The sequence below is a fragment of the Dryobates pubescens genome, chromosome 17 (assembly GCF_014839835.1).
Source record: "Dryobates pubescens isolate bDryPub1 chromosome 17, bDryPub1.pri, whole genome shotgun sequence".
Lineage (NCBI taxonomy): Eukaryota > Metazoa > Chordata > Aves > Piciformes > Picidae > Dryobates > Dryobates pubescens.
Genome location: NC_071628.1, coordinates 2,031,692 through 2,103,134, shown reverse-complemented (window position 1 = coordinate 2,103,134; position 71,443 = coordinate 2,031,692). Strand labels below are relative to the sequence as shown.

The window sequence follows — 71,443 nt, the reverse complement described above, 5'->3', positions numbered from 1 at the left end:
GAAAAATCCAATAGAATAGAACAGAATAGAATGAACCAGGGTGGAAAAGACCTTTGAGATCATCGAGTCCACCCTATCATCCAACACTATCTAATCAGTTAAACCATGGCACAAAGCACCCCAGTTCTATAGAGAAAGCAGAGGCCAGGTGAAGTTTCTGCTTTCCTAAGAAATGCACTGATTAATTCCAGCACACCTTTACTGATTTCTTTTTGCCATTTACTGTGAAGACAGAGCAATGTTGAGGGAAGGACATATCCCACTGAAAGATGTTTGGGGCTGGTGGAGATGGACTGACTGTGCAAACAGATCTTTAGGGATTTATGATGATCAGTTTGTCATGCATTAGCAAGGCCTGAGCACAGGCTACTTTCTTCCAGCTCTAACTTTAGAGGGCAGGGGACAACTCTGGCACTTTGCTAGCTTTGTCTAAAGTTAATATAGTTGAGCAGCTGATGATTATCAGGGTAATTGCCTTTTTTGCTCCTTCAGGAATTTTTCACTCAGGAAAAAAGTCTCTGTGTAGTACTTTGCTTAGGGTATTCTACAAGCTGTTGCAGTACATGTGGAAAAAAAGTGTGGTCTGACTTAGTCTTTTGAGCCCTACCTCTTACTGCAGGTATGGAGTTCAGATACAGAAGAAATGCATGAGGTTGGTTTGGATAATATATTCTTTTGCTTTCTGTAGAAAGAGTAGTAAATTTTGATGGCATATATCAGTAGAGCAGTCCTATTCCATCTCCTTACGTGTACAGGTGCTGTTAGATAAAGAGGACAGATAAGGCTCTTCACTTGACCAATTGTGGAAGAGGTGAGGAGTGTTGCTCCCATGCTTTGCTCAATGACAAGGGTCAGATTGTCCAGACTGAAGAGAAACTCTTCTAGTACTTCAGTCTCTTACAAGGTAAAGCCCCTAAATGGTTGCCTCAGGTATGATCATGAATAAATGGGACTTTTAATTCTTCCATGAGCTTCAAGACAGCCTACACCTCTGTGTCTTGTTTATCTTATTATGGCCATAATGAGCAGTATCATCTCTAGCAGCATCTCTCTGTATTTGTCAAATGACATCCATATTCTATGGAAACAGGGACTTGTGATGAAGGGAGGGGTTTTTTAAGGGTAAGTGATTAAAGACAACATTCACAAACAGTTTAGTATGAGAAGCAAATTTAATCTACATCTCTCTACCCAGTGTCAAAGACTCATTCTAGACAAAGGGTGTTCAATGAAAAGCTCTGTAAAAAGAGGCCTTGTGACTTCCTATAAATATTAGACTTTCTGCCTGCCTTCTGAAGTGTATTAACATCTTCAAGAGGGATTATTGATGCTGGCAAGTAAGTTCAAGCAGCCCTCAGAAGTCCCTGACACTGTGCGCAGCGCTAGATTTTCGCATGTGGTTCACCCACACACACTGAAGTGTTTTGAGGTTGGGGTGACTGCAGGTCTCTGAGAAAGCAACATTGATAAAGCAAAGCAATCGGAGTTATTTCCTATGCATGAAATTGATTAAATGCTTCACTAAATGGCTTATAAATTTGGCTCTCATATTTCTGTCACCCACTGCAAAGATTACAGAAACTCCGTCTATAACCATGTTGTATACAATACCAAATTACAAAAGGTTGTAAAAACTAATGTTTTGTTTAAAGTTTTGAGCAGGACCATATGCCTTTGGTGACCTTGAGTAAGCTATTTTAATTCAAAACATTTTAAAGAGTAGAAGAGAAAGGGGAGGGGAAAGGGAAGGGGATCCATCTACATAACGGATCTGAACTAACACAATTCAATACTTAGTATGCTGCAGAGCATTTTTCACTTGCCAGAAAAAAATGTATCTCCTTCTACCAGAGCATTCTGATTTTATAGCTCCTAAGTGTATGTGACATGAAACCTGGAAGCTCAGGTTTCCCCAGACTGAATTTGCTTTTCTTATTTTATGAACTCTGTTATCAAATCTACCTGGGAACTTCCATGGACTCCTCCACTGTAGAACCCACATGCATCAGCCACCAGCATTTGGGCTTGACCTCATCAGAGCCTGCTAAGTGAAGCTTTGTTTTCTACCTTAGCGTAGAGCTTCATTGCCTCCCAAAACAGGAGGAGAAACTGAGGCACCAAGAGAGTGAGGATCTCAAGATGTCAAAAGCAGGTGTGAGCACAATTTAAGCCCAGATCTGCTTGCTTCCCCTTCACATGAGACAGGCAAAGGACTTCCTCTGGTTTGGACACTGGGTTATATAACTGTATACATAGATAATGCAGTCAGCTGCTGGTACAATATTCATTTTCTGACTACACTTAGTCTCATGCAGTGTCCTGCACACCTTTAGTTACAGCTGCTGGTTGCACTTGGCCATGCTCTCAGTTCACAGCAGAATAAACTTCTGAATCTTCTGTTATTTTAAAATCTTGTGTTGGCTTATTCCTTGGCTGTCCTGGTGTAAACACCTGACCTGGAAACCTGAGCTCACCCAAAGCTATCTAATTGTAGGAAGGACATCAATCATAAAATCAGAGATATGTAGTTAGCCACACTAAAATAGGTGGGTTGCTTTATAAATCCAGTAAACACTGTTCTTCAGTCAGTCATAAATACAGTTTCACAGGAATTTTTTTTTCATGTAGTTCCATTTTACAGATATGAAAGGTAAGGTTTAGCAAGAAAAAAAAGGCTTTTCCTGGTGTCAGAAGCTAAGTTCTGTGGTAAAGCTTGAGGCTGAGGTCTGGCTTTCCTACTACCAAGTGCTTTAAGGACTCAGCCATACTCTCCTTAGCTACACAAATAAAGTTCTTAAGCGATTAAACCTAAGTACTGAAGTGAAGCTCATAGCAAGCAGGAGTGAATTGGCATGAAATGCAAACGTAAGCACGAGAAAATAATCCCTGTGTTTTAACCATAAATGCCTGTTTTCTACAGGAAAAGCTATGTTCTCCTATAACATTTACAAGCCATCTTGTCCCCAGCAAGGATTAACATTTGGCATCGAAGTACTGATCTGGCAAAGAGCTGCCAGTAATGTAATCTTTTTTACAACCAACGACATGCTTAAAGTCTTGACAGACTTGACCTCTGCCCATTGCTAATCCCTAACTTTCTTGCCCATTCAGATGTACATCTTTAAAGAGATGGCACCAAATGTATAGCAAACAGCTAAACTTTAACTGAAGGTGAAACAAGAGCTGCCCAGAGAAAAGCACTAGGCGGTGGGAAATCTGAGTGTTCCTTACCCAGGCCTTGTGCTGGGATTTTGACCCCACCACGGGGGAAGAGGTGCCTGCTCAGCTATACATGTGCAGAGACTTAGTTTCTGCCCAGCTGGGAGAGCACACCTTTTGGCAAGAGAGGATGTAATGTATTTGCTCAGATTACAGGAGCGTAGAAGAGCCCTAACTATAATCAGGCTCTTTATGCTCAGATTGTCTGAACAATCCTTGATCCCAAAGGATAAAGCTAAATAAAGTAGATGAAGCTCACACAGAGAAAAATGAGGTATAAAGAGACTTTATATTTTACTGAAACAGTTTCTCAACTCCCAGTTCAGGCATTCAGTTGAAAAACCAAAGTGATAGATTTACATTATGTCCAGAGAAAATAACAGTCAATCCAGAAAGATTCCAGCTGTCTTTTCTTTCATTTGTGTGACAACCAGTCCTGGGATGCATGCCAGCTCCTCAGATATTGCTGCTCCGTAGTCTAGTTATTCTAACTTCTGGCAACTCGTTGTTTGACCTTTTGGTGGCTTGTCATTTCGATATTGCTTTCTCTATGTGGATAACCTAGTGGGAATCTCTTCTTTACAATGCAACATGGTAATTGGCCAGAACACTAAAATATTGTGCAGTTAAGTCCAGTCTTGAGCTACGGCTGAGGAGCATGAATTGTGGGTGGGAAGCACAAGAATATAGCTTAGTCTCTTGCTCATGAATTAGTGGTCCCCAGGCACTGGGAGAAAAGTCTAATCTTTTCTATGCCATGTGTTATACACCGGTTTTGGATCACTCTCTAAAGCCATGTGATAGCAATCTCCTCCTCCCAGATGAGCACAGGCCTGGTTCCAGAGGACATACAAAGAGATCAGCTGAGCAGCACCAGCCCTCATGGCTTTCACTGGCTTGTGGATGATGAGTTACAACACTTTTGTGTGAGAAACCAGCCAGGTGCAAAAACTTATCTGTATTCCTCCGTCCCATTACCAGTGACTACAAAACAGCATAAAAGTCAGCAGTGCTCTGTATCCCATAGAGATCCTGCAGTGAGTGGTCAGTGCTCTTGGATGAGGGTTGCTTTTCATTACTTTCCAAAGCACCCCAAAAGCACCTCAGAAGAGCCTGATGTCCCTAGACAGTCTAATCTTCTGATGCTATACTTGGTGACTGAGCATGTTAGCAATCCAAACAAAAGAGGCAGCCACACAGCTTTAATTTGAGGCAATATTCCTTGGTCCACCTTGAGCAGTCAGAACAGAGCTATAGATTTATTTTTTTCCAGTAGTCTGGGAATGGGATCTTAGAAAATGGTGCGCTCAGTGTGACGTGGATTTAAATACAGTTCAAAATAATCCATTATGCATCAAGTGTTTAATCGACATAATTAATATTTTTAAGGGGAGCCGTTTACACTGTAAGTCCTACACACATTATTTACAATTTCAACACTAACAGTTAATGCTCTGTGACAAACTATATTGTTTCCAGCTTGTTATCCATTCATAACAAGGTCAATCTATTACCATTATTTTTGTGAGTGTAGCTGTTACCTTGAGGCAAAAAGTTAATTGTAAATTACAGAGGAGGGATTACCGAGTTGTTGGTTTGGGATTTTTTTTTTAACTGTGTTCACTGTAATGTATGGTAATAGTGCTGCTTTGTGAAACATTTGCATTTAAAAGCATTTTGTAATTCATATCAGATGTACTGGATGAATTTGCTTCCAAACTTTTCAAGAACTTATTCAGGGGGAAGAGAAGAGCCATTTGAAAGGATCCAGCTGAACATTTCGTAACCATTGCAGTTAAAACCGTCTGCAGTTTCATCTATTTATCCTCTTCATCTGAGACTGGACTCTGCCATTACTGTCCAGTGCACCTTGGAGAAGTGCTTAGTGCTCTGGGAAACAGGAACTGATTTGATTGTAAGTTAGAGGAACACTTTGGCCCTTACAACACAAAAGTGATCTGTAAGAAATGTGTTTTAAAACTTTATTCAGCCTCTGATGCACAGTAAGCAGACAGTGCCAGCCTGATGTCTGAACTCTTCTACCTGCCTTCTTTTGTACAATTTCTATTGCATTGCCTGATGCTCTGGCAGACAAAGCTAACTTTGTTTTTGTCCTGCCTTATTTGCTCCCACCTGAGCAGAAGTCAAGAAGTGGCATTGCTCCTTCCCCAGTCACAGTAAAAGCTGCCACTCATAGCCTACACAGAAAAGGATGGAGAACCCCCATAAAATGTCTTTTCCCCCATCATTTTAATGATGCATCCCAGGGCAAAACCCATCAGCTTTCCATTAGATGATGGGCTTGTCCATCTTAATGGACATTGGAGAGATGATACTCTTTAACTTGAATCTAGACAATGCTTTTGCTATGTCCACAGATACAGCAGGTATGCCTGCCACAGTGATCTCCACCTCAATTGTCTTTTATATTTGAACCTTGAATTAGGTGACTTATTTAACCACATTTTATTCTGGTTTCAGTTAGAACACTGGCATTGAATTTTGACAATCACCTCTGGAATAACTTAAGACAAACTCATAAACACTGAATCATAGAACCATAGAATTGTTAGGGTTGGAAGGGACCTCAAGGATCATCTAGTTCCAACCCCCCTGCCATGGGCAGGGAACCCTCACACTAGATCAGGTTGCCTAGAGCCACATCCAGCATGGCCTTAAAAATCTCCAGGGATGAGGATTCCAGCACCTCCCTGGGCAACCTGTTCCAGTGTCTCACCACCCTCATGGTGAAAAACTTCTTCCTAGCATCCAATCTGAATCTACCCAGTTCTAGTTTTGCTCCATTCCCCCCAGTCCTATAATATTTTTAGCTGGCTAAAGGAAGTAAGAGCATAATTGCTGATCAGATGCAGAAATGCCTTTATAGTAGCACAGGAATAGGAGAAATATGTTCAGAGTTTTATCTTCCTTTTTATGCTGCAGAATAGGTAGGTGAGAGCTGTTGAGGTATTTGCTTAACCATCCTATAAAATATATGTTCTAACTTCTTGGTGATTAAATCTGTGTAGTGTGCTAGGGGTGTTTGGTTGAATAGAAATTGATTTCCTCTGAAATTTTATGGAGAACAATTTAAATTTGTTAGTATCTGTTGTTCTAACACCAGACTGCTCACTTGAAGCAAAATCTATTCCTTTCTTCTTCGAGTCCCCTAATGGAAAAGAAATTTGTCAGGCTTATGTCTTCTCTTTGAAAAGCTTAATACGTTAAATCAGAGCAGTGTTTCTCTTGCCACACGCTCTCAGAAACTTCAGGACGTGGACAGGTATTAGCATATCAGCATATCTAGCTTGCAAAGGGTTAAGGTCCATTATTTCTGCGGTCTCCATTGCTGGTAGTATGTTCAAAGTGCACAAAGCTCAAGACATGTGCATTCTTCGTCCAATAACTTGTCCAGTAATTGGTATATTGATTGCTAATGTCATCATGTTTTAGTATATATAAACCCTCTCACTCTATCATACAGCCGCCAACAATCCAAGAAGTCATTGTTTATTCATTGTAACTCCCAAACTGGCCGTGTCAGATTCTGCTTGAGGCCTTGCTGATAAAAATCAGCAGATGATTGGGCACACACATTCTTGACATGGCTGACCCATGACATCTTAGGGCCAGCGGGGAGCCTGTCATTATGTGTACAATACTCTCCTTTCTTTCCCCTTATCTATTCCCAGATGACTTTGAGATTTTTATTAACTCATTAATGACTGAAGATGTCATTAAAGAAAGTGGGGAGGAGGGGGAAGGAGGACATTTTGTTTGTTTATTTAAAAGTGGGGAGCAGCAAACCATTGGGTCTGCACAGAGAATGGTGAGGGAAGCTTGAAGACGAAGCTGAAGTCCACCCGGAGGAAAAGGTGTTTAGTTTATAGGATGGCTAAAGCTAACCTTTGAAGGGAGGGAAAAAAAAATTAGGCTATATTTGAAACGCAGATGAGGAAGGAGGAAACAAAAGGAAACTGCAAAACAAGACTGGTTTGGTTTGCACAGTACAACCAGTAGTCCCTACGAGCAAAGGATATCTTCCTGGTGCTACCTGTCTGTTCAGATACCAAAGTATTCACTCAGAATGATTTTTGTTTTCAGGGTTAGCATTTTGTTATGTCTTTAAAAGTGTATTGTCTTACACAGGGAGGTGCTATCTGGTTTGCTGGGGGTTTTTTTCCTAGTTTTTCTTGTAAATATGTCAGCTGAACAGATACTGAACAGCATTAGATAGCGATCACACCTGCAGTCCTTTTCCAGTTGTTTGGGTTTTGGAGGTTTGTTTTTAGAGCTTGGGTTGTGCATTGTGTCTGTAAATGAAGCAAACTACTGAATATAACTTTGTAGATTTTTACTATATGGTCCAAATTTGATTGCATTAAAATATGTATCTGGAGCACAATATATATTCTGTGAGCTCACTCACAGCCTGATTCTGATCCTACATCAGTCAGTCAGTAAACTTTGGCTGAATTTAGGCTAAGCAACTCATCTCACCTTACAAGCTTTTCTTCCATTTTAAAATCTTGTATACACCTCTTAATTTATCTTTGAAACAATCCCACAGTTGATATTTTTATTGGAGACCGGATTAATGTAACAATGAAAGTTGTCCTTTTTTTTCCTCCTGCAATGTGAGTGCTTCCTATCATTAGAGGCCTGTTGGTTTAGAACAGGGGACTTCATATTTCAAGGACTGAAATTATTTTATTTTAATGATTGCCATTTGTGGAATGACTGAGGAATAGTGAACACCTTCCTGTCTTAGGCAGCTGCCCTCCATATGGTTGTTATCTCAACCTAGAAATGTCTGACATGATTGTAGAGGTACTGGACATTGAAGTGACATAGAGCTAGATGTCATCTGCATTGGCTGGCCTTTTAAAATCTTGGTTTCAATGTCTATCTTTTTGATGAGGTGAGTGGAAGAAAGGTGAGTCTGTTTCCCTGAGGGACCTGCAAGTGTTGGTATAAAATAATAGAATAAGCTCTCTGGATGGGAACTGTGAATTACTAAAACCAACTCAAACAGGAATCTGCTTATTCCATCACAAACTGCAGACAATGGCTTGGTAATCAGACATATCAATCTGACCTTGTAGATTGACTGTAGCAGGTCTTGGAACTTCTAATAAGGTGTAAAGAGAACAATTTCCTTATGCCATATTGTTTCTGACAGCTCTTCATTCTCTGCACTCAATAGATGATGCAGATCACCAGTGTCATAAGGTAAACATCTTTTTCTTAGGAATAATACTATTTGCAGTGTCCTGAGTCCCTGCAAAGACAGTGGACATTTCCTGCAATATTAGAAGTCATTTCTAAGTTTACTTCTTTAGCAGAGATTTCTTTCCCTCGTTTGTTTCCTGATAATTAGCAGAACATTTCTTGCATCGGAGTAGGAGCTTAAGTTGCCCATCGAAGGTTAGGGATTTGTGCAAGGAGCTGTTCTGAGGGGTTGAAAAATAAAATAGAATCAAATGGCAAGAGCACATCAGTGTGTGCTGGCCCAAACACCTTCATGAGAGGAAGCTTTCCTTTCTCCCTGCTTTCTGAGAACCAGACTCTCTCCCATCGTGTACTGAAGTAGGACCTGGTGATGAATCTTTGGATAATGGACTGTTGCTTTGACAAACTGCTCCTCCAGTGAAACACGTGCCTGTCTTGGTGACAATAATAGCAAAGTGTGGATTCTGTGGAAGAAATAGAGGGTTTGAGGGCTACAGCACCAGGCTGTGAGTCTATAAATTGCCGGACTGGGATGTTAGATGCCTTTTAATATTTTCAAACATCCAGTAGAGTAATGAAAGAACTGCAGGACTATCCTGATGCAAGACCTCGGGAGAGTTGTTTTCAGAGATCATGGGAGCTCACAGCTTGTTTAAGAACATGAAGTCCAATCCAAGTAATAGCTGGAAATAAGTTGCTTGATTTTTCTATCCCTAAAGACAAATTCTTGTAATAGCAAAAGTGTAAAAATCCAACAAAGAGAGGCTTGATACTTTCAGATACTCCAGCCACTTCATGGTGGAAAAAAGGCATACTGACAGTGAAACTATTTGGGGTAAATAATGAGGACAGACTTCTCAGAAATAAACTGGCATGGATTTGGCCATGAGATGTCAGATTCATAACTTGAGAAATGAAAGCATCTATATACTAGAGAGCAGGCCCTAGCCCAGCAGTGGCAATTCAGCCTTCTGAGCCACAGGGATTTCTTTATAAGCAGTGGTATATTAAATGTGGAATCGGGTAGGCCAAAGGGACAGCAGTAAAACAGAGACAACGTGCAGTGACCAAAAATGAGCTAAAGCCAGACATTAATTACTTTGAAGTAATTTTGTTTTCCTTTGGAGTTGACTAATATCTCTTGCTCCTGGAAGGTAAATGCTTTTCCTATCACTTAGGTTTTACATTTGGTTTGCTGGGCTTTTTGGGTTTTTTTAGTTTAACTGATGCTGAGAGGAAAGCAGGTTTTGTCTACTTATTCAATTTAGTGCCTTTATCAATGTAAAGATGAGGGGTGGCTTTTTATACTGTGCACATAGCTGGAGTGGGCTGAGGAAGAGCACTTTTAGACAGGCCTAGGTCAACAAAACAGATTCATCCATCACATCTGCCAGAATGGAAAGATAGTTGTCTCGATGCTAGGTCAATCTGAGACCTTTCTACTGAGTCAGCTGACAAGATTGCAGATACTTGTGACAATGAGGACACTTATCCATGAGTAAGTGGACTCAAGACCACCTACACTCTTGGTGGTGGGTCTTCTGCTTGGGAAACTCTAAATTCTTGAACACCAGCATATTGCTGTCTGCAGTCCTCTTCTCTTATCAGTTGAGATTTGCTACCCAAAACTAAGATGGAGTAAGGTAAAACAACAAAAGGAAGGGGATGTGAGGTGGTAATGGTGGAAGGTGTGAGAGCCAGTGGAAAGTACAGTAAAGAACCCCATGACAAGTCATGATAAATGGGTCGTTATAAAATTCATGTTTAGGCTGCACCAGTCTGGGGATAATGCCATTCGTCATGGCAACACTGGGGCACTAATGAGCCCTCATTGCATATTCATGGCTTTGGTGCCTCTTCTCTTGCTGCCTCCCTCCTACCCTGAACCAATGCCTGGTAAATATCTCCACCTCAAGCTGAAACTCGACTTAGGCTGCTTTTTTTTTGCTTTTTTTTTTATTTGTTATGTTGCAGCAATTACACTGTAAAAGTGCTGCACAAGATTGATTGCTCTGATCTGTAGTTCAATTGTAAATTAGAATACACATCCCCCTGGGGACACACGGCCCCTATTTGTGATTAAGAAAAAAGCCCCATAATAGACTAATAGCTAAAGTTCTCTCTCTTTTACTTTCAGGCAATTAGCTTGATGAAATGGCCTCTTTTTGTGTACCCTGGAAGTGTAAACCGATATCATAATGAAGTATATGATGTTTATTCTATTATTTTCACCTTGCCATGTATGCAAGAATGCATAAATAATAGCTGCTTTGTCTTGTACATTTACTGATTCAGAAGTAAACTATGCCTTAAAGGTGCAGTGTATGATCCTGCAGCCTTGTGTTAAGTTGGGCATTGTGACCAGTCCCTATCAAAACTGATGTTCTGTGCAAGGAAGTTGGAGGCCATTTTTAGTCAGGTGATTAAATACTGTTTGCAAGAGACTTGCATTTATAAAGAATCTCAGTTGGAAAATCCTCCCAATAACCTTGAGAGAAAAATAAGGTGCCTCCATTTTATAGAAAGGAAAACTGATGGGGAGGGAGATGCTGAACATGTTCAACAAGCCCAAGTAAGTGCTTAAGAACTTCTAGCTCCTTGAACTATTTTTGCAAGCAATCAGAAGCTCCCTTTCCTCTCTTTTAAAGTGTTATTAATGCTGTCCTGGGTGGTTCATGGAGTGGCTCTGTCCTTAGCCTTGCCACAAAACCTAAAGCACTGTGGTGTCATGGTTGCCTTCATTCCCATGTGACAGACACGGTTGAAGCTCTTTCACCTGAATCCAAGGTGGATATGGTCATGCCCATATTCAATATCATGTGTTGGATGTTGGCTTCCCCAAGGCTTGGTCTGAGCTGTCAGTCTGAGCAAATGAGTCATGTTAAGCAACAGCTTTATAACACTGTGATGGTGTTCGTGCAGTTGAGCTCACGATAAACATCTGGGCAGAAAACTGCCATAGGATGATAGCTCTGGGCATACCTGCTTTGTGACAAAAGGTGCCTCTGCATTAGCATTTCACTTTGGCCCAGGAGTGCACTTTTGAAGTGAATCCTCCCAGTGACCCTGCTTACCCTGTCCCACAATGAGAGGCAGCCTCAGAGCACGCAAGCCAAATTCTTTTGTGTGAAGTCAAACCAGATGATGTGGTTTGGGAGCTCCAGCAGCTAACGGGAATTCAGTCCACAGGAGCATGCTAGAGCTAGTCTGAGTAAACCTCTGACATGCAGTGACCTGGGGCCAGTCCCTGCTCTTTAGTGCACAGTGTACACATAGCTTTGTTTGCTTATTTGCTAAGCAAAGCAGGGTTCCTCTCCAAGGAGTTATGAGAAGCTCAGATAGTATGGCAGGGAGGACACATGAAATGGCCTGAAAAACCTGTGTGAGAAAATGCACTGGTTTATGTACAACCTCATCAGTTTATCTGCAGCAAAAGTATTTCCATTTAGCTGCAATTCTGAGAGAGAGAGGTTCTGGAAGGGAATATAACAGAGTTTGGCAACACTCTGCTAAGGAGCAAACCTTTAAAGGGTAACACTCTGTACACGGCTACAATACCATATTCTGTTTAAACTTGTTCATCATTGTCTTCTTGCATGACAGCCCTGGCATTTAAAATATGTTAGGGGTGACACAATACTTTCACCTGGTGCAGACATATATCATGGAAGGATGTTCTCATAAACAAAGTGCTGCAGGCTATGATCTTATCATTCTCCTCTTCCTTCTTCTCAGTTCAATGACAAACACGTATTTCTCTTCTTTGCTCCAGTTTCTGGACTGGAGAAGCCTGGTGTTGGAGCAACAGGTGATGTTGCAAATCAGGAATGACAAGCAGTAGTGGTGGCCCGGTGAGGGGGGAAAGCAAGGGAGGGGGCACCAAACGTGCAATGAATTTCACCGTGCTTTGGCTGGCACCGATTCTACACGGAGCTGCAATTTTAGAGCATGAGCAAAAGTTTACCCACGTGCATGCCTGCACATGCACAGGGCTTTGAGAAAGACATAAAGCAAATTAGAGTGTTCACATGTAATTAGCTGACTATTAGTGTGGTTCAGCCAAGGCAATAGGCAGACAGTAAACTTAAAGATAGCTCGTGGATAAAAGGGCTGAAATTGTTCTGGAGAGAGTTGGAGATAGTAGTTCAGAAGAGAAATTCCTGACAAATTGAGCAGGCATCTGAGGATGTTCTTGCACTGCATTAGTATGGTACCATGTAGCTATAGAGGCCTTCCTTCTCCTCCCTACAAAGTTGAATCCTTCCTGGCATTCAGGACTCTTTCTCCTTGGGTAGCCCACATTTAAAGGCTTGCAGAATTAATCACCATTTTGTGTTGAAGCACATTAGTTTGGAGTAAAACTGTGAAATTCTCTGCTCATGCTTCCTGTAGGACTGTACAGTCTCCTACAGAGAGTGTAGCCCTTGTAGAGGCTGGAAAATCTCCAGTTATTTATCTAAGAGTGTAGATGACCAGGTCTAAGTAAAAACATTATCACTTACCATAAGTAAATATCACACTTGGAAAGAAACCCAAAATGTGTCTGAGTTGCAGTCTTTGCACTCATACCCACTTCTGTGAAAATGTGGGTGTTTTTACTAAATCTTTGTGCTAAATGAAAATGTCATTATATTTTTCTCTCATTTTATAGCTGTCAGGGAAGTGCTTTTTTTCCTGTCCCTCGGGATTTTTCAAGATTTCTTTCTTCTTCTTCTTCTCTTCCTTTTTTTCTTTTTATTTTTCTGTTTCCCCCAAATAATTTTCTGGCTAACCAATAAGCTGCTAAAAAGGAAAAAAAAAAACCCCAACAACTCAGACTGAGCCATTTGCTTCAATAGTTTCAAACTATTTCTTATTTTGACTTCACTCATAAATTAAAAATGAGCACCAAAATATTTCCAAGAAAATGCTCCTTTAGAAAAATACTTATTGGGGCACTTGGAAAGGTTCTGAAATGTCTTTAATAGCCTTTGGTTTTTTATTATTTTCTTTTTTTTCAGTTGAGAAGCCTCATGAAAAAAAAACCACAAGATTCCCTCCAAACCATTTTGCCTGCTTGGCTTTTTCTGACAGAAAGTTTTCATGGGAAACCCTGGCTATAATCCACTTGTGCATCAATTCAGTATCTCAGTGCTCTTCTTTGAAATAGCTTCTGAGGAGGAATAACTGAGAGCTTCATGCTCTGAGTTGATCCAGCAATGAAAAGTTCAAATATTGCTGACATCCTCCATGCTTCTGAGTATCTGCTCGTGCTAAAGCTTCCATTTCTCAGGGTCTGTTGTTCCTTCCATTAGTCTAACAGGAACTGAGCTACAGTGTTGCTGGGGAAGTAAAAATCTGTCATAGGCTTTGCACAACTTGTACACTATTTCTTTGCCAGTGTGCAAACCCTGCAGCATGTCTCTCAGGACTCCATCCTGCAAGAAAAATGAACACTTGATATATCGGAGGAACTTTTCCTCTTTTCTGTCATGCCAGACATAGACCTCACCTGTAGTGCTGGAGTGTTCACTGAGGAGCAAGCTATGTTTTTGTAGGCAAGGAATCACTTCTCAGTGTAGCATTAGCAGCATTTGGGAAACAATTATTCTTTTAATGGCCAAGGAAAATTGCCACTTCTAGTGTCAGTCCTCATTTGTTTAAGGTTTGTGTAGGTATTTGTCATGAACAAAACTTGGAGTAAATTCTCTGCAGAAGAAATGTTGGATCACGAGTGCAAGATTGTGTTGTTTCGGTTCATCTTGAAAGAGAGAACCTTCTGCTGTAGATCTCAAGTGATGCTCAAGGGGAAGAATAGCACGTACAAGGAGGAGAGCCAGCATGCCAGTGGTTAAGAGCCTACCACTAGAGATAAAGCCTGGGGAACCATGTCAAGGTAAGGGCCCTCACAAGGCACTCAGCAAATGCTTGCTTTGCAGCTCTTGCTGCCTTGCTTACCTTCTTCCCATCCTGTTTGTTTTCCTCATCCCACTCTGCAGAACAAGAGGAAAAACTGAGGGCTTTTTCAGAGGTTTCTGAAGACAGCAACAGGCTTTCAAACAACTGGTTTTTCATAAAATCATAGAATGCTTTAGGTTGGATGGAACCCTTAAAGGCCATCTAGTCCAACCCCCTTGCTGTGAGTGGGGACATCTTCAACTGAAATCAGGTTACTCAGAGTCCTATGCAACCTTTACCTGTAATGTTTGCAGGGATGGAAGAGAGTAGATTTAGACTGGATATTAGGAAGGAATTCTTTACAGTGAGACTGTGGTGGGGATACACAGCACAGGTGAGACACAATAAGAAGGTGGTGAGACACAGCAACAAGTTGCCCAGGGAAATTATGGATGCCCCCTCCCCAGACATGTTCAAGGCAAGGTTGGACCAGACCTTGAGCAACATGGTCTAGTGGAAAGTGTCCCCCTATGGCAGTAGAGTTAGAACTAGATGATCTTGAAGGTCTCTTCCAACCCAAAACAGTCTATGATTCTATGGTGCAACCATTCCTTTCTGGGCAACCTATCCTGCTTAGAAGTATCTGTTCTGGCTTAGACCAAAGATCTAGCCAGCTTCTCACCATGTCTGTGGCAGAAACCCTTAGCAGATACACAGAAAAATATTAGAAGTCAGACACAAACTAATTCTTTTCCTGAGGTATTTCCCGTGATCCAGTCACTCAGTGCACTGCAGAGACTGACAACAGAAGCTGCATAAACCAAAAAGAGGAGCTAACTTCCATCAGTTTCTAGTCCTTTTTTAATCTGATAACATTTTTGGTATTCTGTGGCAGAAAGTCACACAATTTAATCGTGCTGCTTGACAAACATAACATTTTGTTCACTTAACAAAATCTTTTTCTCCTTCTTCTAACATAGTGAATAAATATTCCCCACTTCAGAACATTCTCCATAACATTTTTCCTCATATGAACCTCAGCCATCTCCTTTCAGAGACTTCTAAATGTATCTAGTTTTACCTCACATGGAAGCAGGTACAACTACCCACAGGACCATCATTGTCAACCCCAGTTGTTGTTACTGAAACTGAAAACTCTTTGCCCCCCCACCCCCCAAAAACATTTGTTATGATTATTTATTTATTTAAAATAACCCAGAGAGTGCAAATATCCAAAGAGCAGGCAGATCTGTGAAACCTGCCTGCAGCAAAATCATGCAATTAGAATCACACTCGTAAGTGTTGGGAGTCTTAAAACATTAATAGATCATTTTAATGGAAGGAGTTATTAAAATTGTATTTGATTTGCATTATTATAACACTGAATGCACGGTGGCAAACTCAGTTCATGAGAGAAGTACAGCACAAAACAGACTCCTATTATCTGAACTGGAACCTTTAAATAGACTGTGCTTCAGTTCTGCCTGAATAGTCTTCAGTTTTATTTCTCTTCTAAACTGATAAGAACTCCTGTTTTCCTATTAGACATAGAACATGAGGAGGTGGAGGATAGACAAATAGCTGGAGATTGAAACAAAGCTTCGGGAAAGTAGTTTGAGGAGCAACAAATACTTCCCAAAATATAAGCAATTCTGATCATGTACGAGATGTGTTGTTCTGATCACAACCACTATCAGAAGTCCCTTGAATTGCAGGGTTTCTGTAGATGATTTAGGCAGAAGTTGCTCCCAACGTGGAAGCAATTATAAAGAGAATCATGACTCATTAGTAAGCATTCCTTGTTTTATTTCTGTTACAAGTAAGCTGTAATTTCTGAATCTCTATCTGACATCTTTTTTATTGGGCACTTACCCTCCCTGATGTGTTTATAAAATTCCCCATTTCATCAGTGGGAAATCTGACGTACAAACATCCTCCTTAATCCAGCAGAAAACAGTTTGCTGGAGTCAGTGGAATCTTTTCCATCATTTCCAGCAGACTTAGGAATAAACCTGCAAGGGTTAACAAAAATTTATATAATCATAATCACAAAGTGGAGAGAGGAATAGAGTGAATTTGCTCTGCAAAGGAGATATTTTTAGGTTTTTATTCTTTAGAATCCCTGTAAAGGTACGTCCCTCATGCACAGTTGTCGAAAATAGCGCTTAGGCATTTAGACTTCAGTTGATTTAAACCAGTACAGAAGTGCACTCTACATTTTTCAGGGCAGCAAAAATGTGCAAAAATGGTGTCTTCGTGTTCAAAAAATTCTGCATCATTGCAGAGAGCTATGCTAATAAATTAACCAGAGGAAAGCATTCCTATTAAAAATAGAACCGGTGTCCCACGGAAGAAATATTCTCTATCTCCCAAACTTAAAATAGGGCTTAAAATTCAATGATCAGATCCTTAGCAGGTGTAAATCATCACAGAAATGATGCTGTAACACTTTATGTGGTATTACCAAATTGTCTTGCTGGTAATTAAGAACATCCTCTGTGGAATAAGGACCGATGATAGGAGAAAGTATAAGTTGGTATTGTCTCAGCATGCATAAGTGGCAGACAGAAATATTCAAGTGCATAATCTTACACCTTGCCTACATGATACCCAGTGGGCTAAAGTAATAGCGTACAGAATTATCTTGGAAAAGGCAATTCTCAACAGAAACTAAAAATTCTATCAGTTGTCTGTGCATTTCTCATCATTATAAATGACAAAACTGAAAATAGAACTAACAGGCACGCACTTGGAAAATGTTTCTTTTGAAATGTTGCATTTTTACCTTCTTTTAGAATCCAGGGCATGTTACACTCACGGTTTTTAATCCAAGTTTTGCTGTATCTCATCCCAAGAAAAATCAGTATCTCTTCCCCCATTTCTTTCCATGGCTTTATTGTGCTCGTGTTCTACAAGCCCAGAGAAACAAATGTAATTCCTATTACTCAGGAAGGTAATGAAGTCATTCTGATGAAACATGACAAGCTATTGCTCTAAATTTGTGGGATAAACTTCATGGGAAAAGGACACCTCATAACTCAATAACCACTTCCATGAAGAGCCATACAAGCCATGCTTTCTGCCACAGCACAGCTCCTATAACATACCAACAGAATGAGTCTTTCCCAGAACCAAATTTTTCCTTTACAAAGCAAGTGCTTCTCTTCCTCGGTACCAAAAGTGCATCTGCAAATGATTTTCAACAGGTTTCTTAAAGAAATATCCATTTTGAGCTGCAGAGTCTCAGGATCTAGGAGAGACAGCAGCAATCTCAGATGTTCATGGAACATGCTCTGGACTGTGTGTTTGGCTTATGGCTCTCCCCTGTGTGCTATAGGTGTTTAAAATCACTTAATTCAAGTCTCTATAGGGATGATAGGTCTAAATTCCATGTAACTAAGGACACAACCAACAACCAAGTCCTTGTTTTCTCATTTTGGAAATGAATATCAATTTTGGTTTCATTATCCTAAAAAAAAACATTGTATAGTCAACTGAAGGGAAAAAAAGTGTAGTGCATAGTGATGAATGGTGCTTGGATGCATGCTCTGTAAATCCAGAATAACAACCATAATCTTGAAGCCATAACCAGATGACATCAAAAGTCTAAATATTTACTGTACCTGAGGACAAAAAAAAAAAATTAGTCTGTATTGATTACTCTTGGGAATTCCTGTTGCAGATATTGAAGGATATTCTAGATGAGCAGAAATCAAGAAAAAATTAGGCATATGTGTATATATGAGACTAGTCTTTGATCTCATGTAAAAAGTAGAAAGCAAAATACAGTGCATTAGAGGGTCTCTAAGCAAGAACCATTATCCAGGTCTCAAGAGCAAACACACAACAGGAAGACTTTCTGAGGTATGAAAAAAATTCACTAACAGCAGGCAGTAGAAATATTTGAACTCATCTCTTGAAACCCTCGAAACCAAATCTGAATGCTTCTGCATCAGGCAGGCTCCAGCAGCATCTTTATAGAGTCATAGAATACCAGGTTGGAAGGATCATCTAGTCCAACCTTTCAGGGGAAGAATATAGTTTAAATGATCTTCCCTCCAGGAGCTTGGATCAGGCAGACTCCTGATCTCAGCCTCTGCACAGCATAAGCAGGGACACAGTGACCTATCTGAAGCTGCTTAATGTATTTGGCTCTTTTTCAAGCTGTTGGTATTGTGACTTCTTTCATATCACACAACATGGAGAAGTGTAACCTTGGTCCTTATTAATACAGAGCATACAGGCGTATATGCCATGTATAAAGACTAGCAAAATGCTGCCTGTTAACAAAGGGCAAATATTTTGTCTTCTGTAATCTGCCTACTAAATGAGAAGCACAGATTCTTCTGCATGGCCCCCAGTGAACTCATCCCATCTTGTGCATACTGGAGCTCTGCAAATCCTCCAGAGTTCTGAGTTTAGCAAAGCAGATGTGCAAACGGAGATCCTGGTGACCTCACCTCTAAGAATCAGGCCTTTGACATGTGTTACTCTCCTGCTGACAGCAAAAGAAATGTGGATCGGTTGGCATTTCACACCTGCAACTAATGTAGAAGTTGTAAGGATATAAGTGAGCATTAGGAATAGAAGTGATGCTTTGGACATGAACCAGCTATATTTAACAGGAAAGGTGCAAATCCACATTACGACTCAGGATATGTATTAGCTGCAGCCCTTCTTTAACCTGGGAAAAAGAATTATATCCAAGGGATCTCACCTCAAAGAGTTCCTTTTTTTCTGGCAGAAGTGATGATTAGGCTAAAATTTGCCATTAGTTTTGTCTGTAGTTGGGGAATATATGATTCAGTTCATACAGCTTCAGCTGGTGAGCTAGTATTGGTTCAAGATTCTGATCTCCTGTAAATATCTCTTCACAATCAATAAAGAAATTAATCTGGAGCAGAGCTGAGGACCTTGCCCAGCCCCTTTGGCCTGCACTGAAATGACCTGGTAAATGTGTGGGGGGATGAGATCTTGCTGAGCATCCCAGCTTCTCCAATGCCCTTCTGCCTTGTCAAGTCTGTACCTCCAAACGGGCTCCTGAGGCCAGGGATTGTAACAGCTTTTCCCCTGCTATTTTCTTGTTGATGATAGTTGTTCTGCACTGCTCCTTGAGCCTTTTGGACTTCTACTAATGCTGCAGCATGTAGTATCCTACAATACTCATTGATGCTGAGAGCTTCCTTCATTAGCGTAGGTCTATCAACTGCAGAGTATGTGGAGTTGGATATGTTTGTTTCCCCAGCCAGGAGCAACCAATCTCTTTGGGCTGTAGAAAGGTAACATCACCCTTTATATCAGCTTGCTTCAGCCCTTGGGAAATCCATCTCCACCTGTTGGTTTTTGAAGGTTTCTTTGCCAGTCTAACAGGTGGCTGATCTGATCCCTCCCAGCCTACAGTCTGATGCCCCATGGCTTTCTTCCTGGCAGAGAAATGTCATAGATGGAAATGAGCAGTTATGACTGCTCCTGCCAAGTGTAGAGGGTGGGAGCAGGTCACACCAGCACATCTCTCCCTGAAAAGTCAGGGACACTACCACCACCAAAACAAGCTCCTGGTCAGTTACGTGACACTCAGCTTGAGAAAGGAAACCGGTTTGTCACCTCATTGCTTAACGGGGCAATCTCAAGCCAGAGCTGAGGTGTACCTATGGGCACAAGAGATAAGATAAGATTATTAACACTATACTCATCATGTTCTGAAGATATTCTAGTTTCCAACCTCCAAATGTGATACAATATTGAAATGTGATGTGATTCTCAGTTATCTGAATGCTAATTTACAGGTTCTCCTACCAAACAAAAGCAAGCGTCACTCCCTACTCTCTCTCTCATTTCTGTTGGAAGATACAACAGCTCCAAAGTAGGTGAGAGCTGTCAGAATCCTCGACCCCTTGGCCTAAGAACTGTATATGCGTGTAGGAAAGGTGAAGTATGTGTGAACACTTCTGTGTAACATGATTGTATGTATAGACTCTGCAAAGTGTGTTTCAGATGTAATTGAGAATAGTAGCATAGATGATTCAAAGCAGTCAGGTGTGTGAAAACATGTAGGAAGGGCACAAAAGAGACAAGGAAAGGTGTAGATAAATACAGGGGAAAAGGAGAGTCAGCTAAAAGGATGGCAGGTGAGACAGGAAGGATCAGGTAGGACAAATCCAAATAGTTTATAAGAGGTGAGAAAATGTCTCCTTGACTTTGAACCTTTAGAGTTTCTCCACAATGATGTTACAGTGCTTTTACTACACTTGATGCAAAAGAGGCACTGAAGTTCTCCTGATTTCTTCCCCTGGTGTAAAGTGTCCTTTATGCCATGATGAGATCACTGCTGTATTAGTTCATTTTAATCTTTTCAGAAAGAATCCAGGAACTGTGGTGAGGTCATGCCTGCAGTAATGTCTAAAAGGATGGTTTTATGGAGGAAAGGAGAAATCTTCCTCTTGTTTAGAAAAATTGCAATAGAATTTGTGGTCCTGAAGTGTGGTGGGGAATTTAAGGTCTGTCTATTTTTCTGTGCCATGTTTTTGCAGAAGACAGCCTGCTTCATACTTTTTCTTGTAGTTTTTTTTTTCCCCTAAGTATTGCATGAATCCAACAAAGCCTATGGGGAAAGCCTCCTGCTACAGCAGTGCTCCAGTTGAACAGTCATTTGGAAGCACCTTTACCCAGGCATACAGTCAAGAGGAGGGTAAAACACACAAGACTCCTGTGATGACTTGAATGTCCTCACATTAGACCTCCTCTATCATTCAGAAGGCAGATGCCTCACTGAGAACATCCTAGGTTCCACCTCTTTCAAGGAGAAAACTCCTTGAGGCATCCCCAAAGGCCATGGTGTCACTGCTTAATGTGACATATTTTTGCCTCACTGATCAGTGGAGTGGTATCAGGCACGAATCTGGACCAGGCAGCGACAGTGACTCCAAAGTGCCAAACTTTCACTCTTATTCTGATTTTAACTCCAATCTTTCCTCCTATGTTTGCTAAGGCTTAACAATATCATTCTGAAAGGCCTCTGGATACATTTAGTGCTGGAAAGAAATACGTAGACAGCTGGAATCATATGCCTTGCTTTACCATGGCCAATGTATTGTATTTTAATGTGTGCTAATGAACTTTAAAATTACTCCCCAGTGTGCTTGCTGCCAGGGTTAGAGGGGTTATTTTGAGTTTGCCATCTTCCTGGATTCCTAAGATAATTCCCTCTGGATTTGTTGGGTCAACAACAAAGTGGTGATAACAAATACACTGCTGCTTTAATCCAGTGCTGGGCTTTCTCCCTCTTTGCAGCATTACACTGCTCCTAGTTTGGCAACTTTGGAGCATCAGTGACATGCAGCCCAAAACCAATTTCCCTTTCATATCAAGAGCCCAAACATCCTAGACATCACACAAATGTGTGACACAGTGGTTTCCACAGGTGTAGCTTTACTGAAAGGAGAGGAGAGGCTAAGAACCCTGGGGCTTTTTAGTCTGGAGAAGAGAAGACAGAGAGGATTTAATAAATGTTTATAAATATCTGAGGGCTGGGTGTCAGGAGGCAGGGGACAGGCTCTGCTCAGTTGCACCCTGTGATAGGGCAAGGGGCAATGGCTATAAACAGCACAGGAGGTTCCACTCAACTTGAGGAAGAGCTTCTTGACTGTGAGGGTCACAGCACTGGAACAAGCTCCCCAGGGAGGTTGTGGAGTCTCCTTCTCTGGAGAATTTCAAGACCCATCTGGACGTGTTCCTGTGTGACCTGAGTTAGATTCTATGATCCTGCTCTGGCAGGGGGGGGTTGGACTCAATGATTTTCAAAAGTCCTTTCCAACCCCTAACATCCTGTGACCCTGTGAAAGAGTTTAAGGACTTCAGTTACCCAGAGAGGAGTGGGAGGTTAATAGTCTTCATGGGCAGTGATAGGGAACCATGCACCCTAAATCCCTCTGCAAACAAAGAAGAGCCCATCTCCTCATACTGCTAATATACACAACTAGGGAAAGCCTTCCTATTTAAAAAGACTAATTAATAATGCTTAGTGGTCTGGATTTCTAAGTATGAATTGTCAGGGGTTTTGGCAGGCTTGGAGAGGTAGGGAGATGGGTTGACATTGCATTGTTTAAAATGACAGAGCTTTAAATTGATTCAAATGATAAGCAGGAAGGGTTTCCACACCAGATTTCAGACGTTTGTTCTCTCATTTGCACTAAAATTTCGACTTGAGCTCACATTGTCATTCTACCCAGACTGCTTCCCAGACAAGCTAATTTGTCTACCTGTGTTCCATTTTAGGCCTTGGTTTTAATTTGAGGATGATTCCTGCTAATACCAAAGACTGGATAGGACATCCATTAAAAGTCTACACAGCAATTGAAATGGAAAATTCCAAAAGAAACCCTATTAGAGTTTTTCTCCATCAAATCAACATTACAGACTTCTTATGCATTTCTTAATTAGACATTGATATTAACTGGACTGTTGCATGATTTAAATCTAGCTCTTAATCTCAGCTATTCTATGCTGCTGTAGTTTTTATGACATCCAACTAGCGACTGCTTTGTGCATTAATCTATCTGGAAAACCACCTTCACATTTTTTTTGTCTTTTTTTAGAAGAATAAAGGCCCCAAGAAGGAAATGAAAGCTTTTGGGTTCAGCCATTAGTAATTTTCTGCTTAGTATTTGAAAAATTGCTTATTTTAATTGCTTCATAGAAGAAAAAGATATCAAAGCTAACGTTCTTTCTCTCCAAACTTTGTAATTATTTCTCTCAGACTCTTATTTGAAATGCCTTGAAAGGATTTTCATTGAAATGTAGATTTCTTCTCTTTCAAAAGTACTTTTATTCCCCCATGCTTCTTTCCCATTTTTTTGTCTTTTTTTTTTCTTTTTTTTTTTTTTTTCCTTCCTCCTAGTGACTTCCTCTCTAGATTTAGAGCAAAATACACAGACTCCAATCCCTGGACACTGTAGCATGTGTCACACAGATGTCCCTTAAGTGCAATCTTCCTTAAAACTAACCTTCTTGTGGCCTAGAGACTCTACTGACAATTGGCCATAGTCTTGGACAGCCTTGGGCGTCCTTGGGCTTCCTCCACGGACACTGAAGAGGAGTCATAGGTGTTACAGAGGTTTCTGTGTCAGAGTTGTGCTCACTCTGAGAACTGCTGTGTGATTTGCTCGTTAATATCACTACCAAAATCAGGGAACCTAGTGGAAAAGTTTCGTAAGTATTAGTGAGCACACCAGTGAACAGAAGTTTGGGGCTTGTCATAAAGTCTAGGGACAGGTAGGCATTGTATGGTGTTGGATACTGTTTCCAGCAGTATAAATCCTGAATATCCTAATCCAGGAAGGAATTTGCTAACCAACTCCTGTGGTTAGCTCTGCGTTGTATTTAAACAGCAGCAGCACAAAGCTGCAGGATCATGTTGGCCTCATCAGTAATCCTCGATAGCAATGCAGCAACAGTAGCAAGGAGTTCTTTATTTCACCTACACATTTTCAGGGAACGTTATTTACTAATAGATTATGATCTGGTCAAAATGATCTATACATTCATTACATCTAGAGTGGGCTTTCATAACTCACAGTATCTAAGAATGAGGCAAAACTCACATTTGTTTATAGTGCAGCAATTCTGCTGAGCAAAAAAAGGTGCAGAGAAAATACTGTCCTAAGCACCTTGTGATCTGCTCTGAGTCCCAGGTGATTCCTCATGCCAGCTCAAAAACATCCTTACGAGCCTCAGAAGTGCTGGGACCTAGCTGCCTGAGAGACTCCTCAAAAAAACAGCTGTTTCCCCTGCAAATAAGAGGCCCCACAAGCCCAGCGTGGTCATGGCTTAGGTTATCTCATTGCTGGGACCTTCACAGTGGAACAAAACATTTTGAGAAGAGAAGATTGAAATGAAGCTAAAGCATTCTCAATATCAGATTTTACATGTGGTTTTTGCAAGAGCACAAAAGGGAGAAAGAGAACAAGAAAATGAGTTAGAGGAAGATGGAGAGAGAGATGGTCTATTAAGCAAAGCTACTTTTTTTTACTCTCTGAATTTACAGTCCTGATAGACATCTTTATTCAAAATTACTCATTTTTTTTATATTCAGATACTGCAGTTTTCAATACTAGGCCCCAGATTTGTCTGGACAGATTACCCTCTTATTCCCACAATGAAACTTAATTATCCTTTTTATGTCTTCAGATACTTCCAGTCATTTCCTGAACTGCTTCTGGGGACAGAGAGCAGCTGATGGGTCAGTCAGTCAAGCAAGCATTGTTCAGCCATGCATTTTTGAAGGTAGAAGTCCTTTGGCACCAGGTTTTCTCAGAAAGGTTTTGAGCACTGCTATGTACAATTTCCTCAGATCTACTTCTGCTGAGGTTTTCCTTTTTTCTTTTAGTCTCTTAACTAGGCAGAGACTCACCATTTTCTCAGCACCTTTCTGTGTGTTACTTGGAAGCGTCTCAATGTGTGTAACTCACCTGGAATCTGTGGAAGGATATTGGAATGATTCACCTCTGAGACAAGAATAACCCTTCATGAAATCCAAGATGGAAATGACTGCATGGTTTAAAACACACATTCCTGTACTACTGCTGTTGCAGCAGGAAGGAATGTGTCTGAGTAGTTAAAGCCCACATGACTAAATAAATTGGTTTAATGCAGCAGTAGTAGCACAGAGGGTTGTGTGAGTTCTGGTCTTGAGTAGCTAATAGACTTCAGGACACTTCATTGGTTTCATCTGTAAAGAAACCTGTAACACACATTGTCCATTATCACTACCTTCTTTGAGCAAAACTGTCAGTAGTCAACATGGTAATGTTGCATAAGCTAACCCAAAACTTGGAAGTACCAGACAGAAAATTGTGATGGTTATCCATTCAGTCTTTGAGAGCTATTTTTCAGCTCTCAATATTTTTATAAAACTCCCAATTGTTCCAATGAAATAAAGAAGTGTTGCAATAAAAGAAAATATAAGTAAGCTTTTAAAAATCACTTTAAAAGTTCATTAGAGAGAGAGGACAGCTGAGGTTTGTATTGTAGAATCCATTGTGAATGAAATGCTAAAGCCCAAAGGGCTGACCTACTAAAATATTTGTAATAGATCAATGCAGCAAATGCTGCTGTGGGCCACAGGTATGCTTTATTGGGTTGAACAAGCAGTGGTCAAATGCAGTTTCCCAATTACACTGGGATCAACAACACATTTTGGATGGACTTTATGCACTGTATAAACCCCAAATTAAACCAAAAATTCCTCTTACCCTAGAACAGCATTCATATTCCAGCCACAGCTCTGCACGAGAGTTTCTTCTTCCAGATCCAGTGTGTGACCCCAGCCTGAAAGCAGGAAACAGGATGGTGCAGTATTGTTGAGACCACACCAAAACCAGGAATTAAGGTGGCACTGTGGAATAAAACCCAAGTTTCTCTGTCACACCCAACCTACATTTTTCCCTGATGAGTTTATCACTCTCGATAATTTCCACCAGCCTGAAAGAAGAGATAATCTGTTTTCTATAAATACAATAAATAGTGCTTCAAAGGACATGGCATTTATTTGATTCAGCATCTCAGTGATTCAGAAGAAACCCAGGAATAAAAGATGTCTAAAGGAACAAGAAGCAGGATCCTGGGATAGAGGGTCTCAGCCCGGGTCCCCATTTCTGCTGCTGCTGGGTTCTGCCATCCAACACCAGTGACTTCAACCTTCAGCCTGGGTGCATTTGTCTGCCTCCATAAAGCAGATAGTGAGCAACTTTTATAGGGCCCTTACAGTACTGTGCGCTGTACAGTCTGTGCAGGGCATGGCAATAAACTAGGTCCTGATCTCATCTGTGCCCTCACTCCATGTGACTGGAAAATGAGTGATACAAAAATAATAATAAGATCTGAAAAATTATGTATTGTCTTTATAGTGAAGCAGGCCCTGAGCATCGTGAGCTCTCCCCTGGGAGAAGTCCCATTTAAAAAATCTCCCTGGCATGAAAATGAATCAGATCCTGTCACATGAATAGCCTGCATTTACTATTCTTTTCACTTACCTTCGTTTTCTGAGCTGGCTTCTGCGTGTTCCCTGGATGTCAGCAGGAACTGGGTAAGAAGAACTTGCTGGAAATAGAGTATTAAATAAATAAACCCACAAACCTAGGCAGAAATAACTGCTGACTCTGCAGATGCACTCTTACCACCCTGATGTAAAACTATCAAACAAATGCAGCTTCTGAACTTCTTCTCATCAGACACATCACAAACAACAAGGGAGAAAAGTGAAAGAGGATTTTGGCCAGTGCTAATGAATTTGGAACAATACTGGATTTTGAGCTCATAAGAAATTGATAATGGGTCCAGCTTCAGTTCTTGACCTGAGCAGCAGATGCTCTCCTTCCTAGAACTCCAGCAGCATTAAGCACTGCCTCCATCAGCTGTAAAAAGGTAGCACTTGGACGACAATGACAGCAGGAACCACTCTACTATAGCCAAGAAAATCAGTCATCTCAGCTCCAGGATACTGAAAACATTTGGGAAGTTGAGGAGAACACTTTCTTCTCCCAAGCTCCTGACAACTCTAAGTATGATACCAAGGCTGCTTGTTTTATCTGTGTGATAGGGAAGGCACAAGCTGCTTAGACACTGAAGCTCTTAGGAAAGGTAACAGTTCATACCTGCTGCACTGGCCTTGCCCCAAGTATGGAGCATCTCCTTTAGGGAGACAGAGCAAAAGAGAATATGGCAGGGGCAGAAACACTAGGAGTAACCCTATGGATGTTTTGGTAGGAAGAAAGGAAGATCAATTATGGGGAAAATCTGCTGGCCATTAAATGTCCTGAAGCAACACTGAAGCAGTCAGCTTCCATGTGACTGTGAGACATCTGCCCTAAGGAAGCATTTTCAATTGAAACTGCTTCCTCTTTTTCTTAACTCTCCAATTCCCATGGGCCAGCAGTTGCCTTGCTAAATGAAATGCTTCTTTAGGGACAGCAGCTGGCCCCAGGGACTGGTAATGCAATATAGTGCCTTTCATCTCTCACCCATGAACCCAAGTCAAACAGAGTTTGGTAAATGGCCAATAACCCTTACCATCCCAGGGGCTGTTTGGTGACCTGTGCGAAATCATGAGGGTCATCTCTGTGTCTGTTTACTAGAAGGCAAGTGTCAACTTCACCATAAAAAGGGACACAGTTACTTCTCATTATCACCCAATTTAACATTCTTAAGCCAAGAGAATGAGCCTGGAAAACTCAGCCAACCTTTTACCCAGTGGTGGTGGTCCCAGTATGTCAGGGCTTGAAGTACATTAATGAGGACAGTTGCATTGTAGCAAACCAGGCTGCGCCTCTCCTGCAGACAAGAAATCCAATTCTGAACCAGCAGTGTGATTGCAGCTCTCCCCAGACCTACATGGAAATGCCCAGGAAAAAGAGTTCAGTTTTTATAGAAACATAGAATTATAGAATTGTTAGGGTTGGAAGGGACCTCAAGGATCATCCAGTTCCAAACCCCCTGCCATGGGCAGGGATACCTCACACTAGACCAGGTTGCTCAGAGCCACATCCAGCCTGGCCTTAACAACCTCCAGGGGTGGGACTTCTACCACCTCTCTGGGCACTTTTTAGGTACAGCAGGCACTGAAGCATGGCCATGAAGTTGCAGAAAGCTGCAGACTTCTGCAAATATGCATGTAGGTCCTTAAATAAACACAGACGATCTGCACAGGGACACAGCATCCAGCGTTGATAGAGTTAATGTGCTGAGAGACCCTTCACTGGAAGGCTCTGTTCCCTCACCCATCATGAATATACTCTTCTGGTTACCAAAATAGCTGTATTTGGAAGGGTTGAAGGCCAGAAGCTCACTGCACTAGTCATTCTTGCCCTATGCACTGCTCATTTTAAGGTCAGACCTTTAGCATCAGGAACCTGTTAGAAGAAAGAGGAATCACTTTAAAAGTTGTTGCCACTCTGGGGCTTACCCTAGAAGGACCAAGAGGGGAAAGGGAAGGGCAGGGGCAGATAAACACTTGGCCATATGAAAAATCAGCATAAACCTCTGAAATCCACCCAAAACCCCAGCCAGCCTGTTCTTACCCACAGTGTTTCTAGTCATCATTTTCTAGCCTTTCTATGCCGTAAGCGATGCTAACGCTGCTGTTGTCAACTCTGAGTTACTGTTTAATCCCCACTATCTTGATTAATTGCATTAAACTGCTATACCTGTGTTAATTAAACAGAAGATGACAGAGGCAGCTTTTACTTATTCTTTTGTGTAGATCATTTCCCAGGGCTTCACAGGTTGTGGAAAAATAACAATACAGACACACCACACGTCATATTTCCGCTCAGCTGATGAAGTTATTTTACTCATACAGTGGCCCGTGGTGGTTGGTTTTTTTTCACATGTCAGAGTATAGGCTTAATTACCATGCTGCTGCTGCTGCATGGCAGCTCTCCTCATTTGTTGCTTGGGTTGTGGGTTGGGTTTTTTTATTATTATTATTTGTATTATTTGCAAGTCATAATCATGTTTTCCTGTCATCCCCGAGCAATGTGCGTGCGTGCATACAGGCAAATGCCAAGCCTGGAGAGGAAATCTGATGCGTGTCCATGAATTGGAGTTTTCAGACTTTGGCTGAAGATTAGTACGTGTAAACATAGCTATGCCCCCTTCGTCTTGGATAATTGGTCACAAATGCTACTTGACACTTCTCAAATCAGACACTTTACATACTTCTGAGCATAGCTGAACTTTTTTGGCAGGAATTAATTTGCTTTGCAACTCAGCCACTCATTCCTGGCCCGATCCCTACTCCAGTGATTTCAGTGCAATGCTCTGTCAGTGCAAGAAGCACAGAGGCAGGACCAGATCTGTTTGCTAGCACTGGCGAGCCTGGCTTTGTTGACTCCCCCAGAAATACAGCTCCTGCAGCTCTTGTTCTGCCCTTTGCCAGCTTTGATTAACAGTAGGGTTTTTACTTTTGGGTCCCTTTCTCTATTCCAATTCCTGCATAAGTTACATCGCATCAAGGGGCATCTCAGAAAAGTGAAGGTGGCAATGTAGCATCACCAGAAAAATGCAGCTTCTGGCATGCCAGGGCCCTTCCCCAGCAGCATCAGTGTTATGGGAGATGGCTACAGACACCATCTGCCCCCAAAGAGATTGTCTCAGTTTTCTCCTACCACTCCTGCAAATGGTGCATGCTCCAACAGAGAAGGGGAATCCGTTCCTGAAGTACTGATGAAGTTTGAAATAGCCACAGAATTTCATGCTATTAAACAGCCTCCTGTTTGCTCTGTCGTTGCTGTGTGTTTACTCACCGTGCAGCAGTACTGCACGAGCTGAGCAGACCATATGCTCACTTAGAAGGGCTGCCAGGTCTCACAGAGCATTACTGTGCTATTCCAGGAGGGGTTTAGGGCAAGAACATGTTCCATAAAGGTTTAATATTAGGAATATTGTATTTTATCTGGTGATTTATATCTTGGGACTAACTGGCAGTTTGTCAGCATGTCCATGTACATCTATGAATAACCCATGGAAAATATCATTCACCCTTTATTCATTGGGATGTTGATAAGATGCATCATATTAAAAATATTTGTCAGTTTGTTCTTTTCAGCTATCCAGTCAGATGTGTGCCGGCATGCCCTCCTCATGCTGGCTGCTTCATCCAGAAAATAGGAAGAAAATTATGAAACAATGTCAGTTCTAGAAGAGGGCGAAGGTTCAGATGAGTTATTTTAGCATTATTGTCTTGCCCATCACTAACAGTAAATCTGTAAATTAGATTGAGCTCCTACCTGCAGAAGCAAAAGATGGAACTGTGAGCTGTGCCTCAGGTATAGACCACGAGAGGAGCAAATACCTGGTCATAGATTCACATTGCCTTGAGTCTTCAGTCTTCATACAGCTCCAAGCACCGAGGAGGAGAAGCCAGGACAGGAACAGACCCCACAGTATTTCTCTGATCTTTGGTACCTTGTGCTATGACTGAGAGCTGAACCACCAGCCAGTGACAGCCAGGGAACCAGCTTCATCAGACATGTCTCTGTGTGCTTGGTCCCCATGCTTTCCAATCAAGGTCTTGTGATTGTTCATCCTTAGAAAGGAAGGATATCTGGTGTTAAAGGAGATACAGTAGATTCACTCTGGAAAAGCAAATGTCCTTATTCCTCCTGAACAGAATACTCCGAGAAGAAGCCATTACATGATAGCAGTCTTGGATTTTCATATATTCTTACTTTAAATTAAACAGATGGAGAACTATCTTGCTTCCTCTTGTTTAACTGATATTGGAACGGTTGTCAGAGTGGTGGATATGATATTTATAGGTGAACAAGGCACCAACTGGCAAAGAGATACAACATTGCTCTAAAGCCTGAGCTAAGGAGGAGGCTTAGTTTCCATTGCTATTATATATCACTACATAAATCTAGCTTTCAGGTCCTAGACATTTTAAAGTAACACATCTAGTGTGTTACAGAAGAGTATCATTTTAAAGTAACACATCTAGTGTGTTACAGAAGAGTATCAGAAAAAGTGAATTACAGGTTACAGGCTTCCAGTATTCACAGTTAAAGAACTATTACCATAATTGCACCTATAGAGTACTCATTTAGGTTGTTATTAGGTGAAAAGGATGGTAGAATTAGGATATACAGCAAGAAAATCTTGCAGAAGGAGAGACAGGTCATTTGGCTGGGACAGAGAACTCCGATGGCTACTCAACGTGCTCCTGTTTTCAGCACATGAGCTCACCTCATGTGTACGGACCTGCAATGTGGTTTAGGAAAAAACACGATAGGTCACTGATGTCTGGTACAAATGGGAACAAACAGAAAGGTCTAAGCTCACACTCAAACCCTCAGAAGGGAGCTGGATGCCTTTTTGTATTGCTGAACATCCCCATAATCTTTGCGAGGTGAGAAAAAGTGCCCAAATGATTCTGTGAGCTCAGGCAAAAAATCCTCCTCTGCTGCCAGAAACCCAGACTACTGAATGTTTGAAATGAGGCTAAAATAAGAAAAACCTCTTTTTGTCAGGAGCAAGGTGAACCTCCATCTTGACTCATTATTTTGTGGTTGGGGCTAAACAGCCGTTATTACTACACCGATATGCGTTGTTGTAAATCCACATCATTGCCTCCCAGATGTCATTGCTGAGAATAAGTGAACTGCTGCTTCAGTGGCTAAAGATTTACTTGCTTAATGCCTGGTGTCATCAACAAATTCAGGCTGGCAATGACATCCTACTTGTCTAAAGCTAATATACAGCCTCGCACTCTCCTTGGTTTTCTTCCCATTCAAACTTCTGACGTAGTGTTCATGTCTACCAGTAAGCAACACTCCAGCTGCAGTGAATGGAGTGATGAATGGACACGCAGTCTGCATGTAGATAATTAGAAGTCCGGCTGAGTAGATCACATTATTAAATGCACCATCATTATGCTTGTATTTAAAAAGCATCTAAACTATATCATTTCTTCTCTAACTCTCTTCAGGGCTGTGACACCAGGGATGAATTGTGTTATGCATTTTGGTAGAGACTCATTTTCTAAAAAACAAAAACAACAACAACAAAAATAATGGAACCGCTTGGAGCTTATATCACTGCTGTAGTAAGTTAGTAAGTTGTCCTTACCTGAGAAAACTCTTGTGTCAGGAGTAAAACTCCTTGCTTGGCTGTGCTGGGGAAAATAAATAAATAAATCCCAGGATGATATTTAATTATGACAATTCAAGCTCATCTGGTTTCTGGAAGTGCAGAGTATATTGATTTCCAGTGCTAACACACAAAAGGTGGAATTTAAAAAGCTGGTTTATTCAGGAACTTCCTTATTCCTAAAAATGCCTGTTCAGCTCATTCTGAAATTTGATTTCTTACCCCAGGTGAATTACACTGCATTTCTGAATCTGAAGGTGCCTGGTAACAGCTGATCGAAGCACTGGCATAGTTCAGTCATTTCGATTACGAGATTTCTGGTTGTTGATGTATTGGACAACAGCATTTGCAAAAGAGGGATTAAGAGCAGCACACACAGAGTTTCAGACCATGGTTGGTGCATGAGACTTAATATTAGCAGAAGGTCACAGGCTGTAAGACTGGTGGCAAATGAAACCAGTTGAAGGCAAAACCAATGTCTTGTTCTGAAAAAAACAAGGCAAATGCATGTCAGTGTTCCAGCATGACAAATGTACTTAGGCAAGTTGAAGATAATCATGATTATTTAATATTCCACAGCTTTACAACTCGATACTCTGTGGACAAAAGATCAGAAGGCTACTTAGTCCAAAGTTTAGAATCTTTGGGTCAATATGCTTCTCATGTCTTCAAGCATTTAGTTTAATTTAGGAGGAAACAGTTCTGAGCTAAGATAAGATCTCAAACAAAATTGACGTGGGCTCACGACACGGCCTAACATAACAATTTAATCTATCCTGTGCTTCCCCTGAAAGAAGGCTTTTTAACTGTGCTATGATTTCACCTGCTGCTTCTAACATTTGCTCATTCTTTTTTCCTGAGCAAATTTGGATTATCAGGTGACGAGCAGCTTTGTTAGTGATAGACAAACTTGAATTCATTTAGGATTAATAACAATGGATTGAATCCCGGATCCAATGGCAGTCTTAATGAATAGAGTTCTTTGGAAGACAAATATTTGTTTGTGTTGAAGAGAAAGAATTAATTCTCCATTTTCCTGTGTATGAGGTGCTTACAACACATAATCACAAAATGTTTTTCCTGTATGTCCACACTTGGGCATGCAAAGTGCAAGAATATTCCCCCAGCCCTGGCATTGCAGATACAGGCCCTTTTGACCTTATAATTCAAAATCTGAAGTTCCATAATGAATTATTTGGTGTGAGGAAAAACAAGTCTGTTACTCACAGTGTTATCTTAGGCCCTTCTGGTGATTTGATGCTGTGGAGTAAGGAGAGAGAGAAAGGTCCACATTGCTGCAGCCCATCAGCAATTGTAGGTCCAGACAGAACTACTCAGATGGAGGAATCCAGTCTGAAGCAGAATTTTGTCCCAGTCCTCACCATTGTCTCAGACCTGGGCATCTTCCAGATTCCTGTGAGAAATCCCATGTTCTTTACTACATTCTCAGTCTCTTTGGAAGCATCCAGAGCGCACACAACCACCACCACCACGCTCAGTCAGGGAAGAACTGGGTGACCTGCCAGGCTGAGCTGCACTACCCAAATTTAAGTACCCACTGACCTCACTAAAAATTAGCAGACTTCAGTAAATTTACCCTGCAGGCAATTTCATCCTGGAAAAACATCACCCACGTCGCTAGAGTTTAGGACAATAAAGTAGAGCTTTTCATAAACACTGGAAGGTTTGGGGGGTTGGGGGTTTTTCCCTTTTTTCTCCCCCCCCCTTCCCCCCCCCCCCCCCCCCGCTTCAACCCCCCTCCCTCCAATAACATCCAGTTGCTTAACTCCATTTGAAATCACCCTGGGTAAGCACCTAAATACCTAAATAATCTTGTCCTTCATGCCTGTCAACATCTTGATGCACCTAACCACCTTTAGAGATGTGGTGTGAAAGCTGGTGAAAGATGCAATCCAGGAGGGAAACAAAAGACAAGTGTCCCTATTTGCTGCCCAAGAATCCACAAAGAATGCTGCTTCAGCTCTGCTCTGATTTCTAATTAGATTATGAGTGATGTAGGACTCTGAAGCCAAGCTGGAGTTTGTGCTAGCACTTTGCATGTATGAATGACAAAGGGACACCACTTTCATATTGATTTAAGCAAGGCAGTGGAAGAATGTTTAAACATCAAGTGCCTGATGCCCCAGTTTGCCAGAGCACCTGGAAATATCAAATGAATTCCAGGTGTTCTGCCGTTAAGGCAGGCTCGCTGCTTTTACAGCCCCCCACACAAAATGTGGCTCCCAGTTCCACAAATAAAACCAGAGTGGTTTCTGCTCCTAATGCCTCGATACCTCTGACATATTGCAAGTTCTGGAAAGAATTTTAATCTACATGGGGTTAAAATAAATATATATTTTTTTTTAAAAAAAAAAAAAAGGGGGGGGGAGGGGAGTGAGGGGGGAGGGATTTTAAATATGCTGCATACAATTTGTGATGGTCATCTCTAAAATGCAGCTCCATTATCCTTTTCCATTTGGAATGAATGAGGCTAATTAATTTCAGACCATACTTGATGAGGTCAGCACCATACGAAGGGTGCGTGCTAGACATTGCTAATCTCTTTCAGCTGAGAGTGATGAATTAAAGATGAAGCATTCCTTTGCAGGCCTAATTTAGAATGTATATCAAAAACCTACAGCAAATAATACTATACCCTACAACAAAGGAAAACTTGTTCTCTCAGGCTCCCATGTAGGGTTGATTTTAAAGGCATTTTCATTTCACTTTGGAATTCCAGCTGTGGATGGGTGAAACAGTTCAGAAAATTCAAGCTTTCTCTCTTTCTATTGCTTTTGTGGACAAAAGTAGGCAAGGGGGGGGCTAAGGGGTGAGAGAAACTAGTCAGTGTTTGATCCTGTATATACTGTGATTCTGACTGTACACTCCACATTAAGGAAGGCTGCCAGGGTCTTGCGCTTCCCAAGTACCTGTGACATGACACCTTCCCGCGTGGTGCTCATGGAAATTTTACTGTTGTGTTTTTCATAAGCCTGAGAGGAAAGCTATCAAGTGTCCCTTTTTGTTCAGCATCATCTCAAGGATGTTTTGTTGGATGTTGCAGGCTTTTCCCTGGGAAGCAGGATGGGCCTGGCAGTTCTGCTGGGTCACCTGATGAAGGCACAAGAGCTTCCAAGCCAATGTGGAGCTGTGTTTTTCCCTAGGGGAAAACACCTCCCTGTGCAAAAAGATCCCACCACATTTAGGAGCACAGGTAGCAAATTTTAACAGAGAAAGTCACCATGAAAACAACCACACCAGGTCTGGAAGTGGTACAAATTGCTACAGGGCTCTCAAATTTGCTGATCTTGGGGCTCGGCCAAGCTTTACCACCTTCCCCACAGGCAAATTCCCCATAAAGTCCAGGGGGGTTTCCTTCGAGTCAGGGATTGCAGGATCTGGTGCCACAGGCAGCAAGAAACTAACCTTAAAATGTTTTACCAAACCTTCACTGTTTGGTTAAAAAAAAAAAAAGAGAGAGAGAGACTATGAAATCCTAATCCAGCCTCAGAAGGAGGCTGAAAACAATAGCCCTCCAGCTTCCCCACCACTTTGCTGGCTGATACCTGCCAGTTTCTTGAAAGCCTTGACAGGTTGCTGCAGCAAGTCAAAGTTCCCAACTGGTGGCCATAAGTGGCTGCCGTCTTTGTATCCCAGTAGTCCTCATTAGAACAAAGCTGCTTCGAATTAAATCCAATCTACATGCCGAATCAATCTTTCAACCCTTTGATTGCTTCTGAAAATATTTATATTTCTTAATAATGCACATTTTGTCCCACAGCCTGTGATTAAACCCAGACAAGGTCCAGAGAAGCCTGAAGTGTATGTGGAAGGGGTTATTTTGGACAGGAAAAGAAAGATAAAGAACACAGGTTTTTCCTATTGTGAAACCATTAGAGTGTATAAATCTAGCAATTGCAGTTGTATAAGCATCAGAGCGGGGTTGTAATAAATACAGATTGGAGTATTATAGTAACCAAATGGAGTTTATGGATTATGTTCACTAGTTCATATTTCTCAGCTACTACAATTTAACCAGCATCGTCCTGCACTCAGCTCTATTAATATTCCCTATTAATATTCTTTTTATATGTTTGAGAGGGGGAAAGAAAAAAAGAAAAAAGAAGAAAAAAGAAAAAAAAAAACACAAAACAACCAAGCCACACTTTAGGAATCAGCTGATGCTCTGTGTAAAACAAATATGTTGAAAGAAACATGCCCTCCAAAGGAAAAAAATAAACAAGGGGATGCTGTACTGTGACTGTGTTAGAAGGGCACAGGCTGGAGCTGGCTGAAATCAGCTCCATACTCCTTAAAGTTAGTAACTTCCATCTGAGTGAGAATCAGGCCCCAATGCAGGGCATTTGCTGCCTGAAAATTAGGGTGTAAAAAAATGAAGACAATAACTGCTGCTATCCCTCACCCAGGCAAATTTTTGAAGGTGGTAAATAATAATAAGCTTTGGCTGGAGATGAGAAACACACAAAGGCTTTGAAGCTGTGCTTTGTGGTGAATGGCATATTATTCCCTCCTCAAAAAGTAGCCTACATCACAAGGTAAGATATGTGGAGATGAAGGGAAGGATACATTCCTTGGCTGAGAAGTAGCCCAGATAGGGCCTGATCCTCTGGAGCGAGAATCTGCTGTCTATTAGGAAGGTGGCTGTGGCTAGGGACACAGATCAGATAAAGGCACTGTACCTGTCTCCCTCCCTAAACATAAATGACCGCCCTTGTCTATAATAAAAGGGAATAACTGACTTCAGAAAACATGCCATGATGAATCTCCTTGGATAAAGTAGTACAGTGCCTGGGTGAGAAGGAAAAGAATATCCAATGTCTCTTTAGTATCATTGTCACCATCAGCATCACACAGTAAACAAAAACAGCTAATTTACCTTAGCAGTGGGCTGGGAAATGCTTGCGATGATTTTGCTTGAGACAGCTTCTTCTTTTATAAACGAGAGAAGGAAATATTCTGAGTTAAAATATTATTTGTTGATTCTTTCATCACATATTGCATTATATTAAGGTGCAATTTCCTAACTATAGTGGGGGGGTGGTGTTATTATTATCCATGTATCCTGAGTCTTGACAGTTATTTTGCATCAGGATGTGATTCGGATGCTCAGTTTCTGAGGTAGAGAGAAGGAGGTTGTTATCATCACTAAAAATAAGGGGAGGGGAGCGATGAATAAAACACCTCACCAATGTGATGGATCCAAAAATCTAATGACATGCATGAAAATCCATTTTGTATCAGGTTCCCCCAGCAGAACACTATCTTGTATAACCAGTATTTTCTGCATATCTTCTATTGTTTGACAACCCTGATTTCACACTAAACTTGAGTTCGTTTCCCCACAGAAGCTTTTTGTAGAGAAACTTTAAATCATATCCCTTCGTGAACACACACATACCATAGAGGATATTGTCTTATTAAAGCCTTTAAGCCTAAAGGTGTATGCCTATTTTTAAAAGAAATTTTCTGATTGTAGATAACTGCTCAATTTGATTTAGTGTCCAATGATAGTGATGGGGTTGATAACTGAGCATTCATCGGTAATTCATCTTGTGCTAGTAGAAATTTACAGCAAAGCAGTGCTTTCCCAACACTGACAAGTCCTATTAATCTTCTTCAGACACATTTCAATAGGTGTCTCCATCTGTGCCCAACATCTAAACACTCGGGCATCACTGGGGACTTGGAGACACCTTCATTTCAGGTTACACTAGTGAAAATGTGATACTAGATTGTACTCTATTTTTAACCTAATTCTCTCTTTTCATTCAATTAGCCTTTTTTGCCTGCATTTTTCTATTCATGTGAAACATCCTTTCCCCGGGAAGAGCTTAAAAATAAGATTTAGTTACTTAAAGAGACAGAATCTGCGAGGGCAGGAGCAACCCAGACCTTAACACATGAAAGCAGAATACTAAAGCTTGCACACACAGTGTGGAGAACAAATCACCAGCCGCAGAACGCACCCTGTGCCGCATGCCCGCAACATTCCCCTCCTGATGCACCTCTTGCAGGCATTGTTTGGTTAGGATAGGTCTGAAACGAAACACCCCGGCTCCAGCTTCCCAAATTTTAAACCAGTTGTGAAGTGTTTGGGATTTGAAATCCAGTGTGTACCAAAACACCTCTGTTTGTTCAGGCTGTGCGGGGATCACCACCATACATCCCCACTTCGCTTTACATATACGGCTAATGCATGAACAAACACAGCACAATCAAATTACAGCAATAACATTTATGGGTGGATTATGTTCCAACTTCCTCACTTATTATTAAAAGCAAGTAAATTGCAAAGCACATGGAAGAGGTAGGGTGCAAATGCAGGCAAATTTCCACCCTGAATGAAATGTTGTTTTTTCACTCTCTCTCTTTGCTTAGCAGCATGGCTCTAAAACTTTCCCATTTGAAAACAGGCATTTGGGTTCTTTTTTTTTCCCCTCCTTACTCCATTTATGTTTGCCTTTCAAAGAAGAGTGGGTGCACATCATTTGGGTTTGGGTGGCTCCCGCTTGCTCTGAACTTTCTTGAGCCCTGTGTCTACTCCACAAGTCAGAACTTCCAAACTTTATTTCTGGCTTCATGAAGTTCTCATGCAAGTCATATTATAGATCTAAATGACCTTATTGTAGGTGGCAAGTTTAAATGTGCCATATTAATAACTTGTTATCCAAGACAAATTAAGTCCTTATGTGTCAAAAGCACTCTGCTCTGGATTACCTACAAGACAAGTATTTATTGAATAAACGTTGGATCCAATTTCATTTTAATGTGACTGACTGTATGCTTCAGCCCCTCAGAATGAGATAAAAACACTCAAACTTATAGCTGTGTTGCAACGTTACACCTAACTTGTCTATTTCTATTATTGTCTTTTTAATGTGGGATATCACAAGTGTTTGGGGGCTTTTAAGGATTTGTTATTGTTGTTATTATTTATTATTATTCTGAAGAGCAAGGAGAGAGATAGGGAAAAAAAAAAAAAAGGAAGAAAAAAAAAGACTGGCATTCAGCCTAAAGAGAAATCATTGAAACAAATTAATCCTATGCCGTTTAAATTGACATGGTAATCCATCATCAGCAAAGGGAAACTCTGAAAGCAATCTAGAATCTGCAGTGTTCTTTCACTGGCCCTCAGGCACAAAGACAGATAGTAAAAGAGCAAGAGGGGGGAAAAAATATCATAAAAGTTAGCAGCACCTTTGCAAAGGGAAGGGCTGGAGAGAGCAGCTTTCACTTTTTCCTGCTTTCAACCACCCAGCTCAGAAGGCAGTGCTGATTAACCTTCAGCCGTTGCCTACTAACGTTTACTCCTGTACGTCAAATCATCTTTGGCTGCTGAGATATGAGTCATTTCAAACAGTGCAGAGCCCCCCATCCTATATAAACTCTACTATTGAAAACTCTGCCAAACATCAACTTAGGCATTTCTGCTTATAGAGGACTTTTTATTAGCCTAAACTTGATCGCTCCAAATGGACAATAAATTCTATCTTCCCAGCCCTGGAGGAAAGAGTTGTGCTATCCTTGGGAGTTTAATAGACAGGATTTTCATACAGCTAGCTTGGGGGGAAAAAAGAAAAAAAGGATTGGGGGGGTATTTGGGTCTAGGGTTTGGGGGGTTTTTCCTATCCCCTCTTCTCTCAGCAAAGCTGTCCACTATAATGTATGCTTCCCAAGGGTTTGTTCAGGGTAGTTTTAAATATCTAAAGTGCTGAGGCTTTGTGCACCTTTAAAATTTTATTGTACTTATGGTCAGAAGAAAACATAAACCTCTTGGGCCTTGAAAGCCCACTGCAATATGGCCATTATCCCTGTAATGTCAACAGAGCTACAAAATTCTCTAGAAATAAACCTTTTAAGAACAGCTTTCCCTGCTTCATGTTTTCTTTTAAGGTCAGTGGTGCATCACTTTTTGGAAAACATTTCCCCTCTCTGGCCAGGTTTAGCAGCCTGAAGTAGAATGTATATTGCTAAATGAATAGGTTTAATTTCAGACACTGAAAAAATAAATAGGAGAAGAGAGCTAGGGCAGGAATAATACCTTTCAGTTAGAAACAGACATAGTAGAAAGAAAAAGTCAGAACTTTAGTGCCAGGGGCAAAGGGGTGAAAGGTTGGCTAATACAAACCATATCCAACATCTGCCCTATTTTAATTTAGCAGGGATAAAGTTTCTTCTTTTTTATTATTAAGAAAACTTTATGTGGCAGAGAAACCCATGAGCTATGTTATCAAAACTGTTTTATTGTCACACTGAAACTTAGAGCTATTAAGAATAGGTGGGGAGAAGAGATAAAAACTCCCCTTCTCTCTCCTTTTATGCTCTGTGACAAGCCTGGGCTGGGGTCCTTCTGTCTGGGATGTCCTTTTCATGTCTTTATGAAGCACTGCACTTGGGGCTGTGATATAAAGGGGAGGTTAATTGTCCAGGATGGGTACAAATGATTCTTCAGGTTGGGGGGGAAATAAATAAATAACAATTATCTGAACATTTAAAAAAAAAATATTGCTGCAAAGACATTTGTGGTAGTCAGGCTCAGAGATGAGTGATGGTGGTGGTGTACAACAAGTGTAAAGAAGGGCTGGACTGGGGAGCTGTGTGAGAAACAGCCCAAACTGCCAGACTGGAACACAATTTAGCTTCATCTAAAAGTTTTCCACCTCAATAGTGCAAATTCTACCATAAAATAACAAAGTGTGCTAAAACACGTGTGAGTAGCTGGAGGAGTAAATGAGCAAATTGGTTTCTGACAAAAGAAGGATGAATACCTTTGGATAATCTAAAGTTAGAATTTGATTGAAAGCATAACATTCCTTTAAGCATCAATATGCTTAGGATCCAAAATATGGTTATTTTATTACCAGTTAATGCTTAGATCAAAGCAAAACACTGTAGCTGGAAGGGACATACTCTCTGGAAATAAAGTTCCATGTAATTATTTCCTATTAAAAACTAAAACTGGTCTTAGATTCAAAAATGTGTGCTGCCTTACATGTGATATAAGGCAAGCTTGTCAAGAAAGAGCAGACGTGCCATTTTTCACTGCTTTCTGGTATCCACTTGCTTTAAAGTTTTCAGTTTAGCTTTAACCCTTTGGACGTTAAAAGTTCTCATCCCATTTACCTCAGACAAACACATGTGGTCATTTTGGATAACCTTGACTCAATTCTTACAAACAGAAATTAGGATTTGGTATAAACTGGCCTCATTTTAACTAAGGTCTCCAAACTGAAGGAGGGAAGACAGCAAGAGAATGATATGGCAATTGACAGGCAGTTGGAACTTAAACATTAAATTACAAACAAGCGCTTTAATCTTGGGTAAAACAGCTCCTCTTAATTCAGTTTGGGACGTGGAGTTTAAAATATGCATTCAAAATATTTCCAAGAAAACTGCACCCTTTCAGAGGGGAGAGATAAGAATGTATTTTAATTCTGAGGTTATAAATATGCGATCTATTTATTTTTTTCTACCATCCCCTAGTGTGGTAGGTTGCGTTGTTCAGGCACACTTACGTAGCTATATCTGCCTGTCTCTATTCCTGTCCAGGGTTTGGTTTAAGTTTATGCTTTGTTTTGTTTTGTTTTGTTTTTCTTGATAATTCAATCTCTATTTATGTCATCTCTGAAGCAGGCCCGGGGCGGGGAGGGGGACAAAAAAGGGATCTATCTTTTTGTATGTATAATCTATTGCAGAATAAATAGAGACTGGGTTCTTTTTACAACTGGTGGACTAGTATTCTAAGTGGCAATATGAAATATTTAGACACATTATTTCAAGCTTTCCAGCTGCTTCTGATTCTGCTAATTATTTTTGATCTGTCACTAGGAAATTTAAAACAAACCCAAAAAAAAAAAAAAGGAAAGAAAGAAAGAAAGACAACACTTTAAAGAGTTCATTAGGACTATGAAAAGGAAGAAGAGTCAGATATAAGGCAGCAATTATAATTTGATTTTAACTTTTTTGTTGTTGTTGTTTCCTTTTTGCTGACTCTTCAGTTATATTGTTTGGTAGAAGGATGGCTACAATATAATTCTATATTAAGAGCTTGTTAAATTGTGAAGGAGCTGAGACGTTCAGCTGGTATATTGTTTGCTTGCTCAATTAGTATCTAAAGAATTTGAAAGTACAATAAATGTATCTGAAGATCATATCTAAACATACTTACCAAAAAGTACCCACCTCTCTCAGCAGTTCACATATTTCTGCCTTCAGACTGGGAAGAAAGAAAGAAGGAGGGGGCTGGGGGGGAAACAGTTTGGATGTATAGGTTAAGATTGGCGTATGGCAAGGTTTGTGTGAAATACAAAGAAACCTGTATTTCACTCAACACTTTCATTGCTTAAACATATAGTTTAGCAGCATCTTTTCCTTAAACATGTGGTTCAATAGCATTTTCTTCAAAGGAACAATTCAATGTGTTAAAAGATTTAAGAACAAAGAATGTGCTGCAAAATGCAAATTCTTACAGTGTTATTCTGTGTATGCAATTATGTATGTAGGCAGATAGATATAATTTGAGAGTTATTAACTTTCAACATCAATGATGTGCCCTGAATCAATACAATGGAACTACCTATTAAAATATAAACCAGGTGTGTTACCAGGCAAATGCAGTCTGAGAAGCCTGTATAGATTTTTTTTTTCTTTAAAGATTACAGCTCTATTGTGGACAAGAAGCTCAAGAGATTGCTGCTGGTCCTGATGATGGAGATTGCTTTGCTTTCTGCAATATCTGATGTTTCTAGAATGTTTCATATCCTGCACTTTTCTAAAGGAGATATAGATAGATAGATAGATAGATAGATAGATAGATAGATAGATAGATAGATAGGAGAAATATAAAATACTATGAAGGGAATTAATTGTCTCACAAAAGTCCATAGATTTATGCACTTCTTGGTGCATGGGAAAGCAAAAAAAGTTCCCTTTCCATTTCTCCTTTGGCTCAAGGGGAGTCAAGGGAGCAGAAATCATTTTAAACCTTGCCCCCTCCCCATCGGATCAGCCCCTCTTATAAATCCCTTTCTTTTGCCCTTCCTCCCCCAAACCCACAGCCCAGAGCAGTTAACCTTGGAGCATCGCTGGGGAGGGAAGGGTTAATGAAACCAAGCTCCTTCCGACCTCCAGGGTCAGACTCTTCCTATCTGCAATCTAAGGAATTAGGTAAGGAGGTTATAAGATTATAGTGAAAGGAGTTATAGGCCCTCGTAGCCTCACACCTGAACATATTGGGCTAATCCTCTGGGATTCTTAAAAATCGCTTCAACTATGGAAAACTGTTAATTAGGCTGAGTCTATCCCAAGGTTTCCTGTTGCATTAGTCCAGCCGAGCTGCCTCCGCTCTATAGGCTCACATGAAATACACTTAATATGCCTATATGACTTCCCCCCCTCCTTCTCCACAACTAAAAGCAGCATCAGCCCCTGCTTTCAGGAGAAAGCAAAGTTTGGGTGAAATTCAGCTCGAGAGATGAACAAAAGTTGTTCTATTCCCCCTGGTCCCTGAGCCCTGGGTGCCCGGCAGTCTATTTGCAGCTGTTTCTAACTTCAGTGTTTGTTTACAGTAGCAAAATTAGCACTTGGAAGAGAAGTGAAAAGCTGTTTTCACATCAGTTTTACTCCTCGGTTCCTAGCTTAAGATGCCTTTCCTCCCTCCCAGCAATCAGCTTCATTTAAAGTGCCGCTCAAACTTTCTCCCGCTCCTCTGACTTAGTTCTCTGCAGTCGCATCCTATTTTCTGCTATAGCAACATACACAGAGAGAAGGTAACGCATGAACGCGGCCCAAACATCAGAGATTCGAGGGCTGGGGGGTGGAAAAATCCCTAGCATCCCTGAAAAAAACGTATTTTAACGTCGCTTGGCAGAGCTCTGCCCTTCTCCCAGCTTTCTGCCCTTCGGGACTTAGACATTTGCTCGTCTCCAGCAAAGTTTTCTTTAAACTCCCGAGACACCCCAGGGCAGTACCTGAGCCACGGCTCAATTGCTCCCTGGGACCGACAAAACCCTGCAGCAGCAGCTCCCCAGCTTCAATATTTAAAACCCGGGCTGGTTTTAGCCATTTTGTCATTTGCAGAAATACTGATTTTTTTATTATTATTTTTTTCCCGTGGTCACCCTCGAACGGCAGTAATCTGTAGATTACATATTACGAGCCTTGTCATTACAGGGATAAAATGAGGTGGTTAAACGCTAAAATCCATTTTACTCACCACATTTGCTTGGGGGAGAAGTGGGAAGGAAAGGGAAGAACAAACTTGTAGGAGAAGGATTTAAACCCTTCATCTGAGCTAGATGTGCCCTCTCTTCTGCTGCCAGATCCCTCCCTGCCTGGTGGGCACCCGGGGCTGGAGACCCCTCAACTTCACTTGCAAGTCAGGCGCCCATTTACTCGCCTTCCCTTCGCTCCTGGGTCTTTTGTCCCCATTTTCCTGGTGTCTCAGCATTGCTCCACAGAGGCGACTTTTCTCTGCCTCTCCTGGATTTGGTCTGTAGAATTTCTAGGCGCCTACTCTCCTCCTCTCCCCCCGTTTGCCTCTTTTCATGTCTGTCCCTGATCCCTCTCCAGCTGATGTGATTCTTTAGAAATGTGGGTCTCACCCTGTCCCTACCTTTGTCGGCTCTGATTAGATATTATTTTTCCATTGGCTCTGCTGCAATGGGTTCCTCCCTTTAACCTCTCGGTATATTTTCCCCCTTCCCGGTATAACCAAATCCATGAAATTCACAGCCTCTCTCTTTGACACGACTGGCTCGTCTAATCACTCCATATCGATTTCCCTAACTCTTTTCATCCAGCTGAAGACACATCTTAAAACACTCCAAGCCAGAGTGTGCTCTTTGCTTTATACACACTAATAAAATGATTTACCCTTCTCTCTCTGCTCTCCTCACAGGAGAAAATCGTTCAAGTCCCGGCTATTTGTGTGTGATCAGTAAATATTTAGTGTGGCGACATCTTCAGCTCCTCTCCTGATCAATACGCAACCCAACAGGAGGTGGACTATTGTCCGGGCAGTGACTTGCTGAGATCTCCTTTAGATGAATTCTTTGCTCCCCATCCAGTCTGTTATGATTTATCCTCGAAGGTAACCAGTAAAGAGAAATTGAGGCTTTAAAAATGTCTGTTTCTAACCTGTTTACCGTGACATTAAAGCACCCAAGCAAGGAATGGATTATTCTTCCCCATCTCCCATCTGCCTTTGATGGGCTAACACAGCTAAAGCGCTGCCAGAAAATGAATATCAAACCGGGCAGCCGGAGCATCCCTGTACCCTGTCCTCTCCTCTCCGGCCCCTCCAGCAAAAACCCCGTCCTGTCTCTGCGGTGCAATGTCACGATAAAGGGGCGATTCCTCGGTCCCTTCTGCAGCAGCTTTGGGCACTGGCCTCTCCCCGACATCTCTGCCCCGGCGCCTGGGTACCGAAGTGCCCAGAAATGGAAGGTGCCCCTGCAACTTCCAGCCCACCTCCTTTCTCCTCTTCCTCGCATCCCGCCGCTCTGCCTGCCCCAGGATCAGGCTGAGGCAGGGCTGGGGATTGATTGCTTTGTCTGTTTGCTTGTTTGTTAGTCTGTTTAGGAGTTTGGGGGGGGGGGGGGGGGGGGGGGTGTTTGTTTGTTTGTTTTTAGCGACGTGGAAAACCTGCAGTGAAGAGAAAAAATCATAATAATCATGGAAATGGAGAAGAGCTTAAAGCCCGGTTCCTGTGGTTAACCATACACCAGAGCTTTCCCAGGGTGATAACATGGGCAGAAAGAGAAGTTCCTATGTGGATGTGTTTTTTTCCTGATCTGCTATTTCACTCCTGGGAAAGACTATCCCTCGGACAGGAAATGTTTCCACGCGTGGTTCCCTCGGGCTGGCTGGATGCTTCATGCCCGAGGATCTGCGGCTGCTGTCTGTGCAGGGCAGCCTCCTGTGCGCCTGCCTGCCTCTGATGCAGGGCTGGGCGCCTATACACAATAGATACCCGGTTATATCTCTGATGTGTGTGTGTCTGTGACTCCTCACATCGTGTCCTGCAGCCTGAAGAAGAGCCCAGGTTTTTATTTTATTCCCGGGGGTGTGCATTTGCATGTAAGCTCTAGGTGGAAGGCATTTTCCCCTGTTCGTGTACGTTGCATGCATACATGCCGCATAAATGCAGGGCTGTGTGTTACAGATGTGCGGCTGTTATTCAAATCCAAAACCAGCTACATCCACCTGTTAACTTTGTTTATAAACCACTTTCACTAATGGCTTTTCGGTAACTTACTCAATCCGTTACTCGAGTATAGGAAGCAATGGAGGGGAAAAATCCATATGAAACCTTGCTTACAGCCTCTCTTGGAGAGGACACTTCACACACCTTGCCTAGACAGGGCTCCTATAGAGCGCTTATCTCTCGAATATATCTTTATACTAATGCATACTTAATTGGTCTGTCTTGACTGTCCATATAAAACAATTTAATTAGGGTGCTTTCTGCTTTGGAAAGAAAGGGAAAAAAATCTGCCCAGCATTTATTGTATTTAGCACCAATACAGGCAGAAAATGTTGCACAAGTTTTTGGTTGAAAGAGCACCTATGTGTCCATTGAAGGGCGTTGATCCGAAAAGACAGAGAGGACAAGTAAAATCGATTTGAAGCGACCCTCTCTGTCCCTTTCACACCATTCAGACACTCCATTCCTTCTAAGACAAAGACCCAGCGCCTTGGGAATGCTGGCAAGGGGCGGGGGGGGGGGAGGAAGGGGGGGGGGCAAAAAAGGGGAAAAAAAGCTTCAATCCCCCCAAGCAAAAGGGAGAGCTCTGAAATTCCTTCATATTGCTGTTATTTACCCCCCCAAGATACGCTCTGCTCCAGGATTTTCTTCAATTCGGCGTCTAACAGTGCTGCAGTGAGGAATGTCCCTGGAAGGGGAGGAGGTAATTATGGCTATTAGTGCTGTGAGCCCAGCTTCAACCTTGGTCACTCGCAGGCTTTTAGGGTTAAAATAGCCCTCACCTCTGACCCCTGCAGAGCAAAGTTGTAGCTTTCGCCACAAGTTGGGCCAAAGTTTTCAAATCCAGGGCTGGGCAGCACCGGAGGGGGGAAACTTCTCCCTGGAATCATTTTTGGCTGGGATTTAAATCATCTTTAGTCTGTTTAATTGCCTTTCCCTCCTCCTTTTGCCAAACAATCCCTTTCGGAGAGGTGGGGGGGATCTCAAAATGCCCTGCTCCCACCACTTTCCCACTGCTCTTTCCATTTAGGTTTAATTTGGCGGTTTGTTTTCAAGCATGAAAATGGTTATCACCAAACTGAATTACTGGGTCATCCTTTCATCTAAGGATCTCAAGAATGGGGGTATGCAGGGGCTCCCCCTTTTAGGCTTTTCCCACTACGACCCTTTCAGCTTTATAGAAAAGGAGAGCTTGGAAAGGGGGAGAAAGGACGAAAATCTCGAATTTGTCTCCTGTGCTTTCTGCACAGCGTCACGATCCTCCTCGTCAAGAGAAGATGTTGGAGCTGTGAGGAGGGGGTGGCACAAAGTGAGGAGGGGAAAGAGCCCACAGATGCACGTACCCCTCTGGCAATAATAAAAATTCATTCAAGTGGGCTATGCCTCCATCTTCCATGTACTGATTAGACTTAACAAGAGTGGAAACTTGTGTAGACCATATTTATGGTATTAATGAGCAGTTAAAAGATTTATCCTTCTTCTGATCAATATTGTTAGTGCCCGGCCCACACCCCCCTCACCTCCCCCCACCCCCGCCTCGGCCCTCCCCGAAGGCTGCACTGACAATCGCCTTCATACTTTTTCATCACCGATCGAGGTGGCAAAACCCTTTTGTAATTTTCATTAGCCCAGTAAACATGCAATTAACATGCAGCACTGTGGTTAACTTAATTCCTGTTTTAAGGCAAGGACAAGCAAGAAATGGAAGAGCGTTTGTTCCATTTGTCAAGTATGACACACTCCTTACCCTAACAGTTCCTTAAAATAAAAGCTCGGCTTCCCACCACCACGACCACCACCCCTCTTTCCAGAAACCCCCCACACTGATACACACACACAAAAAGGAGCAGGAATCCATTAGTTGGAGAGTATTCTCCTGCCAAAGGCAGTCTAATGTATTCCAAATTTTCCCAAGCCCTCACTGTACTGGGGTCCTGTTCTCCCCACCACCTCCCAGGGAAGGGGGCTGACGAGCTGATATTTCTCGCGGGTGAAAGACTCAGCCTCCTCCCTGTAGTATTTTTATATCTATATATATATAGATAAAATAAAAACTAAACGTTCTTCTCATGTCTAAAAGTTGCCATGTTTGTGAAGGGGGTGGGGAAAAATGTCTCCAAGGGTTTCAATTAGCAACAAATGATTATTGCAACGCAGTTTTGGTAATGAAAAAATGTGGAGTACCTCTTTGGAGCTGGGATCTCAGGGGCAGTGAAAGAGAGAGAGAGGGGGAGAGGGAGAGAAGGAGAGAGAGAGAAAGAGATTGGTGATTAGCTCGGATTCTTTCCCAACTTGCTTTAGCGTGTGCTTGCGTTCCCTGCCGACCCTACACAGGACACTATATATTTTTTCCCCTTCGGTGCATGTGTTGATAGTTCAGCCTGTAGTTGTTTGCGGTTGGCTTTTTTTTTTTTCCCTCTTTCCTTTATTATTTTTTTCCTGTCAGGGAGGGGGGAAGGGAAAGTGGGGGGGAGGGGAGGGGGGGCTGAAATCGGTCGCATCCATCCTACCCCCACAGTCATTAAGTTAGGAGATTTCCCTCTTTCTTTTCTTTTTTTTTTTTCCCTTTTCCCTTCCCTCCCCAATTGGAAGGTTGGGTTGAGAATATTTTTCCTTTTATTTTTTTCTTTTCTTTCTTTCTTTCTTTCTTTCTTTTTTTTTTTTAATGTCTCGCCTTTCCAGCTCCAAACAAGGTGTAGCGAGACGCTCTTCCTTCTAAGGAATGAAATGAGAGACAAGGATCACTCAAAGACATCTCCTACCTTGGGCTTGGGGATTTTTTCTTAAAGGCGAGGCGCACATTCCTAAGCAGCTATGTACAAAGCCCCCACTGAAATCTTGTCTGTGTAAAGTTAGAGTGTGTTCAGGATTTTTTTTTTTTTCCTCTCTCCCAAGGCTGATCGCTAATAATACATCGAAAGCACTTCCCTTTAGGTTGTGGGAAATCTATTCCCTTCACCTTGCCTCTTTTTTTTTCCCCCGAAGGCTGTAACTTTACTTTTTTTTTTTTTCTCTCTCTCTCTCTTTTTTTTTTTTTTTTTTATCAGTTTGCACAATCGCTTAGATAAACACCAAGAAGGAGACTTCTCTTTAATTACCCAACGCACATCTTTCTGGGGGGCAAACAGCGGTCTGATTATATTTTTTTTGTTTGTTTGTTTCACCTGCCAAACTAAAGGAGAGGTAGAAAAAGGAAGATGCAAGCGATTTGGGACCTTGAACAAGGCAAATATGGTTTTGGTATGTTTACTTATAGTTTTTTTTCTTCTTCTTTGACACTTTTTTCGGGCAATGTGTTGTGATTCTTGTGTTTCTCTTTTAAGGAAAACAAAAAATCCAAAAAAGCAAATGTTAGCTAACGTACGTCTTAAACGATCGTTTCTAAGGTTACGTGGGTTGCTCTAAGGAAGGGAAGAGGGGAGGGGGGGAGACCCAAGCCTGTGTAATTGCAGCACCATCAGTTAGCACGTCCTTTAGCTAAATAAAGCAAGCAGCAAACAAACAAACAAGCGACCAAACCCAACGACCGGAATCGCTTTCCAGGTCCGAGGAGGCAAAGGCAAAACGCCTCAAAGTCATTTCCAAAGCAGCGTCCAGGGAGCCCGGACGCAGGCTCCCCTGCCTGGACTGCCGGCTGCTCGGGGGGGAGCGGCGGACTGACCTGCTCGAGAGGATGGGGAGGGCAGGACAAGTCTCTAAACTTAAGTGATAGGTATTAAACTGCCCGGAATTGTGTCGCCGTGTGCAGCTGGCAGCATTTATTTAAGGGGAAGGTTGGGGGGGGGGAAGAGAAAAAAGAAAAAGAAAAAAACAGAGGTCGGTAGTGAAGGTATAGAGCCGAGATCCCCTTTTCCCTCCGGTCCCTTCCCTGGCTATGCAAGTACAATGGAAAGAAGCTGGAATATACTTACCATCCGAAGGTGTGGTTGGCAGCTCGGCTGAGGCTTTAAGGCAATTATTTATCCTTTTTTTTTTTTTTTTTAAGTATTATTGCAAAAGACGTAGATCTGACTTTAAGCAGCGAAAGTGTTTTGCTCTGACAACAGCATGCGAGGCACGGTTTCTCGTTTGAAAAAAAAAAAAATTCACAAACCAGGATTCTCCCCACCACCACCCCACCCCATATCCCTTTACCACTATCCCTTAAAAATATCTATTCGATACAGCACTGGTAGAAACCCTGATGCAGAAGTCTTATAGTCCGGTCTAGGAGTGCCCAAGCCAATTAACTTTAAATCCTTAGGAATTAATCAGATTAAAATGTACAGAAGTTTCATTCTCGTATGCATACGTGAGCCAAAAGTCGTTTCCCTTTAAGAGATCCTTTTCTTTTAAAGTTGGATTTTAGGCAGATAAGAGACTTACACTAGGGGGCAGCCGGATACTGTACTTGCTCCAATCTTCAGCAATTTTTTTCCCCTCTCACAGCATATGCTCTGATTTAGCACTGTAAATTTTTCAGAGGACCCAACTCTGACAGCCCCTGGTGATTTTCAAAGTACCACAAGCCAGTGGTTAAAAATTGCATTGACTTGGAAGTTCAGAGGCACACAATAGGAGCCACTTTCCCTATTCATGGAACTTCAGTGTGGTGGAAGAGAAAAACACACACATACTACATTGAGGGAGAAGAGGAATTCATTGAATTCTGTTAGACGTAACTGCTTTCCACTGAGTTCAGAGCGAAACTCGGTATTTGTTCGATGCTGTATTCATATTGCGATTTAATCTAGAAAGAATTAGAGGACTGTTAGGCAGCTTTCTGCCAGGAATGCAGCTTCCCCCCTCCTTCCTTTTTTTTTTTTTTTTTTTTTTTAGGTTTGGTTTGGGGTTTTGTGGGTGTGGTTTGGTGTTTGGTTTTTGGGGGGTGTTGTTGTTGTTGGGGTTTGTGTTTTTTTAATGCAAAGATTTACACCGGTTCTATCCCCAACTCTATTTTAGCAAAACAAATCCTTTCACTTCCCTCTCACTAAAATAAATTTCCATCTGCAATAAAATGGCAAGAGGGATGAATTTGTTTATTTGGAAAACCAGTACGGTCTTATTCTTAAAAGAGAGCGTTTCTATTGTCATTTAGGCTCGGAGAAGGACAGTTGGGAATCTCCCCCCTCTTCGCTAGGCGCTCAGATTTCGAGTATTATTTAGCGAAATCAGCTGTAGTTCATTTTTACATTCATCTGTTCTGCCTCAACCCACTCGCAGGGGTGTTTTCAGATAAATAGCAAAGCATCTAATGGTGCTAATAGATAGTTACATTGCTGCATCCCTCGAAGAGCAAATAGTTAATCTGGGGCATTCTTCATTAATGCTTGAGCAATCAGCGTATACGGCGGCTTTTAAGCGTATATCAATGGCTTTTCATTTTTACGATCATGCATTTGAACTATTAATATTGTGCGTCCTGCTAAAACCGCTTTCTCTTCTATTTCTTGCATTTGCTAAGACGGCGTTAATGTTTTTTCATATGGTGAATTAATCCTGTTTACTTTGTCAGATTCGAGACAGGAAAGGTTGGTGTTGGGTTGTGGTGGTGGGTTTTTTTTTTTCCCCTCAGGAAATTCAACATCAGCAACAATCTGTGACTATTCTGCGTTTTGAACCTCCTCCTTCTCCCACCCTCCCCGATAGGTGACCTCCTTGACTCTGGGATATTCGGAAATCAGAAGACAGTTCCCCACATTTTACCGGGGAAAGGTTTCTTTCTCCCCTTCTGTCCCTCCTGGTCCCTCGTTCGGGGAAAGGTTATTTGTGCTCCGTCAGGATCAATGGGAATGCTGCAGCCTTGCCTTTGAAATTGAGCAGCAGTCCATCCTCCTTCGCAGGGTCTTAACACGCCAGGTTTCTGAGCAGGACATTGTCAAGTCTAGGTGCTTTTTACAACTTTCCAATCATCTCAGCACCTGCGGCTTTAGCCACATATATTATTTCTGCTGCAGAAGGGGGTGTGCATGTGGCAACATGAAAAAGTGTGTGAGGAGGTGAGGGGCAATGAATTTCGTAGAGAGTTGTGCACAAGTCTGGGTCCCAACGTCCATGCTTGGTGATCAGCTCAACTGTGAGCGTACACACGCGTGTATCTTTGTAGAGGTGGAATTGCCTGGCCGTGCATTTATCTGTCTATTTTTACATGTTGTCTTTCTTTTTATTTTTTTTTTTTTTTAATTTTCAATCTCTCCGTCTATTCGCCTGTTCGAGTGTCTTTTGGAGATTTTTCACTAGGAGAGCAACTCAAAAGTCCCCGTTCCGCTGCCCGTTAGCGATATTCAGCGGGAAATAACCAGCTGTCCCCTCGTAGTTAGATCGGTTACTCATTTCGTGGTGCTTCCACTATACGCTATAGCCCGGTTCTTGTGTTATCGTGCTTGGGTAGGTGCGGCTCGAAAAAGGAGGGAAAAAAATCCAAAATAAAGTTCAAGGGTTTTAGAAGGGCTGCGGTACAGCGGTGCCGTGGAGGTGGCGAGGGAACAGACACGGGTGTCACACTGTGTGGAGTGGCGTGCCGGGTTTGTTTCCCAGTCGTGATGGGGGGAAAGGGTAGACGAGGTCGTGCCGTCCTCTCTGCCGGTCTGCCGGCCGCCCAGTGCGGCACGGGAAGAGGCGCCCGTTCGGGGAAGACGGCTCGGGAGGAGCGGCGACACCAGGTTATCGCGCCGGTGCCGGAGCGCCTGAACGAAGGGACGCTCAGCACCCCGCGGCTCGGCGGGTGGCCGGGGCACGGGGCGGCCAGCGCAAGCGCAAGGTGCCGCCGGTCCCATCTCCCGTTGGTCAGCCCAGAGCGAGGCCGCGGCGGCTGAGGGCAACGCAGCGCCCAGCGGGACCCCCGGTAGCGGGAGCCCCCCTATCTGCGCAGCTCTGCCGGTGACGGGGAGACGGCCACCGCTCTCCTCCCCCAGGCAGCGGTGGGGCTTGGTTTGCCTTTATTCAGTGGAGTTTTACCTCAATTTAGCTTCTATTTTCTGACTTTCACCCATTGCCCCCACGATCCCCCGCGGTCGTGCCCCGGCAGGCGGCCCCAGGTGAGGCGGTCGAGCTCCGCTCCCTTCACCGGACTCGCCTTAATGCCTCACCCCGTCAGCAGCGGCGAGACAGGGGCACGGCACTGTGAAACGGGGTGAGAAGTGAAAGCCAGGGGTCCGCAGAAGCGGCTTGGAGCGCAGGGACGCCCCAGCCCCGGTAGCGGCAGCAATAGCGGCGGGGCGACGCCTGCCTCTAGGACCGCGCGGGCGGCGGCGGCGGCCATAGCAGGCCGCGCAAGGGCGTCGCGGTCCAATGAGGGGCGAGGGGCGGGGCGCGAGCTTTTGACCAGTCAAACGCCGGTCGGGTTGCCTTATAAGGCGCGCGGTCGCCATGGCAACGTGCGCTAAGTTGCAGCAGTCGTGTCAAAGTTCACTCTCCCGCCAGCGGGGCGAGCGGCCGGCGGGGAGCGCGCGCTCGCCCGCCACTCCGGCCCACACGCCGCCCGCCCGCCCGCGCCGCCGCGCCCCGCCCCGCCCCTCCCCTCGCCGCCGCCTTTTGGAAGTGGGGGGGAGCCGCCGCTTTTTATTTTTGGGGGGGGGAAGGGCTGGTGCTCTCCCCCCCCCCCCCGCGTTCTCCCCGTGGTGGTGATTTTCACCCACACCCCCCCCCCCCTTCCAGGGCTGAGGAGCGATGCTGCGCGCTGGGTTATGATCCTTCCCTCTCTCCCTCCCTCCTCCTCCTCCTCCTCCTCTTTTCCTCCTCCTCCTCCTCCTCCTCCCGCTCCCCTCTTTTATCATCCTGGCTGGCTGGGCGCTGCGCTGGCGAGTTGACTCCTTCCCTCCCCCCCGCCCCGCGGCCCCCCTCCCCCCGCCCGCGCCGTGAGCACCGGCGGCGCGGAGGCGAGAGCCCACTTGCGAGGCGGCAGAAGCAGCATAAGGCAGCGCGGCGGCGGCGGCGGCAGCGGCGGCGGCGGCGGCAGCGGCAGCAGCAGCACCCGAGCGGCGGCGGCGAGCGGGAGCGGCGGGGACACGGCGCGGAGGGAGCGGCGGAGCAGAGCGGAGCGCAGCGCGGAACGGAGAGGAGGAACAAATAAACAATCATAATAATAATTAATAATAATAGCAACAATAAGAATAATAATAAAAAGCGAGGAGAGGAGGAGGAGGAAAAAAAAACCAAGAGCCAGCCCCCCCACCCCCGAGCCCGAGAGAGGGAGAGAGAGAGAAAAGAGAGCAGCGCCCGGGCGGATCGGCGGAGAGGAAGAATTAAAGCGAGCGAAGGAGGGAGGAGAGACAGAGCAGAGAGAGAGAGAGGAGGAAAGAGGAGGAGAAAAAAAATCCAAACCCAAAACAAAACCAAAAAAGCCCACAAAAACAAAGCGATCGCAGTTGATGTTGCTGCTGCAAGCTGGACTTCCAAAAACTACGGCGAGACCGTCCGCTCTCCGCGCCGAGAAAAGTCTCCTCATCTGTGCGTGTTTTTTTCCGCTGTGTGTGTAATCTTTAACCTTTTATTCATTCTTATTTTGATGGCTTTCCTGAATGGCTGACTGCGAGCTTCCCTGGACCTGGCCCCCAGACACCCGCCTCTCCTCCTTCAACTACTCTGCTGCAGATCAGCTCTAAGAGAGAGAGAGGGAGATCTTTGAAGAGATTTTTTTTTTTTTTTCCTCCTCTCTCTCTCTCTCCCTCTCTCCCCCACCCCCACCACCCCTTTACTTTGCTCTCCTGGAGCCCAGACAATCGACACGCAACTCGCCCCCCCGTACACACACCTCCATCGCCCCGTGCTTCTGCACCTTCGCCGGTACCGGGAGATCCCCCCCAGCCCGACCCTCCTAAAAAAAAAAAAAAAAAAAAAAAAAAAAAAAAAAAAGGGCAAAACAAAACACGCGAGAGAGGGGGAAAGAGAGAGAGGGGAGGAGGAAAAAAAAAAAAAAAAAGACTGCTGCAAAGCTGATCTGAAAAGCAAAGCAAACAAACTTTGAAAATAAAGGGGGAACAGGAAGTTTGGCAACGGTGTCCAATAGATATGGCAATGGTAGTCGGTGCGTGGCGAGACCCCCAGGACGATGTGCCCGGAGCTCAGGGAACTCAGCCTTCGCAAGCACCGCCGGTGCAGGGACCTCCGGCCGGGGCCCCGCATACCCCACAGACCCCGGGGCCCGGGGGGCCTCCCAGTACGCCAGCCCAGACCAACCCGCCAAGCCAGCAGAACCAAGGAGACAAACAGCAGCAGCAGCAGCACATTGAATGTGTGGTTTGTGGGGACAAGTCTAGTGGCAAACATTATGGCCAGTTTACCTGCGAGGGTTGCAAGAGTTTCTTCAAGCGGAGTGTAAGGAGGAATCTCAGCTACACTTGTCGTGCCAACAGGAACTGTCCCATTGACCAGCACCACCGCAATCAGTGTCAGTACTGCCGCCTCAAAAAATGCCTCAAAGTTGGCATGAGACGGGAAGGTATTGGGATTTCATTTGTTTTGCAATTTTTTTTTCCACTCGCTGCGTTTTGGGTTTTGGTTTGTTTGGGGTTTTTGTGTTTGGGGTTTTTTTTGTTGGTTTTTTTTTTCAATTATTTTTAATCTTCCCCAAACCAACCAGAACCTTCCCCCCCTCTCCTCCCACTCCCCGAATAAACAGTCAGAAACTTTCTCGTAATGAAAGAAAGAGATGTTGGAGAGGGTGGGCAGGGGAGGCAGGGGCTCTTGCATGCTTTCTCCTGCACTCGTAATTGATTTGTGTTTGTTTTGATTTTGCTGATGGAGGTTTATTGGAAGTGGATTTTTAGTTTCACGCTGCTTAGGAGCAAGATGATTATTCTGACGGGTGGTTACTTTTCTTTCATGTTTCCTCCTGCATGTTCAGCATCCCCTTCCCTGTCCCCCCAAGCAGCTCCTGGTGTGTGTCTCTGTGTGTCTCTGCCTGTGTGTACACACACGCACGGAGCCTCATGAGATGCACACACACATCTATACGTCCTCCAGCACCCTGCCTTAGACTGCAATTTTACACAGGCGGTTCAAATTACTACTACAATGGGACTCACCCCACTGAGGCTCTGCAGCACTCCACTGTGGATTCCCAGCCGGATTTTGCTTCCTTTAAAAATACATATACACACATATATCCGTGTGTGTGTATATGTAGCTGTCTGCCTGCCTTCCATGACTGTTACTATCTCACTTTTCTTCCTCTTATTTTCATGTTTCTCCGGGAGAGACAGGAAGGGGGGGTAGAAGGGACAGGCTGGAGGGGTGGGTGGAAGGAGCAGCCCAGAAGTAAGTGTGGGGTGCTCGGGTCTCTGCAAGTCGAGTCTTTGTGATATAAAATTAGACGAGAAATGTGAGCCTGCAGTTTTCCAGTGCATGCTCTGTGTCTGGACGCTGCTATGTAGGTTAAGGGTTAGGGGGCTTGGGACTCGCTGGGCTCCTCTCTTTGTGTTTCTGCAAGAGTAACTAACCTTGTAATATGTGCGCTAACAAATATAAATCCGGCATAATTTTAGGCGTTCTCCCTTCTTGCCGTCTCTCTGTCTCTGAGCCTTTTTTCTCTCTCCTTTTTCTCTCGCTGTCACTGTGTAAATTTATTAACAAAATGCAAGGCCCACTTTCCATGGGCAGCTGAGGAAGGTGCCTTTGGATAATGCTCCCAGCCTCACCAGGGGACCTGCCGGGGATGTTGTTGGGGTGATCTCTCCTCCTCTGATATTTTTTTATGAGGGGGGTGTGTGTATATAATAGCAGCAGCAACGATACATTCAGTGGGCGAGAAACGCATGCGGGACCAGCGCCGGGGATTTTGAACTGAAGTGTTTCTTTCCTTTCCCCTCCTCCCTCCCCATCCCTCTCCCCCAGCCTCAAATCAATAAGCTGTTTTAGGTGTAATGAAGAAAGATACCCGGGCACACAAAGATGTATCCTGCATCTCTTGAAGGAGGGGTGGCGGTGAAGGGATGGGGGGTGGGAAAATAACTGAATTGTGTGTTTTAGGAAGTGAGGCTCTCTGGCTCCTTCAGGCAGTCCTGGCCGAGTGGACAGCATTGCTCAGCTTTTATTGTTGCTTTTTCACTTGACCTGGGAACTGTGGAGACTTGAACAGGGGTATGGGCTGGACTCTGGGTGGAAAAATGCATGCCTCCCCCGAAGCTGCCTGGGTATGGGGTCAGACACGCACGCAGAAGCACACAAAGCAGGCTGTATGTGAAACGATGGTCGCAATTCAGATATTAATAGCTGTAGTTTCTTCTTTATTTACTGCAGCGGTCCAGAGGGGCAGAATGCCACCCACACAGCCAACTCATGGTCAGTTCGCCTTGACAAACGGGGACCCTCTCAACTGCCATTCCTACCTATCCGGATATATCTCCCTTCTTCTGAGAGCAGAGCCCTACCCCACCTCCCGCTTTGGCAGTCAGTGCATGCAACCCAACAACATCATGGGCATCGAGAACATTTGTGAACTGGCAGCTAGGATGCTCTTCAGCGCGGTGGAGTGGGCCAGGAATATCCCCTTCTTCCCAGACCTCCAGATCACAGACCAGGTGGCCCTCCTGAGGCTGACCTGGAGCGAGTTATTTGTCCTCAACGCTGCCCAGTGCTCCATGCCCCTCCACGTAGCTCCGCTCCTGGCAGCTGCTGGCCTCCACGCTTCGCCAATGTCTGCTGACCGAGTGGTCGCCTTTATGGACCACATACGAATCTTCCAAGAGCAAGTAGAAAAACTGAAAGCATTGCATGTCGACTCTGCAGAATATAGCTGTTTAAAGGCCATAGTCCTCTTCACCTCAGGTAGGCAGCATTTCTTTGCTCTTCTTTTTTCCTTCCCTGGGCCCCCCTTGAAAACTGTTTGCTCTTGCAAAGTGTTTTTGTCTGCACCCCATTACCACTCCCTGCCCCCCCTAAGAACCAGTGCGGTCTTACTCCTTTTAGGAAATGGTGCCCTGTGGGCTCCCCTTCAGGGCCTTGGGTCTGAGCATCCAGGGAGTGCATGATAAAAAAAAATAATAAAAATAATTACAAATAGAGAGATACAATAAGATAAACATACACAGACACACACAAAAAATGAGACAACCCAAGCACACCCCAGCCCAAGCTGAATGGTGCTGGGGCCAGGGGAAGAAGGGGCTTGGGGAGAGGCACCCATCCGCCACTAAAGACTGCGCTCTTCCCATTGAATATAATATTTTATTTAACAGTATAGCTCTGGGTTGTTGCATTTAATGACACGCATCCAAACAGCAGCAAAATCTGTTTGATGTTGTTAAATACAAGTCGTCCTATCAGTGAAACCACTTTCCAAAGCAGATCATTTTATGGGCAGCCAGGAAGGGAGGGGGAAAAAAAAAAAAGCCCTGCAGGATTAAAAAATTGAATTAAAGAAGAATGAAAAAAAGGGGGGGGGGGGGGGAGGAAAGGTTAAATGCATAAAGCTGAGTTTAAAATATGTTCCCTGCCATCCCATAAAATGAAATAAATCAACTTTCCAAAGAGCTGTCTCGGATTTAAACAGAATGTGGCAGAGAGCAGTTCTGTGTCATTTAAGCTAAGGGGAAAAGTTTGCATTTGTACCCATCAGGAACTGCAGAGTCCAGGGCGAGTAGCGGGTGGGTAGAGATCATTACCATAAGTAGAGAGGGATAGTATGGAAAAGTAAGAGGAGAGGGAAGCTGCCGCTCTGCAGTGTAATTCCGGGGTGGCACAACCATGCCTCTCCTGAGGAAAAGACCTCGAGGTGTTTCTTAGATAATCAAAGAGAGCGGTGGGGAGAGGGGGGGGGAGGGCGGGGGGGAGGAAATATGTGTCAACTTTTGCTGCCTAGAAATAGTGCATGAGTTATAAAGCAATAATTGAGTGCGTTGTGAAATCTAATTAGCTTGCACTAGAGTTTAACCTGGGTGAGTAATAATCCTGATATTAACTCTGGAGGCTAAATTTTTTTTTTTTCTTTTTGAGGGGGGAAAGAAAAAAAGTCTGCTTGCTAATTTGTGCACTATGTTATCTCAGATTGCTAACTTTGAAGCTGCCTCAGCAACCCCATGTGCTGGAGCCCTAAAAGTTTTGGGGTTAAGTTTAAAAATACAGATATTTCTTCTGTCACTAATTTGAAAGCTTGGGAAAGTGGCCACGCGATAAACATATGAATGGAAGCAGGACCTGTAAAATAATTACTCATCGGAGTTTTTTAAAGCCTGATATCAGGAAACAGGAAAAAAATGTAGTTTATGTGGGAAAAGAAGGGCTCACAATCCGCTCCTTGTTGTGTTAAAGGGGGTCTGGGGAACGAAGTCATTTTCTGGACTTTGTCCAGGTTCTGGGTCGTGACCTAAACTTCCTTTTATATATTATTGCTTTACACATAAAAAACTTCTCTTCTGGTTTTGTTTTTTTTTTCTCCTCCCCCCCCCCCAAATTACTCATGCTAAAGTCCAAAGTGATCAATGGGCAAGATGCATCCCTGTACAGGGAGACAGGGATCCCGAGTGGGAAGGGCTCTACGTGGGGTGCTTGTTTTATTTATTATTTTTTTCCCTATCATTCTCTAGGATGCATTTTCTTCTCCCTCGCTCAAACGCTCAGCGAGGATCCCACACACACTCACATCCCTCCCCAACCCCTGGCCAGCTCACACCCACCCTGAGGAGTTTATTCCCAATCCTACCTTTTTTTTTTTTTCCCAAACCACTTTTTTTTCTTTTCTTTTTTTTTTTTCCTTTTTTTCCCCCTTTTTTCTTTTTTTTTTAGCCTTCTGAGAAAACAATCGTCTGATCCTGTCGTAACTGTTTAATTTATTACTATTTTCAAAATGTGAGGCCTGGCGTGTAAATTGCCTCCCAACTAGATAAACGTTTCTTGTTATCTGATTCTGGGGAAGATAGCCGCATGAAAAAAGGAAAATAATAATAGTAGGGCGATGCATGCAGCTCCTGCAGCACCCCAATAACACTCCCTGATGTAAAGCAGACCTGCATAGATGCATATAGTGTTTGCTGCAGCCTCTTTTAAGAGAAAAAAAAAAAATCAGGGTTCTAATGACTCTCAGAATATGCATGTGTTAGCCCTGTGCCTAGGAAAGCCACAGGGAGGTCAGGTCACAACCTGTGCTCTTTCAGCACAGACGTCTCTGATTTAAAGGGAACTTATTGTATTTTAGCGTATCAGGAAAAAAAAGAAAAAAAAATGTCCAGACCCTATCAGGGAGTTTTCTTCTTGTAAGGGCCTTTAGGTTTAAAAAGAAGAAGAAGAGGGAAAAAAAAAAGAGGGGGGAGTGGAGGGGGGGAAGAAAGAAAGAGAAAAGAAAAGAGGGGGGAAAAGAAACAGCTCAAATGAACAGAGAGATCACAGTTTGCATGGCTGCCTCTGAATAGGCTAAACTGACAAGATCAGTTTTAAAGGGCCACTTAAATCAGTTTCAAAGACTGAAGAAAAACGCGTTGTCTTCTTTGGGGGAGAATCTGTTGCTGGATCCGGGGCGCCATTATCTTTGGCTGGGCCAGTTTTTTTATTATTACTATGATTTCTATCACGACTATTAGTGCTCCTTCTCATCACATGGTTTATGCTCTCCCCAATTATTTTCCAAGGGAAGGGGAGGGAGAAATAGTGGCTCCCTTTCCCCCCTTTCTACTCAAGCCTTCCCCACCCCCCCATCCTTTCACCCTAAAAATATAGATATACGAAATACCGCTGGGCCAGCACCTCCTTGTCAACCTCTCAGGTCTACCAGGCCGGTGGAAATCTCTGCTCCTGGAGATTCTCAATCCTAAAGGGGACCCTCCAGAAGAGAGAGAAATACAAACACACACACACACACACATACACAACACATACACAGAAGGAGAGAGGTTGTCCCTTTTGGTAAAACCCACTTAAACTCTGGGGGGCAAGGTGATGGCGCACAACCTATGCTTCATTCTCACCATTTAAAGAAAAAAAAAAAAACATTAAAAGAAAAAAATAAAAAAAGAGAACCCAAACCACCCCTTTTTTAATCTGATGATTGTTTTCTTTTTTCTTTTTTTTTCTTTTTTTTCTTTTTTTTTTTTTTTAATACACTTTCTTCTAGATGCCTGTGGTCTCTCTGATGTAGCCCATGTTGAAAGTTTACAGGAGAAGTCACAGTGTGCTTTGGAAGAGTATGTTAGGAGCCAGTATCCCAACCAGCCAACACGATTCGGGAAGCTATTACTACGTCTCCCCTCCCTTCGCACTGTCTCCTCTTCTGTCATAGAGCAATTGTTTTTCGTCCGTTTGGTAGGTAAAACCCCCATAGAAACCCTAATCAGGGATATGTTACTGTCTGGCAGCAGTTTTAACTGGCCTTACATGTCCATTCAATAAAATATTTGAGAGGTTAAAAAAAAAAAGGAAAAAAAAAAAATTTGAGAAGGGAGATGAAAGAGAGTGAAAGGAAAGCAAATGACATTTGGGTTCTGGTTGTTTCTTAAATTTCCTTCTGCTAAAAAAGGATGTAAAAGGATGTTACAAGTTTGCTAAGAGAAGACAGGAAAAAAAAAATTACTGGACTGTGAATTAAAAAAAAGAAAAAGAGACTGTCAAATGAACTTTTACAGAATGCATTAGAGCTCCCGTGTCGTTCAGAAAAACAAAGCAAAACCCAACCAACAAACTTGCTACTTCTCCTTTTTTTGGTTTAAAAAAAAAAATAAATCCAAACAAGAGAAAGAAAGAATGAAAGAAAGAAAGAAAAAAAGAAAGAAAGAAAAAAGAGAAAGAAGAAGAAAAGAAAGGATGGTGGGCTTTTTCTTTTTTTCTTTTTTCTTCTTCTTTTTTTTTCCTTCTTTTTTGGGGTAAGCTTTTTTTTTTTTAATAAAAAACCAACTCTCCATGAAAGTGCATTTAAAGGAAATTTGGAGAAAATTAGCAGAACGGAAGAAAGTAAGTCTTTTTTTTCCAAATTATTAATTGTCCTATGTGTCTATGTACCTATAGCTGTTCTTTTTTTTTTTTTGTATTTTTCTGGTTTCAAACCAGTTTATTCTGTGGTTCTATAATAATTTTTGATATAACCTTGGCTTCTTTAAAAAAAAACAAAAAAAGAAAAAAAAAAGAAAAAAAAAAACACCAAACCTGTGTATCCTTAAAATATATGTTCTGAAAGAATTAAAACTGAGTCCACGAAAGTATCATAGGAAGAAAGGAAAAGAGGAAAAAAAAATAAAGCAAAAAAGAAAAGAAACCCCCAAACAAACCCACCCCCCCCCCCCCCCTCATCAACAACACAATGATGGAAGCGCACTTAAAGGTGGTGACCCAAAATCTAGCTTGAAGCTGAGAGAGCTATAATTATATAGACCCCAATGAACCACACGTGTCATAGAACTCCCCCCCAAACCTAGGTTTTTTGATGTTTCGGTCAGAAAATGAACGGTGGGGATTTATTCTAGGTAGAAGGAATTTGTGTCCAAGACACACTACGGTTTTGATTTTAAAAAGGATTTAAAAGGAAAAAAAGAAAAAAAAAAAAAAAGAAAAAAAAAAAAAGGAAAAAGGAGAAAAAAAAAAAAAGGAAAAAAAAAATACCAAACACAAACAAACAAGCAAAGTGAACTTTTGTAATTTGAATTGGGTTCCACATAGTTCATCATGAATTGTTATTAAACTCCTCTATCTGTTTGTATATTTGCAAGCCCTTTGTATTATAATAATTGTTGATATTTTCCCTTTTTAAAAAAAATACCATTGAAATCAGCATGACAAAATAACACTGTTGGCACTTATAGATAACGTGATTGATTCAGTATCTTAGAGTTTACAGTTTTGTGTTTAAAAAAAAAAAAAAAGAAAAAAAAAGAAAAAACTGAAGGGTTTTTTGGTTCGGTTTTTTTGTTTTTTGTTTTTGTTTTTTTGTTTGTTTGGGTTTTTTTTTTTAAGTGCAACATTTCTGTATACTGTAAAAGTTATAATAACTGAACTGTTTGGTCGAGTCTTTGTGTGTTATATTCCAAGGAAAATTGAAAGTATTCAGAAATTAAAATATTATTTGATATCTGAAACCTGTTTGGCTGTCATAAATGTCTTTCAGAAACCACCTTACTTCTCTATAGTTTGCAGTCATTTCAGTCCATAGGCGATTGATTTGTTTACTTGTCACAGTAAGTTTGTAGCAGATGTATTGTAGCGTATTTACCTGTTTAATTCCGGGATGGGGGCGGAGGACTTAAGTTTCGTGGTTTATCTCTGGTTTTTAGGAAGTACGATGCTGAAATGGTAAACCATCAACCCCCCATTCATCTAATCCTCCTGTTAATTAAAAATGGATTTTTCTGGAGAAAAAAAAAAAAAGGAAAAAAAAAGGCAAAAAAAAAAAGGCCCTTATTTTTGTCACACTTAAGTGCCTGCGTAGGAAAGGTATTGTTGTGAAAAAGTATTAGAAATCTGGAGATCAGTATCTATTTTGTGATCAGAATGGGGCGAAAAATCTTTTGTAAATGTCTGACATACGCGCACAAGATCATTCGAGCAAGGTAATAGCAGTATTGTAAATATAGGTCAGTTGTTTGCAATGAGTTTTCTTTAAGTATGTGTGATTTTTTTATAATACTCCGTAGTTGCCATCTATCGTTGTCATTGAGAGGTCTTCAAATGGAGTGGCTTTTAGCTTCTAGCACTGAGGAGTTGGGTTTTAATGTATATATACTCTCAAGTGGATTTTTTTTTTTAATTTTTTTTTTTTTTACCTTAGACTGTGAAAGCATGACCACAGGTCATCTCTCTCTTTTACATATGGGATATATGTCTGTATGTATACTTGCATACATACATGCGTAGGCGTCCATGCATCTTCCCTGTGTAGCTCCAGGGCCCTCTCTTGCATCCCTGCGCAGGCACAGCTCCCACTGATGTAGTGGGGACCTGCCAGGGCTGGTGGCAGCGGATCGGACACACCAGTTGTGAATGTAGTGCTATCCCGAGAAGGCAAAAGCCCCCAATTCTGAAGGAAGGCAAGATGCTGTGGTTTTGCAAGGGGTTGATATTTTGTTTTGTGTGTGTGTGCGTGTCTTTTTTTTTTTTTCTCCCTTTTTTTTTCTCTCCTCCCCCCTCCCCTTGGTCTATAGCAGATGCTTTGTATGTGAAAGCTTGCAATTTTGTTCTTGTCTGAGGCTTCCCCCTCTCCCTTTTTACCACACGTAACTACACCATGTTGTGGTTTGACAAAAAGAGGGAGAGGGAGGGAGAGAGATCATTCTGTAAAGTCGATTAAACCCTGATCTTTAGTGTGTTCCAGTTAGACACATCTGTACTGGGGGTTGAGGGGCGTGTGACTGTGAATTTGAGCAGTTTTACATCTGAATCATGGCTCCTTTTCTATAAATATATAAATATATATAAATATATAAATATACTATTATTGCAGGGGATTGCTGACCTCTAGATTTAGCTTTTTCTATTGCAAGTGCTATCCATGTGAGTGTGTGTGTGTGTGAAGTTTTTATGCTTACTAAGAACACAGGATCTTGACTTGTTTGTTTTGTGTTAGTTTATTGTAAACAACCATTTGTTGTAAATTGTTATTGGCATTAAATTATAATTTATGATTTTCAAATCCAAAACATTCTCTGCTTTTTATGTTTCAAAGCCTGTAAGCTATCTCTCTGTATTTATAAGTTTCTTGCAGCGAGCTTTGGTTCACAGAGAATAATAGTAAACAGAAAATGCACCAGGGTTAAATAAAAACACACACACACACGCACACACACACACACACACACCCCAGCCCCATGTATATATGTTTGGAATGCTCAGAGGAGGATTTGTTTAGGGACTTCAGTTAGTTTTAAGTTTATAGCATTTAAAGAAAGTTTTTCTTTTCATGCTGAGTTAGAACAAAAGATCTATCCAAAGATTGAATTGGACAAAAGAGGAGGGTTGGGATCGAGAAGCTTGTTCTATGTGGAATTGAGGAGATCTTTTTTTTTTTTTTCCCCTTTAAGAAGAAAAAAAAAAAAAAAAAAAAGGCTGCTAAACATGGCGACTCTTTCCCTATAAGTCTCTAATTTTCTTTTTTTTTTTTTTTTTTTCCTTGCGGTTTCTCCCCTTTCCCACCCCTCCCTTGTATTTTTTTCATTAATCTGCTCTTAGTTCGCTTTATTCTTTCCCCACCACCCCTGCCACCGGCGCGGGGTCTGGCGGGGAAAGACCCAAAGGCGACCCGGAACGACAGCGAAAGCTGCAGAGCCGCCCGCGGTGCAAACCACATCTCGGGAAAGGTCTTCTTCAACCTCCCCCTTCCCTTTCCCTTCCTCCTCCTCTTCCCACCCCGCCGCCGCTCTCCCAAACCTTCCCCGACCCTGCCGGGAGAGCGATGGCGGAGGCGGGGGAGAGTCCGCCCGTGCGCGGGGCGCGGAGGGGGCGCGGAGAGGAGGCGTCTCTCCCAAGTTCAGACAAAAGCGGAGGGTTGGGGCAAGAGGAGGCGCTTGGCGGGCGGTGCCAGCCCGCGTGTGGGGCTGGCGGGGCCGGGCAGCGCCCGCAGCCCGCGGGGTTCGCCCGCCCGTGGGGCCGCGCCGCCGGCGGCCGGGGAAGGGGCGGGGGTGGGAGGGTGGGTGGGAGGGGAAGGAGAAGGGAAAGGGAGGGAGGGAGGGGGGGACCACGGAGCGCTGCGCGGCCGCGGAGGCGATGCGTGGGAAAGTCCGCCGCGGGGTCCGATGAGCTCAGCCAACATGGCGGCCCCGGCCCTGCTCGCTCCGCGCCCTGCGGAGCCGGGGCACGGGGGAAAGCAGGGAATCAGGGGGGTGTCCGGCGTTCCCCCCGGAACTCCGCGCAAGGTCCTCCGCGATGGGGAACAGTCGGGGGGTTGCCGGGCCGGGCCGGGCCGGCGGGAAGAGTTGCGGGACCGTGGTGTGTCTTCCCCCGGCGCTGGTATCCCATCTGCATGTCAATGACCTGTGGAAGCATCTCCCCCGTGCGAGCGCGGCTCAATGGCCATTGAAGCGGAGTCAGACCTACCCCGGGGTGTTAGATTTAGGGTTTGCGCCTGCAGAGACAGCGGGATCCTGGGGAAGGTGCCTTAAAAAGAAAAGGGGGGCGGGGGAGGAGGGGGGCTGTTGGAAAGGAAAGAGAGAAAGGGAGGAAAAGGAAAAGAGAAACGGGGGATGTTTCGAGGAGCTCCGTAGCCGCCGCCGCTGCTGATAAGGAGCGGGATGTGGAAATGGAGATGGGCTTTATTTTTATTTCTTTCGCTCTCTCTCTCTTTTTTTTTTTAATTAAAACTTTAGTGGGTCCTGGGGATCGCGCTCGCTTCGCTTTGCTTTGTAGGATGGAAAGAGATACACGGAGAAATGCAGGCCTTGTCAGGATTTATTGAAGTTGGGTTTAAAAAACGTGCTTCAGATGATTTTTCCCATTTTCTCAGATTTCAAAGGCTCCCCGCAGTGCGGCTGCCTAATTAATGGTGAAATTCAACTAAATCTAATTATGCAGTAATTTTAAAGCAGTTAGTCCTGGGCGCTGCTTTGTAATAGGAACCCAGTTTTTAAAGTTTGCTTAATGTGTTGGTTTAGGGAGCTGGGGAGGAGAGGGGTGTAAGATACAGAGCTGTGGGGCTGGGATTTTTCCTCTCCCTCCCCTCCCCCCCCCTCCCCCCCCCTTTTTTTTTTCTTATTGTAAAGCAAAGAACTGCAAAATATAACCCCCAAACACCCAGCGAAAGGCAATGAGAGGGGCTGTGTTATCCACCGTATGCGATACGGGCATTGAGTGAGAAGCACCAGCGAAAGTGTAAATAACACAGTAGTTAATAGGGACCATAAAGGTATTCCTGGCCTGTGGATTTCCAAGTGCCAAGCTGTTTTAGAGAGGATCTTGAATCCTGCGGCAATAAAGGGGCAACGGAGACACACAGCGTCTCTTCTTGGGAAATAGAAACCAGATTTCTGCTATTGAACATCTATTGTCATTAAGAGGAGAGGCTTGTGCTCACGAAGTTATAAATCTTATCACCCTTTTGATAACACAGTTGTAATCAGTTAGCATCGCATTCAAACCCAATTGTAAAACTGCCTAATTTAATATGTCATACATGTCATTAAAACTTTATTTTTCCCCCCCTTCTCTCTTTCTCTTTTTTTTTTTCCACTCGTCTCCTCTCTTACCCACCCCACCCCCCCTCTTCCTCCTACCCAGCCCCCCTCCCCCCCCCCAAGTAAAATGTCAACAGATCTGGCGTGAGCAGGGAGAGCTCGGGGTGGCTGTGCAGCTCGGGGGCCAGCCCGGTGCTGCGCTGAAGAGGCTTTGCCTTCTTCCCATCTAGGTAATCGGAAGCGTTTATATCATATTAGAAGAAGTTTAGAGGGGGGGGAGGTAAATAAAAATAGAAGAGGGTGGGCAACAAGGGAGAAGAAGATGAAATCCTCCTTCCTTCACAATTGCAATCTCTCAATGAAATTCTTTGAAAGAAACTTGTCTTATGATTAGCTAAGCAAACACATCTGCTTTCCTAGTTTGGGCTTAGCTAATTATCAAAACAAAGGGGCCGTTTCTTCTTCCACCTTGCTGGAAAGAAGATGTTATTTCAGGAGTCCTGTCCCTCCTCCCCTCGTCCCCACACACTCAGCCCCTCTTCCCAGCCCTTCACAGCGAAGCACCACGCTCGTTTTATTGGGATTACCGATGGGGAAATGAGCTTGCGCACTTCTCTTCCTAATGTTAAGCTTTATCATTACCTTCCTTGGAACAATATTTTTCCAACCAAATGTCCCTGCGGCAGGGTGGAGGTGGGGTGGGAAGGGAAGAGGGAGAAGGTGGTTTTGAATTGCGGACCAACTTCGCAGCTATTTGAATCAAGGCTGCACTCGGTTGATTTTAGTTGACAGAGCGTGTGTTGAAGCTGAACTCTATAATTTGCACTTCTGTTCTTTTATTAGAGTTGGACAACGAACTAATGAGCTTTCCCCCAGCACAGTGTCACTTGTATTTATTTTCTTTTGGAAACTTTGAGATAGAAGAAGTGCTCTTGGAGAAGGGCAGAGCTGGGAGGCAGCGGGGAGAGATTTCCCCTTGGGGTTTTTTTGTTTTGGTGGGGTGTTTTGTTTGTTGGTTGTTGTTGGGATTTTTTTTCCTGGAGGTGCAGGGATCAGTCCTGTGTTTGTGTGGATATGTGTGCGTCCCTGTGCCCCGCGAAAGGCGACCCACGGGGTATTAGAGAAGGATAAGCTGCGAGCGAGATGTGAAATCCGGGCGATGCTGTCCTTGGCATGACTCGGATGGTGAGAAGATAAGGCAGAGGCGAGCCTCGCAAGACACCTGAAAAGAAAAGATAATATAAATAAATCATTGGTGTTCAGGCGGAGGTCCCGCGGAGCGGGCGCGCTGCGGTGCGGAGCGATGTGAACCCGAATTTGAGCAGACCTTTGCAGGAGCGGGTTCACTTCACGAAAGCAAGAGGTGGCATTAGGCACGTACCTGAGAGACAGTGGAAGAAGGGATTTTAAAAGAAAAGAGAACAGAAGGGTTTAAAGAATAAAAGAGAGAGGGGGAGGAATAAAAGCCCAAAGGAAGGATTTCCACACACACAAGAAGCAGGGTGAAATGTTTGTCACTACGTGCCCACCAACGCATGAAGCTGCAGACATTGCTCGGAGCCTGCTCCATCCCTGCAAGTCGTGAGATATTTTGAATCTTGCTTCCAGTGTGTTTTCTTTGAACTAGGCCCTTCGGTTTATTAAGGCAGGAAGGGGAACTCAGCAATCCTCTTTGAAACACGCTTGGTTTAACTATTTTACACAAGTTTGCCCAGGTCCCTGGAGATTCTCCAGTTGAAGAAGATTGAAATTAGAGTTAAAAGCTGGCGGGGGGAGGAAGAGGGTAAGGGGGTGGAGGGTGAGTGCGAAAGAGGGTGATGAATCTATTGTAAATGCTCTCCTGTATTCTGATGTGTGGGTGAACGGAACAGAAATGTGCGTCGCCTTGTTTGATCCATGCGCACGCATCTGCCTGTGTGCGGGTGTGTGTCATATACTCTCTGTATGTATACTCACACACACATATATAGGCCACGGTTAATATCCTGAGAAATGCAGGAGAAAAAGCTGCTGTGGCAGCCATACGGAAAGGCGAACGCTGGCTGCTTTTCAGCAGCTTTACTTCCAAACTTTGCCTTTTCTTTTGTTTTCTTTTCTTTATTCTTCCTCTTTTTTTTTTTTCCTTCGCCCCCCCAGCCCCCACCCCCTCTCTTGTAAATTGCTGTTAACGTGTGTCTTTATGTTCTGTCTATAACTAGGATGTAATCAGGCGCCCCATGTCTCTCTCTAAAAGCATTTAATAAATGTCTATTAAAGCGCTACAAATGTAAGATAAATTTAGTGGCGCTGCTGTCTCCCTGTATCCAAACGGTAATGATGGATTTATCAACAGGGATTCGCCTTCAGCTCAGTGAGAGAGATTTACTCAACAAATAAGTCGGAAAAGCACCCACCCAAATACAATCATTTATACGGAAACTGATTTCTTTACAGCACCACAGATTCGAAGGAACATTACACTTATTGCCTTTCTTTTATCTTCTTTCCTCCACACACCTCATGTCCCTTCCTTTTATTTACCCCCTTTTTAACATAATCAGTGGAGCTAGGAGCGTATGTCTGTCTCTGTTTGGAGGGTGTTTGACTGCTTATTGCTAGTGGAAGCTCCCAGACTTGATCAAACCCGGATCAATGCCTGATTTCTCAGCATCACCCTCTCTCTTCTCCCCCCCGCCCCCCTCCCTTTTACTTATTTTTTTTTCCTTCAGCGCCAAAATATCGACGATCTGTGTATTCGGTATCAAAAGGGGTCGAGTTTCGGAGTCCAAGATGGATGGTGAAAGGGGGGGAAATTGTTCCTGAAATATCTGTGAGTCGCTTCCTAAATGCTTGCGAGCGGCTCTCTGGAGGCACACCGCCCCGGAGAGATGCTGCCTACCTCTGCTGAAATGTCTTTCTCCTTTTTGTTACCCCTTGCTCTGAACCCCACCCATTAGCCCGTATGCGAATAAAAGGAATGAACTCAGAAAGAATCACCATTCATTGTTGAATTGAAGCACTGGAGGAAAATTACTGAAATGCAGCCACATAGAGCCCTTAAGATGATTTCCCTTTCCTAGAAAGTAGCTCCTAACCTCAGATTTACACACGCACACACATACACCTCCCTTCCCTGGTCTTATTTTTCCTTTTGACCACACCTTTCTCCTATTCGCCTTGGGAAGAAAAAAGAAGAAAAGAGAAGGGGGGAAAAAAAAGGGGGGGCGGAAAAAAGCGCATGTGCTGGTTTGATGGAGTCCTTTAAACAACGGGCATGCGAGGGCTGGATTCATTCTGAAACATTAACCCTATTTTCTGAATTTCCTTTCAAATAGCTGCTCGTACTTCACTATCCTGGATCCCCGATTTAAACATCCGCAGTTTTAGGAGCTTGTTAGACACGTCTATATTTTAATTTAATTTAATTTCTGTATTATACTTAAAATAACAATAAATAAACCCAGGAACTTGCATTTTCCTCTTCAGAGTTTTTTATTCTTCTTCTCTAGAAATTTCATTGAGATGTCTCTGTACTTTGTTTGTCAGTTATCTTTGTTCCTTTTAAATAAAGGGCTTTTAAATGGACTTATTGCTCCCAGCGTGGGTTCTTCTCTCTAAATGTTAGAAAATTGTGCCATCTACCCGCTATTCTAAGTACTGTCACACTCAGAGACCTCCAAGGACCTTCCAGCCCCAACTTCAATACAACTGTGTCAAAGGGTGCCTAGTAGCGAGAAGAGAAAGGTTTGCGTGGATTTTACAGATTTCCAGCCTGAATCGCTCTCTGAAGCGCCAAAATGATCTGCAAAGATGCAGTTGGCTCCCTTTGATGGCTGGTTCCCCGGCCCCAGCTCCAGCTCCAGCCTTTGCAGGGACTAATGAATCCTCCCTGTCTCAGCTACGTTGCACTTTCTCTCCAGTGCATAGTTTTTCCTGCTAATTTTAGACACGAAAAGTGTGGGTGTGCAGGGAAAGGGGAGACGGGGAGGGGGGCGACTGCGGGGGGAGGCAGTGACTCCTCTGTCTTTTTTTTTTTTTTTTTAATAGAAATAATCGGATATTTATAGCCACAGCCTCTAATGATGAAAATACATTGCTGTGAATTGGAAAAGAAAAAAAGTTCGGGTTTTGAGGGTGGCTCTGGATGATTCGCCAGGGATGCTGCTGGCTGACTTTCCAAGGCAGGGATGAGAAAAACAGAAATGTATAAAAACTTTACAGGCCTTTTTATCTCCATGCAAATACTTTGCCCAGAATCCTAGTTTCTGCC

General features: G+C 43.1%; 1 protein-coding gene and 1 long non-coding RNA gene across 4 annotated transcripts; one reads left to right on the top strand and one right to left on the bottom strand.

Moving 5' to 3' along the window:
• Window positions 1-33,204: 33,204 nt before the first annotated feature.
• LOC128898011 (uncharacterized) lies at window positions 33,205-50,495 on the bottom strand. 2 transcript variants are annotated; one of them, XR_008462662.1, is made up of 4 exons: window positions 50,110-50,495; window positions 42,161-42,208; window positions 36,869-36,918; window positions 33,205-33,385 (listed from the first exon to the last, which is right to left on the bottom strand). It is a non-coding gene; the product is annotated as an uncharacterized LOC128898011 (long non-coding RNA). The 2 variants fall into 2 exon arrangements; XR_008462661.1 differs by lacking the exon at window positions 50,110-50,495 and having other exon boundaries at window positions 42,161-42,227.
• On the top strand, window positions 49,261-61,811 carry NR2F2 (nuclear receptor subfamily 2 group F member 2). Of its 2 annotated transcripts, none has more exons than XM_009899010.2 (3): window positions 49,261-49,438; window positions 57,416-57,943; window positions 61,221-61,811. In XM_009899010.2, exons 1-3 carry the CDS (start codon window positions 49,396-49,398, stop codon window positions 61,493-61,495), a joined length of 846 nt encoding a protein of 281 aa, XP_009897312.1. In that variant the 5' UTR covers window positions 49,261-49,395; the 3' UTR covers window positions 61,496-61,811. The 2 variants fall into 2 exon arrangements, with proteins under 2 accessions (XP_009897312.1, XP_009897310.1); XM_009899008.2 differs by lacking the exon at window positions 49,261-49,438 and adding an exon at window positions 55,055-55,616.
• Window positions 61,812-71,443: the final 9,632 nt, after the last annotated feature.

Excerpts from the sequence above, each read along its gene's own strand:
- NR2F2 (XM_009899008.2), top strand. The coding sequence starts at position 55,187 with ATGGCAATGGTAGTCGGTGCGTGGCGAGACCCCCAGGACGATGTGCCC. Across the intron at positions 55,617-57,415 it reads AGTTGGCATGAGACGGGAAG|CGGTCCAGAGGGGCAGAATG; the intron begins GTATTGGGATTT and ends TATTTACTGCAG. Across the intron at positions 57,944-61,220 it reads CATAGTCCTCTTCACCTCAG|ATGCCTGTGGTCTCTCTGAT; the intron begins GTAGGCAGCATT and ends ACTTTCTTCTAG.